Source organism: Bos indicus, chromosome 15, assembly GCF_029378745.1.
Source record: "Bos indicus isolate NIAB-ARS_2022 breed Sahiwal x Tharparkar chromosome 15, NIAB-ARS_B.indTharparkar_mat_pri_1.0, whole genome shotgun sequence".
In the NCBI taxonomy this organism is placed as follows: Eukaryota; Metazoa; Chordata; class Mammalia; order Artiodactyla; family Bovidae; genus Bos; species Bos indicus.
The window spans coordinates 82,713,119-82,784,978 of NC_091774.1; the positions used below are offsets into that span (position 1 = coordinate 82,713,119).

Consider the following 71,860-nt stretch of genomic DNA (forward strand, 5'->3'; position numbering starts at 1 on the left):
GTCAGAGAGACTATTGACAATATAAGTGGTTTAAAGCTACGTTTCTTTCTTTTCTTAAATTCTTTACAAACAATTGACTATTTTAAATTCAAATATAGTGACTGTGTGGGGCTTCCCACGTGACTCAGAGGTAAAAGAATCCACCTGCCAAAGCAGAAGATACAGGCTTGATCCCTGAGTCAGGAAGAGCCCTTGGAATAGGAAATGGCAACCCAGTCCAGTGTTCTTGCCTGGAGAATCACATGGACTGAAAAGCCTGGCAGGTACAGTCCACGGGGTCACCAAAGGGTTGCACACGACTTAGAGACTAAACAATAAGAACATAATAACTGTATACAGTATTATAATAATATTATAATAATTATATTATATATATTATTATATATATTATAAAATAATAATAATAACAGAGCTACAGTAAATGCAGAAGATGAACTTTAACAATAGCACAAAAGGGAGCAAATAGAATTGTCTTACCTTGGATGTGAAATGGGATAACATTAATTAAAGATAGAATGTTGTGGAGAAATGAAGTGACAACACGGAGTCAGTCAGGACCTCCTGCCCCACTGTCACACAGCCTCACACTGCATGTTTATGTTCTGTAAACAGCAATACTGCTGACCTTGGGAGCACTGGGCCATGGGCCACTTTTGTCTGTCTTAGTGTATCAGTAGTCTTTGAAGCGGAGAAGGCAATGGCAACCCACTCCAGTACTCTTGCCTGGAAAGTCCCATAGATGGAGGAGCCTGGTAGGCTGCAGTCCATGGGGTCGCTAAGAGTTGGATATGACTGAGCGACTTCACTTTCACTTTTCACTTTCATGCATTGAAGAAAGAAATGGCAACCCACTCCAGTGTTCTTGCCTGGAGAATCCCAGAGACGGGGGAGCCTGATGGGCTGCCGTCTCGGGGGTTGCACAGAGTCGGACACAACTGAAGTGACGTAGTGCCAGGAGCCAGCATGAGGAACTCCGCCTGTGGCAAAGGTCATGAGGAAGGAGGTTTGGCATACGCAAAGGCGGGATGGAGCCTCAGGATTCCCCCTGGAAATTCTCGAGCATCTACCCCCAAACCCAGAGTCTGCCTACTTTCTGCTTTGTGCTCTCACCTACACCTCTGACTTTATGGGGGGCTGTCCCCCACTACCTCTCTCTGAAAAAAGAGTTAACTTACAGCTCCAGTTGATAAAGTTCCTGGGTGTGACAGTGTTTCAACCTACAAACTCCTTTGGAAGTCCTCTAGCCTGCCTGAATAAGTTTTTCCGGCCACATGTGATTGTTCAGAGCCTCCCAACTGTGAGAGGCATGAGATGTTCTAAACTGTCTAAATACAGATTCCTTTGAGCAGTTAAAAGATTGATTAGAAATTGTATTGGTGAAGGGTTTCTAACTTGTTTGCTGCCAAGTTTCCATATCCCTTACCTGCTGTGTCCCTGGCAGTGTATTGATTAATATAATTGGTGTAAGTAGTAGCTTTAATGTTTGTAACCTTGGACCCTTGAGTTAATTCTTTTTCTTGTTGTATCCCACCACACCTTTGCCCTATAGGAATGCAACTTTAATGCTTTTGGAGGGTGGCGCCTGACTAATCACCTTGAGAGAAAAATAAGTTTTCTGAAGAAAGGGTCTTAAAATGTTAACAGGCCTCCGGGCTAGAAGATGATGCAAATCACTTAAACTTTTGCATATGATGAGTTTGCAGGAAGAAAGCCTGGCTTACTGCATGACTCTACCCCTTCCCCCATTATCCTCTATGCATAACTTAAGGTATAAAAACTACTTTGGAAAATAAAGTGCGGGCCTTGTTCACCGAAGCTTGGTCTCCCCATGTCGTTCTTTCTCTCACCTTCTGGCTGAATTATTCAGCCTCTTTTCTCCACTGAATTTTCTTGCTGAGTTGTTCTTATTTAACCACTCTTTATATCTTTAATTCTATCATATCCTGATCACTGAAGCTGTCTCCCCTTCGAATTCCCTGGATCCACCAGGGCTGGACTCTGGCAACTTAGCAGCAGCAGTAACAGTCTTTGAAGACTCGCCGCCGCTGCTGCTGCTGCTGCTTCCTGGGTGAATAAACATGTCTGCAATCCCCACAGCTCCTCGAGTCTTCTTCCAACTTCCCTGATCTGCAGTTCTGTTCAGCCGCTCAGTCGTGTCTGACTCTTTGCGACTCCATGGACTGCACCATGCCAGGCTTCCCTGTTCATCACCAACTCCCAGAGTTTACTCAAACTCATGTCCTTTGAGTCACTAATGCCATCCAACCATTTCATCCTCCGTCGTCTCCTTCTCCTCCCACCTTCAATCTTTCCCAGTGTCAGGGTCTTTTCCAATGAGTCAGCTCTTCGCATCAGGTGGCCAAAGTATTGGAGTTTCAGCTTCAACATCAATCCTTCCAGTGAACACCCAGGATTGGTCTCCTTTACGGTGGACTGGTTGGATCTCCTTGCAGTCCAAGGGATTCTCAAGAGTCTTCTCCAACACCACAGTTCAAAAGCATCAGTTCTTCCATGCTCATCTTTCTTTATAGTCCATCTCTCACATCCACAAATGACTACTGGAAAAGCCATAGCCTTGACGAGACGGCCCTTTGTTGACAAAGTAATGTCTCTGCTTTTTAATATGCTGTCTAGGTTGGTCATAACTTTCCTTCCAAGGAGTAAGCGTCTTTTAATTTCATGGCTGCAGTCACCATCTGCGGTGATTTTGGAGCCTCAAAAAATAAAGTCAGCCACTGTTTCCACTGTTTGCCCATCTATTTCCCATGAAGTGATGGGACCAGATGCCAGGATCTTAGTTTTCTGAATGTTGAGCTTTAAGCCAACTTTTCCCTCTCCTCTTTCACTTTCATCAAGAGGCTCTTTAGTTCATCTTCACTTTCTGCCACAAGGGTGGTGTCATCTGCATATTTGAGGTTATTGATATTTCTCCCAGCATTTGGCATGGACCAAATGTCTTGTGGACTTCTTGGATAGGACCAAATACCCTGCAAGGGCAATGACAAGTGTCCTTGTACGAGGGACACAGAAGGAAATTAGAATACATAAGAGAAGACTATGTAAAGATGATGGAAGTAAGGAGAAGAGGTAAAGTGATGTAGGGTCACAAGCCTAGGGATGTGGAAAACTCTTCAGCTTAAAAGGCAAGGACATAGATTCTCCCCTAAAGACTCCAGAAGCTGGCTTTGCCAACACTTTTATTTTTATCCCATAAGACCCATTTAGGGCTTCCCTGGTGGCTCAGAAAACAAAGAATCCTCCTGCAATGAAGGAGACTTGGGTTTGATCCTTGGGTCAGGAAGATCCCCTGGAGAAGGAAATGGCCACCCACTCCAGTATTCTGGCCTGGAGGATTCTATGGACCGAGGAACCTGGAGGGCTACTGTCCATGGGGTCACAAAGAGTTGGACATGACTGAGCAACTAATGTTTTCACAGTTTCACTTTCAAGACCCATTTTATGTTTCTGAATACCAGAAACATAAGGTAATAATTGATGCTCTATGTCACTAAGGTTTTAAAATAGTTTTTATTGCACTATAGTTGATTTACACGGTTTACAATTTTGGGTTAGTTTCAGGTGTACAGCAAGGTGACTCTGCTATATGTTTACATATATCCACTCTCCTCAGATTCTTTCCCATGTAGGCCATTACAAAGTGTCAAGTAGAGTTCCCTGTGCTCCACAGTAGATCCTTATTAGTTATCTATTTTATATATAGTAGTGTGTATACGTCAACCCCAATCTCCCAATTTATCTTTCTCCTCCCTTATCCCCTGGTGACCATAAGCTTGCTTTCTGTATCTGTGACTCTATTTGTTTGGTAGATAAGTTCACTTGTATCCCTTTTTAAGATTTCACATATACATATATCATGTGATATTTGTTTTTCTGTGTGGGACTTACTTCAGTCAGTGTGACAACCTTTAGATCCATCCAGTTTGTTGCAAATGGCATTATTTTTCTTGTTATGGCTGAGCAATACACTGTTGTACATTTTTACCACATCTTCTTTATCCATTCCTCTGTCGATGGACATTTAGGTTGCTCCCATGTCTTCAGTTCGGTTAAGTCACTCAGTCGTGTCCGACTCTTTGCAATCCCATGAATCACAGCACGCCAGGCCTCCCCGTCCATCACCAACTCCCGGAGTTCACTCAGACTCATGTCCATCAAGTCAGTGATGCCATCCAGCCATCTCATCCTCTGTCGTTCCCTGCTCCTCCTGCCTCCAATCCCTCCCAGCATCAGAGTCTTTTCCAATGAGTCAACTCTTTGCATGAGGTGGCCAAAGTACTGGAGTTTCAGCTTTAGCATCATTCCTTCCAAAGAAATCCCAGGGCTCATCTCCTTCAGAATGGACTGGTTGGATCTTCTTGCAGTCCAAGGGACTCTCAAGAGTCTTCTCCAACACCACAGTTCAAAAGCATCAACTCTTCGGTGCTCAGCTTTCTTCACAGTCCAACTTTCACATCCATACATGACCACAGGAAAAACCATAGCCCTGACTAGACGGACCTTTGTTGGCAAAGTAATGTCTCTGCTTTTGAGTATGCTTTATAGGTTGGTCATAACTTTTCTTCCAAGGAATAAGAGTCTTTTAATTTCATGGCTGCAGTCACCATCTGCAGTGATTTTGGAGCCCAAAAAAATAAAGTCTGACACTGTTTCCACTGTCTTGGCTCTTGTAAGTAGTGCTGCAATGAACATTGGGGTGCATGTATATTTTTTAAATTATTGTTTTTCAGGATATATATCCAGGAGTGGGATTGATGGATCATATGGTAGATCATGTCACTGGATCATCAGTCACTAAATTTGTGGTAATTTGTTACAACAATAATAGGAAACTAATACAGCATAGATCTAAAATCTTATTGAAAATATGAAGTTATGCTATACAACTCAACTTAACCAAGTTTCTGTAATAAAAAGCTAGTCAGAAAACCAAACTTTCACTGATGGCCACATAATTGAATTCAGTGTAGTATCTCAAAGGACTTTTAAGGGTACCCAAGACCAAAAGTAATGATGCTGAAGCATTTTGAAAGATCCTTTGGGAAACTTTGTAGGAAGAAGAGAAGAACACCAGAGAAGAGACTTTCAAAGGAGACATTTTGTTTTCAGGTTAAAAGCATGAAAAAGCAAAATTCTTCCCTGAAAGAAGTCTTCTTCAAAGAAGAAAATGGGATATGTTAGCACTAATGATTGACACTGGGTAATTTCAGCTCTGAGACATTTTTTACCGTAAAGGAAAAGCATGACAGCAAGGAGCTAAGCTTCTAATGTTTTGTAATATACAAGAGAAAGAAGACAAAACTATTACAGCAGTGTGGCCTGAGCAGCGCCTGAGCCACAGATAAGCGGATGGCTTTGTTGCTCGTAGACTACCACATTCGTTTGCACTGACGTTTTTTTTTTCCCCCTGATAAGAAACACTTGAAATGGACAATGGTACCATCAACAATATTTCTTTGGGGTGCATTTCCACTGATGCCAGCCACAAAGAACATTTTTGAACCCAAAACTGAGCAATGTCTGTTGAGTTTTTTCTTTATCTTTTGCCACATGGATATAAAACGGTATTTTTTTTTTTTTTTGGAAAAAAAAAAAATGCTATACTGTGGCAACCCATTTGCCGCATGTGGCCTTGGCCTCGGTATTTGGGGAAAGTGTAACCCATTCTTATCTCACAGGACTGTTCTGTCAGAAACCAAGAGATGGATTTCCCTTCTGAACTCAGAACACCAAATCCTTCAAAATTCTGGAGACAGCATTCAACATATTTCAAGCTCTTCTCGTTTTTTCCCAACTCCCAGTGCTCATTCACAAGTCTTGCATGCAAGACATTCAAGAAGATGTTCTGAAAGGTTTCTTTCCTGTGAAGAAAAGAATGTAAATGTATTCAGCCAACATTTAGAAAGCACCAGGATGGCAGAAAATATGACACCTCCCTTTCCTTAAGGATCCACAGCCCAGAGGAAGAAATAGATGTACACTCCACACACACACACACACACACACACACACACACACACACACAACTATTTATATGCCTGCTTCAAAATGCTCCCAAATAATTGAAAGTGAGAAAATCCTCGGTCATTTATGATACATTTAATAGCAGAGAGTTGGCTAGATATAGTGTAGCATATCTCAAAAAGTCCAACCAAACATCCCATCAAAGGAGAATAACAGTGTATGTTCCTAAAAGAGCAAGGACTATAAGCGGTGCAACCTTCCATGGGGCTGAATTTTCTTTAAAGTTTCTTGTATGAAAACTGTGGGATTGAGAGGTACAAGTTATGATGTATAAAAGGGATAGGCTACAAGGATATACAGTGCAAGGAAACATACTTATTATGTTGAGAAGACTTTTAAATGAAATATAGCCTAAAAAATATTGAGCCTCTATACTGTACACCTGAAACTAATATGATGTAAATCAACTAAACTTCCATTTAAAAATTGAGATGTCAAATTATACTTCACAAAATATCTAAATACACAAGATAATGTTTCTTCCAACAGATAGTTCAACAAAATGTACATCTCAGGGAGATGAGAGCCATGTTGATCTTATGGCTTCATGTGTCCCGAAACCCATCACCACATACCACTAGAGAAGTACAAAAATGCAGTTTCAGGAGCAGAAACATAGGAAAAAAGGATATTGGATTTTTTTTCTTTTGGTGATAATAATCAGGATTTTAGCCCTGATTCTATTATTGGACAAGTTACCTGAGACTGCGTTTTCTCATCTGCAAAATCAGCATAACATCTTCTGTGGGAAGGAGTGGTTGGTGCAGAAGGAAGATCTCAAAGCAATTCTCCCCCTTCTCAAGGAGGAAGAGTTTCCAGGAACCTGTCAGTTTCAAAGTCACTTCACATTTGCCATTGGGTGGGGTCACAAGGGCTCTCAACTGTCTACACATAGGTGAGGCTTTCTCTCTATCATCCTCAAACTGATTCTGGTCTTACTTCCTCAAAGATCTCCAGCATCCTCATGTGCCTTCCTCCTGTGCTACAGTTAAACCCAGAAGGGCAAGATATCCAAATATATATTTGGGTTTAGAGGAAATAAAGAACCGCCTTAGGAGAGGCACTTCATTCTAGATTTCCAGTTATAATGTCAAGTATTATTTAATCCCTATCTACCATTTTTCTCCATGCAAACATTTCTTTTACAATTCTCATGGAAACACAGCTGAGTCAGAGCAGGGTTCAAATATTATTGACTCTCCTGGCTAAATCAATTCTATGTGTTTAGTGTATATTTAGATTTTATTTATTTTTTGATGTAGTGATACAATTATTAAGCATAAATGGATATCAGTGGAAAATAATTGTTTCCTTTTTCTCTGATTCCGTATCACACAGTTACCTTCTCCAGAGGCAACTAGTGATGTGACACATTTATGTAACTTTCCAGAGGCGTTGTCTGGAATTTCAGATGTGCTCTACTGTGATGGCGCACTGGCTACACGATTCTGCCCATCTTAGTTGTTGCTGATGTTGTTGCTTCACTAAGAATATGTTTTTGTTGTTGCTGTTGCTTCAGAATATATTTTTGGAGTTGTTCCCTTATTAGTTCACAGAGGGCTGCTTCATTCTTGTTAACGGCTGTATATTATCCCAGCGTTTGGACTGCACCATAGTAAATCTATCCATGTCGCTACTGAAGGACGGGTTTTTTTCATATGCTATGCTATCATATGTTCATACATCATGCACACCATCCAATTTGGTAAAATCTTCCATTTAATGCACGTATTATTTTACCCAGGCATTTCAATTCTAGGAGTTCAGTTTTCAGTAATACTTATACAACTTGTGCGATGATCTATTTGTGATGACATTTACTGCAGAATTTCTTTTATCAGGAAGAACTGGAGAGAAATCAAGTATGTAAATACGGGCACACAGAATTGTACATCTGCCTCTTGTGGTCATCTATGCAGCTGTCAACATAAATGAAGGATGCCTGTACAAGCTTACGTGAAAGCTGTGTATAACACACTGCTAAGTGAAAAGAGTAAACTGCAGTAGAGGCATGCATATGTTGTAGAGAAAAAACTAACAAAACAATTCATACATACAGAGTTCTAAAAGCAATGCTAAGAGTATCTACACGGGGACAGAAAGATTTTTGGAAATCCAAGTGGGCGAGCCTTCACTTTTTACTTTGTATATTTGTATCCTTTGCATAGGGCTTCCCTGGTGGATCAGTGGTAAAGAATTCTGCACTGCAAGAGATGCAGGTTTGATCCCTGGGTTGGGAAGATCCTTTGGAGAAGGAAATGGCAACCCACTCCAGTTTTCTTGCCCAGGAAACCCATGGACAGAGGAGCCTGGCGGGCTACAGTCCACTGGGTGGTTAGTTCTGGCCCAGCCCTCTGGAGCTGGCACAGTGATCAGCACTCGGTGTGCCCGTGAGAACAGAGCACTGATAGAAAATGTCCCCACGCCGAGCCATGGTGCCAGAGCCCACAGAAGCACCCGGGCGCAGGGCCCGCTGTGCCCCCAGCCGCCTGTCTGCCCCCTGCTGCTGGCTTGCTCCCGGGGGCTGCTGCAGGCGACACTGTGTTCTAGCACCTCTGATGACTATCTATACGGGTAAGGGGGACGGGCCTGTTAAAGTACCGCTACTCCGGGAAGGATGGGATTCGCGACTCATACTCCCCTGAAAGATGAAGACGCTCTTATGAAACAAACATGGCGTCTACTGTTTCACAAACCTCTGACATCATCATTTTTGTCAACTTCATCTTCTGTGTTAGGAAAGCAGCGGTCTTACTCAGCACTTACTCAGCACTGCTCGAAGTATTGTCAGATTGCGGTATTGAGTCACAGGGAAAGCAAAACATTTCCTGACCATTTGCAACCGCAGGCCTCCAGGTTGAGGTGGATGCCTCTCATCCGAGTCTTGACAGGAGACAGCTGACTGTCTCTAGAGCAACTTCCAGGTCCCGGACTATTGGCCCTGTGGTCTACTCCCGCGCTTTGGCTCACCATCCTGCCCTCTCCTCCAAGCAACCCTTCCCAAATCTGCATGAATCAGATGTGTCAAGATCCTTCCCCCCACCCCCCGCCCCGCAGGCCCCTCGCTGCAGCCCCTCATCCCCGTCCTGAGGGTGAGTGGCCTGACCCTCAAGAGCCAGGGTCTCACCTCCTTCTGAGGCCGTATGACGACTGTCTGATACTCTGGCCAGGCGTCCACCAGCACCTCCAGGTTGAACGGGTTTTTATTTCTAATGTGGAAAAGTGCCGGGGTCCAGCCCCGGCTGATCCACAGAATTCAAAGGGGAGACGGCTTCAGTGAACAGGATACAATAGCTTTATTTAAATATTAATTAGAGATATAAAGAGTAATAGAATGAGGATAGCTCAGCAGGAAAATTCAGTGGAGAAAAGAGGCTGAGTAGCTTGGTTTACGCGGAAAATCAGTATAACCGGTGACGTCAGGTTAGCTCTGACCTCGGAGGCCACAGGCGCCGTCTCAAATAGCGGAAGGTGCCCCCCTCTAGGCGCCTTCTCGAGTGGATCTTAAAAGCCCAGGCAAATAAGTGGTCGCAGAGGACCTCCGTGCTCCAGATGGAAACTCAGCCAGAGGTTGAGATAAAGAATGACATGGGGAGACCAAGCTTTGGTGAGCAAGGCCCGTAGATTTATTTTCAAAAGGGGCTTTTATACCATAAGCTGCACACAGAGGATAATAGGGGATGTGAAATCATGCAAAGTCAGCAGTCTTTGATCCTTATCGAAACCAGGGTTTCTTTTCTGCAAATTTATCATATACAAATGGTTTAGGTGATTTACATCATCTTCTGGCCAGAAGGCCTATTAACATTTTATGACTCTGACAAAGGTTTGTCAATCCATAAGACTTATTTTCTCTAAGAGTAATTATCTTAAGGTTTGGCACCATCCTCCAAAGGTGTTAGATAAAGTTGCATTCCTATAGGGCAGAAGTGCAATGGGTTTACAACAAAGGAAAGAATTTATTACCTTAAGGGTCTAAAGTCGCTAACACCAAGGCCACTACCTATTTTTTCTACATACCAACTATATTAATTAATACACATTTAAGGATACAATACAGGGGATGTGGAAACTTGGCAGCAAGCATTGGCTCATCAATGAAATCTTTTACTAGTTTTATTCTGACAGTTTTTAACTCTCTGAGAGGCTCTAAGCTATTTGAATATCTTAAGCTTCCCATGCCTCTCGTGGCTGGGAGACTGTAAACAATCGTATGCATAGCTGTAGGAGTCCGGGTAAACTTGTCAGGCGACTTAGAGAGCTATCTGAGGGGTTTGGATTTAAACACTCCTAATGCCCAGGAACTTTATTAACTGGAGCTGTAAGTTAACTCTTTTTTCAGAGAGAGTGAGATGGTGGTGGGGGACAGCCCCCAGAAAGTCAGAGGTGAGAGCACAAAGCAGTAAGGTAGGCAGACTCTGGTTTTGGGGGTAGATGCTCGAGAATATCCAGGGGGACTCCTGAGGCTCGATCCCGCCTTTGCGTATGCCGAGCCTCCTTCCTCATGACCTTTGCCACGGGCGGAGTTCCTCATGCTGGCTCCCGGCAGAAAAGGGTGCCATACACCTACAAGAGCAACAACAAAGCAGGAGAGGATGAAGTTTCTCTTTGAGACAGGGTCTTGCCTGTGGCACAGGAAGTAAAAGCAGGAGTTAGAAGGACTTGATGGGGGACTTCCCTCATACTCCAGGGGCTAAGACTATCCACCCCCCCCAGAGCAGGGGGCCCAGGTTTGATCCCTGGTCAGGGGACTGGATCCCACCTGGCGCAGCTAGGGGCTCACATGCTGTGGCAAGAGATCCCACGTGCGAGAGAGGCCTGGTGCAGCCACAGAAGCAAATAAACATTTTTTTAAAAGAAGGACTTGAAATGGCAGGACTGGTGGTTCCAAGATGGCATGTTGGACTATTCATCGAAAGACAGCCACACGCCTTCATGGTGATTGCAGCCACAATTTATTACTCCCTCCACCACGCTCTACCCTCCGTCACGTCCTCAGACCCCTCCACCCTGGCTCCTGCTCAGGGCCGATCACAGAGGCTCACAGTTCCACTGGTTCCAGTCAGAGGGCATTGGCACGTGGTTGAGGCTCTGACTCATCTTCTGCATGATCTGGTTCTTGGGGTCCACATGAGAGTACACAGGGAAGCCCCGCTTGAGCAGACACTGGGCCTGCTGGTAGATGGCGTGGGTGACGAGCCCCTGGGCCCGGTACTCAGGCAGGGTGCCTGCCATCCGCATCTCTCCCGTCTGGTCCATCAGGGACCAAGACACAGGGGTCCCCTCGGGCCCCAGCAGGCAGAAGTTGGGGAAGCTCTGGATACAGCGCTCGATGAACCTCAGGCTCCTCTCGTTGCCACCGAAAAGCCAGAATCTGTTCACCACAGCTGCGTGGCTAGGATCCACAGATGAGAGCTTAAACATCTCTGGGTCGCTGTGGGTGTTCCAAGAGAAAAGCACAGTCTGTGAGTTTAGAGGTTTGCATCTGTCCCCACCTCTATTGTCCTGAGAGAGAGAGAGGAGGTGGAGGAGAGAGGGCACACAGACTCCTGGACTGTGGCTGAGCTTGTGAGGATGGAGGACGAGAAAGAGGCTGCTGCTGCTGGACTGAGTGAGCTAGAAGGGCAAGACAGGTCGGAGAGGGCAGCGCAGGCCTGACATGCTCCAGAGGAGAGGACCTGGTGGCCTATTTTAAGCAGGGAGAAACACAGCTTGAATTACATTTTTTCAAAAAGCTTATTCTGGCTGCCTTGAAGAAGATGGATTGTGGGGAGCCAGGGTAAAAGCAGGCAGACAAGGCTGGAGGCTACTTGCATATGAGAGGTGTGAGTGGTGCAGAGTAGCTTTTATCAAACTCACATGGCCTTTGGTTTGCCATCGCCAACTGGTAAGTTCTTTACATCCAGCAAGGACGGAGTCAGTTCCTTTATTGTCTCAGATGCCATGTAGAGAATGTTTTTTGATCGCTTGACTTTGAAGGATTTCGTGGCTGCAAGATTTTGTATTACTTCATTCAGGCTGGACTGTGTACCTAGATGGGATTATAAGGAGACATGCCATGATTTAAGTCCATTCTAAGGAAAAGCTCTCCAGTGGAGTAGGAGTATCTGAGGATTTATAGACAGAGAACTTTGGGGATAGACTTGGGGCTGCTTCCCTGGTGGCTCAGCCAGTAAAGAATCCACCTGCAATGCCAGAGACCCGGATTCGATCCAGAGTTGGGAAGATCCCCTGGAGAAAGAAATGGCAAAACAGTTCAGTATTCTTGCCTAGAGAATTCCACTGACAGAGGAGCCTGAAAATCTACAGTCCATAGGGTCACAGAGAGTTGGACAGGTCTGAGCCACTCACACGTTGGTGGTGCTGCTGTATGACTGGGGTTATGTAGTCAAGATCTGTACAGTTTTCCTTGTTTTACAAAATTGAAAACATGTCTAGGAATTCATTCAGTCATGGTCATACCTAGACCTAAGTTTCCTGGGCTACATAACCGTGTGGTTCTGATGACCAAAGAAGGTGAGCTATCATCATTAGAGTTGCCACCATCTATGGAGAACTTACTGTGTTTCCAGTATGGTAGATGATTGCAGAGATGACTGCAGGGATGGTCCTCAGTTTGCCCACATGTCCTTGTATCCATTCCCTGGAATAGTCCCCCTCCTGCACTGCATCTGACCTTGGCCATATGACTGGATTTCACCAATTGGGAAAGAGTATATTGATGCAGGGAGGGGCTTAAAAATGCTTGCACGTTATGGCTCACCATGTCTTTGCATTTCTGTTTCCTTGAGATCAACACCGCGTGAATAGGCCTAGGCTAGCTTGCTGAGGAGGTGTGCGCCTATTGTATGACCACAAGTAGCCAGCCCTGACAGTCAGACCATCTTTCAGATATACGCTAGGCCATGCTAGAGAAACCAGACCATGGCCCACCCATCAGCTGACTGCAGTTGCATATGAAAACCCAGAGGAGACCAGCAGAACAACCGCCTTGCCAAGCCCAGCCCACCTGTCAGTTCACAGATTTATGAGCTTTCCTATGCAGTGAAATGAACTGAAACATCTGGGCATTGTACTCAGCAATTCCTGGTCAAGATTTCATTGAATCTTTTCAACACTGCTGTGTGTTGGGTCCTTCGTTGGAAGGACTGATGCTGAAGCTGGAACTCCAGTACTTTGGCCACCTGATGCGAAGAACTGACTTGTTTGAAAAGACCCTGATGCTGGGAAAGATTGAAGGTGGGAGGAGAAGGGGATGGCAGAGGATAAGATAGTTGGATGGCATCATTGGCTCAACGGACATGAGTTTGAGAAAGCTCCAGGAGTTGGTGATGGACAGGGAGGCCTAGCGTGCTGCAGTCTATGGGATCACAAAGAGTTGGACACAACTGAGCAACTGAACTGAACTGAACTGATTATTCTCAATTCTATATATGTAAATCATGATCTCAGATAATGTCTCTGGCTAGGATCACATAGCAAAGTCACAGGCAAATGCCAACCTAGGTGGTCTGACTGTGGATGCTCATAACCACGACAGCTGTTCTCTGTGACCTGAGAGGTGATCTAAGAACAGAAGTCTCTGGGGCAAGCTCTGCTCTGATACCCAACCATCCTAAGGCACCCTGCAAGTGAAGGGTGAAAGTCTGCAAGTGAAGGGTGAAAGTCTGCAAGTGAAGGGTGAAAGTCTGCAAGTGAAGTGAAAGTCACTCAGTCATGCCAGAATACTGAAGTGGGTAGCCGTTCCCTTCTCCAGGGGATCTTCCCAACCCAGGGATTGAATCCAGGTCTCCTGCATTGGAGGGGGATTCTTTCCTGGCTGAGCCACAGGAAAGTCCCTGGGGAAAGCTCTGCTCTGATACCCAACCATCCTAAGATATCCTGCTTATGTCTGCAAAGTGTGGCACAAATCTTGGCTATCCGGGGACTATGTACAGTCCTCTATAGAAACCCATACAAGCTTGGAGGGTGTTTCTTCCCCTTTACATGTACAGTTGTAGTTGAACAACAACAACAAAACTGTTGACAGCAGGTGGAGGGTCTGGAGCTTGGAGAAAGGACGTAGATGACAAGAAGAAATTGCTAGGATGGAGAGGTGAGTCCATTCCTGTTACTTACTTTGGATCTGCAGATGCTGTTTCCAATTGATGACTTCTGGTAAGTCAAGGAATTCCTGACAATTCTTAAGATCTTCAGAGTAGACATGGTAAGTATTAGTGTAGTGATCAAGGTCATCTTTCATGTCCTGTTGTCATAAAGAAATGGGGGACAAAATAAATTTCTTATTTTTCATAATTTTAATCCTTTTTTCCCTAAAATCTACTAAACTGTGGTATTTTTCAGTACTAAAATATTGCTGTCTGTATTTGTGCACTACAAATTTTTCTGAATCATTTAAGCTATGAGGTATAAGCTATAAACTATTCAGGTATTCAAATTATGATGAAAAACTGAAGAATATTATATACATTGTGTCAAAATGTCCTCTCAAACAAAGGCACAACTATCTAGAAACCACTTTTCTATATTTTCATTTTCTCAACAGGGATAAAAGCAATTGACAAGGAAAAGTTTCTGTTGCAAGAATAAATTTTTCTTATTTCAAATACTTCTTGAATATATCAACTAGAGGATGACAATATTAAATTTAGATATTGATAATTCTGGGTTGAAATTTCTATCTATACTTAATTAGGACAAAGAAGATGAAAACCTATTAGAAATGCTTACTCACAATATTAAACTAGTTAACAAACTGTAATTACAGAAAAACAATGAAATCACTTATGCAGAAAAATCCTGTCAAATTATTAAAAAGGGTGTGAGATTGTGTGCATGAAAAAGTCACAGAAAAACATAACAGCTAGTGCAGAATTATAGAATTTAAAAAATGTTTGGAATACATTTCATAAAAATACATTCACAACTCAGCAATGACATCATTAACAAATTTTGTTTATTAATATCCCATTGAAGACAAAAGATCAAATAATTTTATTTCAGTTCAGTGTTGTTTCTTTTTTTTGCTTTTATTTTTTTGAATTTTATTTTATTTTTAAACTTTACATAATTGTATCAGTTCAGTGTTTATCAATATGTTTATTCATTAAACATGTTTTTTTGTTTCCAGTTTTTAAATAACATTATTTTTAGGAAAAGTATATTTATATATTTATAAAGCTATAATTTTGCTGGATATTTTTAATGAAGTTAAAATGTTTTGTCTTTGAAATGTATTAACTATTTAGTTTTACTACTTTTTAATATTTTTAAAATGCATATAGAAATTCTAAAATAAGTTTGCTTTTATAATCACCTTAGCTAACTGTCTTATTTTATACCTTCCTATTTTTGTCCTTGCTACCTTCTCTGGTTAGAATGTCCTCCATTCTTTTTCAGCCTAACAAAGATGTATTTATCAACAAAATCCAGTTCTGATGAAACATCCATTCAGAGGTGTCTCTCACCTGATTCTGCAACTTCCGTCTTCAGCCTCCACAGCTCATCAGTTTTCACCAGTGATTTCTTTGTATGCTGTACATTTTCTGTTCTTGTACACTTTGTGCTAAATTATCATTTATTTATCTATCTATATTTCCCTCCAGACTCTGAGGTTCTTGAGAACAGGAGCCTGTTTGCTGTCACTGCGTTTCATCTCCGTGTCTCCAGGGTCCACCACACTGCCAGGCACATGCTAGGCACGCAGCAAAGATAAACGTAACACGTTCACTCCACACCTGCCCCTTACCTGCTCCTGAGGGCGGATAACCACGGTCTGAAAATCAGGCCACTTGTCCACCAGGGCCTTTAGATTGAATGGGTTTCCATGGTTCATGTGCATGACGGTCCCATAAACCTGCAGTGTGCAGAGGAAGTGAGGGGGTCAGCCTATCAGGAAGGGATGGCAAAGTACCTTCTTTGATCAGGACAAGGCTTATTTCTATGAAATTATGAAATGTTATAGTGGAAAAAAGACAAATAGGGCATCTATGTCAAAAATCTCCACATGAAACCTTTTTTTTTTTACCTGAAATGAGAAATTTTCTGCCCATCTAATATAAATCAAATTGCCAACATCTATTGGATCATAGAAAAAGCAAGAGAATTCCAGAAAAACATCTAATTCTGCTTCATTGATTACACTAAAGCCTTTGCCTATGTGGATCACAACAAACTGTGGAAAATTCTTCAAGAGATGGGAATACCAGACCACCTTACCTGCCTCCTGAGAAAGCTGTATGCAGGCCAGGAAGCAACAGTTAGAACTGGACATGGAACAATAGACTTGTTCCAAATTGAGAAAGGAGTACATCAAGGCTATATATTGTTGCCCTGCTTATTTAACTCATATGCAGAGTACATCATGCAAAATGCCAGGCTGGATGAAGCACAAGCTGGAATCAATATTTCCGGGAGAAATATCAATAACCTCAGATATGCAGATGACACTATCCTTATGGCAGAAAGTGAAAAGAAACTAAAGAGCTTCTTGATGAAAGTGAAAGAGGAGAGTGAAAATGCTGGTTTAAAACCCAGTGTTCAAAAAACTAAGATCATGGCATCCGGTCCGATCACGTTATAGCAAATAGATGGGGAAACAATGAAAGCAGTGGCAGATTTTCTTTTCTTGGGCTCTGAAATCACTGTGGATGGTGGCTGCAGCCATAAACTTAAAAGATTGTTCCTTGGAAGAAAAGCTATGACATACCTAGACAGCATATTAAAAAGTAAAAGCATCACTTTGCTGACTAGTGTCTGTCTAGTCAAAGCTACAGTTTCTCCAATAGTCATGTATGGTTGTGAGAGTTGTACCACAAAGAAGGTTGAGCACCAAAAAATTGATGCTTTCCAAGTGTGGTGCTGGAGAAGACTCGTGAAAGTCACTTGACCAGCAAGAAGATCTAACCAGTCAATCCTAAAGGAAATCAACCCCAAATATTCATTGGACGGACTGATGTTAAAGCTGGAGCTCCAATACTTTGGCCACCTGATGTGAAGAGCTACTCAATGGAAAACTCCCTGATGCTGGGATGGACTGGGGGCAGGAGGATGAGATGGTTGGATGCCATCACTGACTCAATGGAGGTGAGTTTGAGCAATCTCTGGGAGACAGTGAAGTACAGGGAAGCCTGGTGTGCTGCAGTCCACGGGGACCCAAAGAGTTGGACACGACTGAGCAACTGAAAAACAATAAATATAACTCATACATGCATATCGCAAAATGTTTGGACAAACAAAGTTAGTGATCTTAAGAACATCACTCTTTTTTTTTTTTTGTAGGATTTGTTATCTTTTCCCAGACTGTCTTCTAGTCATACCCATGTGCTATGCTTAGTCACTCAGTCGTGTTTGACTCTTTGCCACCTCATTGACTCTTGACACCTCATGTTTGACTCTTTGCCACCTGCCAGGCTCCTCTGTCCATGGGATTCTCCAGGCAAGAATACTGGAGTGGGTTTCCATGCCCTCCTCCAGGGGATCTTGCCAACCCAAGGATTGAATCCCAGTCTCCCACATTGCAGGTGGATTCTTTACCATCTGAGCCACCCGAGAACTTCATGGACATACACAATTTTACAAATGTAAAATGATCAGATACATGATCTTTCCCCCCACTGAATAAATCGTGGAAGTACTTCTATGTTCATAAATATAAAAATTTTTAAATTATGTTCTAATTGCTGCAGAGGATTCCATTATATAGAATCAGTACCACAGTTCATTCGTACCTTTGCCTGTTAAAGGTCATTTCAGCTGGTTCCAAATTTTCATTTTAACAGATAGCTCTTCAAAGAGCATGCCTGCACAGACATCTTTGCATGGGCACCTGCTATTTCCTTACATTATCCAGAAGGTAATTACTAGTTGAAAGTTTATGGACACATTTAAAACTCTTTCACATGTCTTCATAACCCCTTGGTGGCAATTTCCTCCCACCAATAAGCAAAGGCTACAGCAAAATGCTCAAGAGAATGGACTGTGGAATCCAGCAGCCTGAGTCCAGTCTTGGAATCCCAGCCCCACCGTGTTGCACAGGATGTTGAGAGAGAGGGAAGAGCAAGGAGAGAATGTATGAGGGCACCCTTGCGTCTTAAATACTCTAGTTGTTTGGGGGGTGGGGAATGCAGCAGAGAATGAATTCTACCATGGGCCTCGTGACTCTTGTGGACATGAAACCTCTGCAGATACCAGCATGGAAACTGCCAGAGACCAAAGGTGAAAATAAAAAAAAAAAACAAGTTATCCAGTTGAATGACTTCTACCGTGGTTAATGGTGACCAAAGACTGTTCAACATCTTTCCCTCCTACCACTCTCCACCTCACGTGAACTAGTGATGTTAGATCATGGAGAAAGAGGAGAAAAGTCTATGTTGCCTGATCTTACCTGAATGTACTGTTTTCAGCCACGAATGGAGGCTTGAAATAGAAATTCAGTGGAGTGTTTTTACACATCGGCACCTGGGGGGTGTAAAACTATTTTATGTGCTTGTGTTTAGTCACTCAGTTGTGTCTGACTCTCTGCAGCCCCATGGACTGCAGCCCACCATGCTCCTCTGTCCATGGGATTCTCCAGGCAAGAATACTGGAGTGAGTTGCCATTTCCTACTCTAGAGGATCTTCCCAATCTGGGGATCAAACCTGCGTCTCTTGTGTCTCCTGCATTAGCAGGAGGATTTTTTACCACTAGTACCACCTGGGAAGTCTGTAAAACCATTTTATATTAATATATGATTCATTACAAGATCTGAAAATACGTGTAACTGTTCTCTTTCTTATTCCTCTGGCTGAATTAATTAAAACCTTTTTTCTATTGAACTCTATAGTGAGTCAGGCAACTACTCTAAATTGACTCAACTGGAGTTCACACACAATAAAATGTACTGAATAGCCAACACTGAGAAGGGCAGATGGACATTATCTGAACTGAGACTCAAGTACTGAGTTCCAGGTTACAGTTCCATTAAAAGTACCTGGCAAACAAGTACCGTAGATTTGAACTAGGGTATAATGTGCATCTCCAATATACAACCAATACTGTTTCTTCAGGAAAGCTGGGGAGCCAAGAGGACCACCTTTTCTTAACACAGAGATGGTCCACATAAGGGCCTTGGACCCACCAACAGTTTTCTCGAAATGTTTGGAGTCCACTTAACTTGAGGAGAAAGTTTTAGGCTGAAGAATATTAAAAAATAGCTACTCACCATAAAAAAATATCTTAAGCAAATGTTCTTAAAATGTATGATTGATCTTATCTCTAAGAAAAAAATGGACTGTTTCTCTCAGAATTTGCCTGGATCTTAAGGACTTATCAAGTGAAAGGTAACAGAGATTTGTATTTAGTGGGATCCACTGAAGGGGGTGGTTTTTTAGTTTTAAATTAGTTGATCTGGAGTCATTTTCAGGCAGTAATTTAAAGACAGGGTGAGTTGTTTCATTCGTCCATTTTTCTCTTTTTCAATATTTATTTGGCTGCCCCAGGTCTGAGTTGCAGCACATGCGTCTCTAGTTGCTGCCTGTGCCCCTTTAGCTTGGCACGTGGGATCCAGTTCCATGGCCAGGGATCGGAACTGGGCCCCCGCCTTGGAGTGTGGTGTCTGAACCACTGGACCATTAGGGAGTACCCCCCTTAGTCTATTTCTAATAAATGAAGCCATATGATCTAGAAATAAAATACTGCCAGCACTTTCCACCTTTATACTGAAAGAAGGAGCAGAAAAATCTATTAGAGAGTGAGGGGGTGAAAAATGCATTTACCTAATCTCAACTGTATGCATCTTGTAGGAGTGTCTGACAAAACAGTAGAAATCTAGTTTCTAATCTGACCTAAGAAACAAAAAATATTTCAGGGGAAAATGATTTTACACACACACACACCCATTGTTGCTGTTGTGCAGTCACTCAGTCATATCTGACTCTGCAACCGCATGGACTGCAGCATGGCCGACCTCCCTGTCCTTCATGATGGCCCAGAATTTGCTCAAACTCCCCACAGACACATGGTTGCATTTAAATTCCACTGGAACGGACACCATCCCTTTCATTGCTAAAGAAAAACATAGGCGAGGACCTCGGCCAGTCAGTAGAGCTGCTATGGAACAGTTCTGGATGGGGGCGTTTATGAGTATTCCCTATTTAATCCTAACGTTTCTGATCAATTGTACTAGGTGAACAGAGATCCTCAGTGTCAGACTGACTATCAAAATAGTCTGATGTGCAGTATGTTCAGAGAAACTTGGAAATTTAAGTCAAATAGAAATTGATTCATTGGTAATTTCAAAGGCGGCTCATGATCTGGCAACTGTTCCTTTAGGGAAAAAAAATTAAAAATTAACAAGCAGTCTTAGCTAATTTTGTAGGAGAGCTCTGGGCAAATTCCCAGTGCTATTATGGAATGTTTCTTAAAAAGAAGCAAGGGAACACTTTTTTATTCAACTTGGAGAAAAAAAGCAATGTTAGGTCTCAGGCATTCCTATGTTCATACCATAGCACTGCAGCTCACTATCTGGGGTAGCGGGCAAATCACTTCACCAAGCCTCCATCTTCACAGCAGTGATGTGGGCATAACAGCGAACATCTTGCAGAGAGGTTATGCATGTTAAACCAGAGGAAACATGCTCTAAGGCCTAGCACAGAATAGGCACTTAGCAAACACTAGTCTCTCTTCTTCATTTGCAGGAACTTCCTAGTCCTCACTCCCCAAGGGGAAAATTCCCCAAGAATTTGCCATTCTCACCTTTAAGGACATAGGAAGGCTCTTCCTCAAGGATTTCTCCAGCATCTGCAGCATCTGGGCACCTTGCAGCAGGAACATCATGCAAGACACGTAAGCCTAGAGAGACAACCAGGCAACAGCCATGAGTGAGAGGAGCCGGAGGAGATTCAGGAGCAAGAGGAGCGGGTTCTGTGCTGATTGCCAGAGCCCTCTTCAGTGTCTCTCTTCTATTTCTCACGTGTATACAGCTTATAGTCTAATTATCTCTAGTTATAAACCTATTTATACATATTGATATAGAAAAACCACGCAAATACATAGTCCCATTTTCAATACCTAAAGATGAAATGTCTATTTTGATCCACGTGTCAAAGAACTGGCTCATTCATTCACATTGTATTTGTTTTTACAATTTTTTGTTGGCATATCGCTGATTTACAATGTTGTGATAGTTTCTACTAGACAATGATCCCTTTTGTTTTACTTCAGACAGAACAATCACTCCCTTTTCTCTGCTCTCGTAAGTGCTTTTGCATACCTGCGTTACGTAACTTGTTACTCTGGGCTAGAGTTTACTTTTCCAGACTGTATTCACCTCTGGGGCAGGAACCTCATCTTATTTATTATCCTATCTGTTACACTTCTTGCACTCAGTTGAGTTCAGTTGCTCAGTCGTGTCCGACTCTTTTGCGACCCCATGGACCGCAGCATGCCAGGCCTCCCTGTCCATCACCGACTCCCAGAGTTTACTCAAACTCATGTCCATTGAGTTGGTGATGCCATCCAACCATCTCATTCTCTGTCATGCGGCACATAACATGCCCTCAGTAAGTGGGTGATGAGGATGATTTGATGCAAGAAATGCTGTATTTACCTGTTTAGTAAGTCCACCTTCCAGAGACATAGAGATTGATTAATCCAATCAACATATATGTATTGAGTACATAATATATGCTGGACATGGGAAAGGTTTCCAGTTGCTTTGTACTAAGGTATGTCTTGAAGAAAAGTCCAGAGCCTTGTCGTGTATTGGAGGATTTTTTTTTTTTTTTAATCTATTTACTTTGGGTTTTACTGGGTCTTCCTTGCTGTTCAGGCTTTCCTCTAGTTGCAGCGAGGCGGGGCGGTTCTCAAGTTGCAGTGCACGAGTTTCTCACTGCAGTGCAGGAGCTTCTCACGGCAGTGCTTGGGCTTCCCACTGCAGTGGCTTCTCTTGTCATAGACCATGGTTTCTAGGGCGTGTGGGCTCAGTAGTCGTGGCCCCAGGCTCCAGAGCACAGGCTCAGTGGTGCACAGGCTTACTTGCTCCGTGGCATGGGGGATCTTCCAGGAACAGGGGTAACACCCATGTCGCCTGCATTGGCATGCAGAATCTTTACCACTGAGCCACCAAAGAAGCCCTGTTTCAAGATCTTAGGACTGTAAAAAGGATAGCATTCCTGAAGGCTAATCTTACCTTTCATCTCGAGGCAACTCATAAGGAGTTACCCGAGTATAAGATGACCCCTGTGGGGTGAAGTCAGAAGAGCCATCATTAAAAAGTCTAAGAATAATAAATGTTGGAGAGGCTATGGAGAAAAGCGAACCCTCCTCCACTTCTGGTAGGAATGTAAATGGATGTAGCCACTATGGAAAGCAGTATAGACGTTCCTCAAAAAACTAAAAACAGGGTTGCCCTTTGATCCAGCAATCCCACTCATGGGCACATATTCACACAAAATTGTAATTCAGGAACATATATGCACCTTTTGTTCACAGCAGCGCTGTTTACACCAGCCAAGACATGAAAACACCCTGAACGCCCATTGAGAGAATGGACAAGGAAGACACAATATATGTACACACACGCACACATATATATACACAGTGGAATAGTACTCAGTCATAAAACAGAATGAAATAATACCATTTGAAGCAACATGGACGGATCTAGAAATTATCATACCAAGTAAAGGAAGTCAGAAAGAGAAAGATAAATACCGTGTGATATCACCCGGAAGTGAAATCTAAAATGTGACACGAGGGAACATATGTGTGAGTCAGAAACCGACTCAGAAACAGATGTGGAGAACTGACTTGCGGTTGTTAAGGGGGATGGTGGTCTGGAAGGGAAGGATTGGGAGTTTGGGGTTAGCAGATGTGAGCTATTACATATAGGATGTTAGGGTCAAGAGCAAAGTTCTACCATACAGCACAGGGCACTATACTCAACATCCTGTGATAAACTATAGTGGAAAGGAAAGTCAAAAGGAATATATAAAAATATATATGTGTTCAACATGTATAACTGGAGAATTTTGTTGTATAGCAGAAATTAACACAACATTATAAGTCAACTATACTTCAACAAAGTTTTTAAACAGTCTGTGGGGTGTAATATCACCATATTTCCTGAAAAGCATAGGGTTTAGAACCACCCTTCACAGATGCAGATAGGAACCAAAAACCAAGCTTGGTGGGTAGACTGAAAACAACTGAGCCCGAGATTCATAAATCAAGTAAACTGACAGCAACCGAAACAGGAATCTGGACAGACTACAGGGCTTTGGACACACTCACCCTGAGCTGCAGAACTGGGTAACAGGCAGCTTCCTGGGGAGTGAAATCCGAACCTTTGACTTAGTTATTCCCAGAAGAAGAAATTAACCCAAAGAAAACAATCCAAAAGGAAGCAAAAACGCTCTCAGCAGAAACTGATTAAGCTACATGAACATAATAAGCAAGGACTGAACAAAAGCGCAGTGTGCAGCTGAGAGGAAGGAAATATGGACTATGATACAGCTCCATGATGGTCACCTCTTCTTCATACACAGGGACGGGCGAGAACAGTTAGAATGAGAAAATGTAGGACATAAAACAGCTCATACACCATAAATTCAAAAGAGAGCACAAAAAGCTAGATTATGGTGGTAGCAATTTAAGTGAATTCTTTAAAGCAAGTTTATTACAGCAGATCTGTTCTGTATTCTTGTCCTTACTCACGTGTTCATTTCCTCTCTGACATGAAGTACAACAACTTTCTTCTCATTCAAGGAGACGAAACGCTGCCTATCTTAAAATATAACCAAAAGGAATAAACAGGGTGATGTTTAGAGTGTCATCTTCACATATTCAGTTCAGTTCAGTTCATTTCAGTCGCTCAGTCATGTCCGACTCTTTGCGACCCCGTGAATTGCAGCACACCAGGCCTCCCTGTCCATCACCAACTCCCGGAGTTCACTCAAACTCACGTCCATTGAGTCAGTGATGCCATCCAGCCATCTCGTCCTCTGTCGTCCCTTTCTCCTCCTGCCCCCAATCCCTCCCAGGATCAGAGTCTTTTCCAATAAGTCAACTCTTTGCATGAGGTGGCCAAAGTAGTGGAGTTTCAGCTTCAGCATCATTCCACCCAAAGAACACCCAGGACTGATCTCCTTTAGGCTGGACTGGTTGGACCTCCTTGCAGTCCAAGGGACTCTGAAGACTCTTCTCCAACACCACAGTTCAAAAGCATCGTTTCTTCGATACTCAGCTTTCTTCACAGTCCAACTCTCACATCCACACATGACCACAGGAAAACCATAGCCAAGTGCTCCATTTACCCACACGCTTCCAGGAAAAGCCCAAATCTTTCCTCATTCCTTTATTAGTTCAGATCTGGAAAATGCAAGATTTTTTTCATGGTATGTAACAAGTTGCGTTTTCCAGAATAGGTGCTGGATACACTTTTTCTTAAGTTCAAGCTATTCCTTTTTCTTATATTTATCATCGTATTCTGAGCATAATACAATATGAGCAGTTTGATTTGTCTTATGTAAGTGGAGAAGGTGTCACAGAGCAATGATTATCCTTTTTTTTTGGAACGGGTATTTACCTGGAAAGCTGTCTTCACACCAAGCTTTGCAGGAACACCTGAAGAGGAGCCCTCTGTAGATGATGAAATTTCTCTTTGATGCAGTCAGTTTGGTGGTGTCTTGCTGAGTGCCTTTAGGGATGCTTTCTGCAGAAATTGCTAAGCGGAGGCTTGCGATGTGGACCTTGCACTGAGGCAAACAGTTAGGAGCCAGTGTTCATGAAATCCAGCCCTTGCCATCTGGGTCTCGTGTTGCGGGAATGGGTTCTGAAAGGTTGGGAGGCTGCCAGTGTGCATGTGAGCTCCTCTTTGTGAAACACCAGGCTGCTCTTTGCCCACAGGCCCTGCTGTTATCTGAAATCCAAGCTGCAGGAAACCAATAGGCTGGATCCCAGGTCACACTTGGTAGACAGTACCTCCCTCCTCCCCTTTCCGGTCTCTGTTGTTGCCCTTTTTAGTTGCTAACTCGTGTCCAACTCTTTTGCAACCCCATGGACTATAGCCCTCCAGGCTCTTCTGTCCAGGCAAGGAACTGGAGTGGGTTGCCATTCCCTTCGTCAGGGGATCTTCCCCACCCAAGGATCAAACCTCGTCTCCTGCCTTGGAAGGTGGATTCTTTACTGCTGAACCCCCAGGGAAGCACTTCGCATTCTCAAGCACCTGCAATGAGTAAGATATTAGGAAAGATAGGGCTCCAGTGTGATTTGCATAATTTGATCTCCCTTTTTACGTATATTCAGAGCCAATCATTTGCAAGAATCCTAAAGCTGCGGGATCCTCCTTTTCCTAGAATGAGCTGTGTTCTCTTCCCTGTCCATTCTGAGGCTACAGTTAAACATCTCCACAATGGGTCAACTTGGGCCTGAGTTTCACTTTTATCAAAAAGGAAACTAAGGCTCAGTGTGGCTGAGTTAGACAGAATTTCAGTCCAGAGCCTTTCATGCCCAAGTACCCTGGATCCCACGTGAACACTTGTCCTACCACCCTCAGAAAAGAAAGCTGGGTTCATAGAGAAGATAGTCCACTGGGTGAAACAACCAAGGAAGGACGTTTGAATCATCTGGGTCATTGTCCTCATCACTCTTATCCTTGTTTACGGGTCAGTGGGCAGTTTCTTTATGGAAGGAAGGAGTCACTCTGATCAGAGGAGCAGGGACAAGGGTGATTAATGTCTGGAAAGTCGAGAAAGCTTGTACGCTCCTTCAGTCCATAGACCAGCACAGCACAGATTTGCACACGGTTACCTCTGCCTTCCCAGAATATTATTGCTCCATCTTGTCTCCTAGGGTTAACGTTTGCTAAATTATTCATTAGTCTTCCTCCAAGGTTAAAGGCTGTGGAAGCGCTTTTGTCTCAGAATGGCCATCATCAAAAAGTCTACAAATAACAAACGTTGGAGAGAATGTGGAGAAAAAGGAGCCCTCGTACATTTTGGTGGGAATGTAAACTGGTGCAGACACCATGGAGGATGGTATGGAGGTTCCTTAGAAAAACTAATGGACGGACCATATGATCCTGCAATCCCACTCTTGGTCATATACATGGACAAGACAAAAACTCTAATTCAGAAGGATACGTTCACTTCAGTGTTCATAGCAGCACCATTTACAATATCCAGGACATAGAATCCACCTAAATGTCCATTGGCAGATGAAATGAAGAAGACGTGGAATAGCTGTCTTCACTCCCATGTTCGTTACAACATTATTTTACAATAGCCAAGATAAGGAAGCAACGTAAATGTCAGAATGATGGATAAAGAAAGTGTGGTACATACCTACAGTGGAGTATTACTCAGCCTTGAAAAAGGAGGAAACACAGCAATATATGACAACATGGATGAAACTTGAGGACTTTATGCTGAGTGAACTAAGCTAGTCCCAGAAGGACATGACTCCCCTTACCTGAGGTATCTAAAGTAATGCTGCTCATGGAAACAAAAAGTGGAGTGGTAGTTAGGAGGAGAGGGAAACAGGATGAGCTGCTTATCATTGAGTATAAAGTATCCACTGTGTACAATGAAAAAGTTCTAGAGGCCCTCTCTACCATACTGTGTTCACAGATAACAACACTGTCCCATACACTGAAATATTTGTTAAGATCTCATACTATTTTTCAGCTACAGGAAAATAAATACATAAAATTTAAAAGTAGGGGGACAAAGCAGTCAGAGACAAAAAGACATATTGCATTGAGGGAACAACAACAATCGCCCTTGGCTTCTTATCACTACAAAGTTAGAAAGAAGTGCATCAAGAGCATAAAAAAGGCTTCAGGAAAAACATTGAAAAAATTCTACGTTCAGTGAAAATATCCTTCAAAGTAAGCAGGTAATGTACTTTATTACTGGAATCTGTGCTGTTTTATGTTCTCAGTACTCAGGAAATTCCAGTGATATGATGATGATCACAGCTGTGATATAGAAATCCTGTCTTAGATCAGCAGTTTCAGTTCATCTTCCTGAAATGAGGAAGTACTTCTTCCTCAATGTATTGGCTTGGAGAATTTTTTTTTTCTACCACTGATACATCCATCCCCAGTATATCTCTTCTCCGATAATCATACCTGTGTTACACTAATTCATTAGAGATGTGAGCATCTTGTTGTCTTAAAGTTTTGTGCTGTGCTGTGCTTAGTTGCTCAGTTGTGTCTGACTCTCTGCAACCCCATGGACTGTAGCCCACCAGGCTCCTCTGTCCATGGAATTCTCCAGGCAAGAACACTGGAGTGCGGTGCCGTTTTCCCTCCAGGGGATCTTCCCGACCCAGGGATTGGCAGGTGGGTTCTTCACCACTGAGCCACTGGGGGAGCCCCGTATACTCTAGAGAGAAATTCGACAGTGCTGGAAACAGTATGGAACACTGGAATAGGGAGTTGCATTCATCCTTTATCGATTATGGGCACTTCCTTACTAGCCATAAGTGTTACAAGAAACTTATGGACCTGTGAAATAAACCAGACAGGAACAGGGATACGGCCAGATGATATCACTTAGACATTTTTTTTAATGTTTCTTCAAAGCATTAACTTTATTCTTCTAATTTATTTCTTAATTGGAGGAAAATTGCCTTACAAAGTTGCGTTGGTTTCTGCTATACAATAGCACAAATCAGCCGTAATTATACATATATCACCTCCCTCTTTATACATGGGGGTCTTAAAAAGAAAAAAAGTTGAACTCATAGAAGCACAGAATAGCGTGGTGGGTGCCAGGGTTGGAATGTGGAGGAAGCAGGAAGGTGTGCAAGACCCAAAGGGAAGTCCGTGGGTGAGCAGTGAGCAGGGACTCTGGGGTTCTGTTGACCGTTCACCGCTCTCCCACCCCAAACAGCCCACGCTGCTTCCCCGCTAATGAGGATTCATTCTTCCTTCCCGCCCAGCCCTCTGCTTCTCTGGCCACATGTCCAGCCCACCCGGCGCTGTCTCAGGTGGAGGCCCACTTTACAGGGGCTCACAGTTCCACTGGTTCCACCCATGGGGAATGGCGATGTGATGCAGGTTGTGACTGACTTTCTGCACGATTTTGTTGGCTTTGTCCGTGTGGTTATACACGGGGATGCCGAGCTGGTCCAGAGCCCGGGTGTGGACAGCCAGCATGTGGGAGATGAGCCCGTGGCCACGGTACTCGGGCAGCGTGGCCCCCATCCGGATCTCTCCCGTCTGGTCCATCAGGGACCAGGAGGCAGGGGTCCCCTCAGGCCCCAGAAGGCAGAAGGTGGGGAAGGCCCGGATACAGCGCTCGATGAACCTCTGGCTCCTCTCGTTGCCACCAAAATGCCAGAATTTATTCACCAAAGCGGCATGGGTAGGATCCATTGATGAGAGCTTAAATATCTCCTGGTTACTATTGACAAGAAGGAAAAAAAAAAACAAAAAAACACCCGTAAGTCACACATACTGAGAAGTATTATACATATTGTTTGCCCCCAAATTGTCTTCAGATGATGCATTTGAGAGTGCAGGGAAAGGCACAGATTCTGCAACAAGGCTACCCAGATTCATAATTCAAAAGCTGTGTGATTTCAAACAGGAAACATGCTGTCTCTCTGCCTCCTTCCTTTATAAAGTGAACCTATCAATTGTACCTTCCTCAAAAACTGATAGAAGAGCAATTACACCATAAGGACCCAGGACTTGTGCCTACCCACAGTCAGTTCAGTTCAGTCATTCAGTCATGTCCGATTCTTTGTGACCCCATGAATCGCAGCACACCAGGCCTCCCTGTCCATCACCAACTCTCGGAGTTCACTCAAATTCACGTTCATCGAGTAGGTGATGCCATCCAAACATCTCATCCTCTGTCGTCCCCTTCTCCTCCTGCCCCCAATCCCTCCCAGCATTAGGGTCTTTTCCAATGGGTCAACTCTTCGCATGAGGTGGCCAAAGTACTGGAGTTTCAGCTTTAGCATCAGTCCTTCCAATGAACACCCAGGACTGATCTCCTTTAGGATGGACTGGTTGGATCTCCTTGCAGTCCAAGGGACTCTCAAGAGTCTTCTCCAACACCACACTTCAAAAGCATCAACTCCTCAGCGCTCCGCTTTTTTCACAGTGCAACTCTTACATCCATACACGACCACTGGAAAAACCATAGCCTTGACTAGACGGACCTTTGCTGGCAAAGTAATATCTCTGCTTTTGAATATACTATCTAGGTTGGTCATAACTTTCCCTCCAAGGAGTAAGTGTCTTTTAATTTCATGGCTGCAGTCACCATCTGCAGTTATTTTGGAGCCCAGAAAAATAAAGTCTGACACTGTTTCCACTGTTTCCCCATCTATTTCCCATGAAGTGATGGGACCAGATGCCATGATCTTCGTTTCCTGAATGTTGAGCTTTAAGCCAACTGTTTCACTTTCCTCTTTCACTTTCATCAAGAGGCTTTTGAGTTCCTCTTCACTTTCTGCCATAAGGGTGGTGTCATCTGCATATCTGAGGTTATTGATATTTCTCCCAGCAATCTTGATTCCAGCTTGTGCTTCTTCCAACCCAGTGTTTCTCATTATGTACTCTGCATATAAGTTAAATAAGCAGATTGACAATATACAGCCTTGACATACTCCTTTTCCTACTTGGAACCAGTCTGTTTTCCATGTCCAGTTCTAACTGTTGCTTCCTGACCTGCATATAGGTTTCTCAAGAGGCAGGTCAGGTGGTCTGGTATTCCCATCTCTTTCAGAAGTTTCCACAGTTTATTGCGATCCACACAGTCAAAGGCTTTGGCATAGTCAATAAAGCAGAAATAGATGTTTTTCTGGAACTCTCTTGCTTTTACTATGATCCAGCGGATGTTGACAATTTGATCTCTAGTTCCTCTGCCTTTTATAAAACCAGCTTGAACATTTGGAAGTTCACGGTTCATGTACTGCTGAAGCCTGCCTTGAAGAATTTTGAGCATTACTTTACTAACGTGTGAGATGAGTGCAACTGTGTGGTAATTTGAGCATTCTTTGGCATTGCCTTTCTTTTGGATTGGAATGAAAATTGACCTTTTCCAGTCCTGTGGCCACTGCTGAGTTTTCCAAATTTGCTGGCATATTGAGTGCAGCACTTTCACAGCATCCTCTTTCAGGATTTGAAATAGCTCAATGGAATTCCATCACCTCTACGACCTTTGTTCGTAGTGATGCTTTCTAAGGCCCACTTGACTTCACATTCCAGGATGTCTGGCTCTAGGTGAGTGATTACACCATTGTGATTATCTTGGTCGTGAAGATCTTTTTGTGTTTTTGTGTATTCTTGCCACCTCTTCTTAATATCTTCTGCTTCTGTTAGGTCCATACCATTTCTGTCCTTTATTGAGCCCATCTTTGCATGAAATGTTCCCTTGGTATCTCTAATTTTCTTGAAGAAATCTCTAGTCTTTCCCATTCTGTTGTTTTCCTCTATTTCTTTGCATTGTTCACTAAGGCAGGCTTTCTTATCTCTTCTTGCTATTCTTTGGAACTCTGCATTCAGATGCTTATATCTTTCCTTTTCTCCTTTCTCTTTCACTTCTCTTCTTTTCACAGCTATCTGTAAGTCCTCCCCAGACAGCCATTTTGCTTTTTTGCATTTCTTTTCCTTAGGGATGGGCTTGATCCCTGTCTCCTGTACAATGTCACGAACCTCCATCCATTGTTCATCAGGCACTCTACCTATCAGATCTAGTCCCTTAAATCTATTTCTCACTTCCACTGTATACTCATAAGGGATTTGATTTAGGTCATACCTGAATGGTCTTGTGGTTTTCCCCACTTTCTTCAATTTCAGTCTGAATTTGGCAATAATGAGTTCATGGTCTGAGCCACAGTCAGCTCCTGGTCTTGTTTTTGCTGACTGTATAGAGCTTCTCCATCTTTGGCTGCAAAGAATACAATCAGTCTGATTTCGGTGTTGACCATCTGGTGATGTCCATGTATAGAGTCTTCTCTTGTGTTGTTGGAAGAGAGTGTTATGACCAGTGCATTCTCTTGGCAAAACTCTATTAGCCTTTGCCCTGCTTCATTCCATCCTCCAAGGCCAAATTTGCCTGTTACACCAGTCAGAAGTATCTAAAAGTTAAGTACGATTGCTGTCGGCAAAGCAGCGACTCAGCATTTAATGAGGGAATTGATAAGAGTGCATTTTACCCATAAGAAAACTAGGGTAACAGAAAATAGATGAGTGCCCCAAAGCACATGCTAGCAACTGTGGGTAAAGCCAGAGCTTAGGAATCATGGAATCGTAGAATGTTGTTGTCAGAGGGTCCTTGGCCACTATGGGAACTGAAGTCCAGAGAAGGGGTGTGATGTAGAGTGCAGGCAGCCCCAGAAGCACAGAACACTGAGCCTGAAGTCGTCTTCAGGCTGTAAAGGGCTTTGGAAAGGGTCTCGAGATGGGGAACTAGGAGATCTGTACTCAAGCCCATCACACCCTTAACTATCCACGTGACCTGAACAAGCTATTTCATCATCCAAGCCTGTTTCTGTCAGCAAAATAGGGATAATGTCTCCAATCTTGTCTACCTCTGAGGTGGACAACAGAATCAAATGAGACTATAGATGTGGAGGCGTTTTCAGGTGTTCGTGGGATGTTGCTCAGTCGCTAAGTCATGTCCACCGCCTTAGTGCCTCCATGGACTGTAGCACGCCAGGCTCCTCCGTCCTCCACCGTCTCCTGGAGTTTGCTAAAATTCAAGTCCATTAAATCAGCGATGCTGTCTAACCATCTCATCCTCTGCCGCCCCTACACCCCTTCATGAATCACAGCCTTGTCATGGCAAAGGGGCTTATGTAACTCAATGAACCTGTGAGCCATGCTGTGCAGAACCAGCCAAAATGGATGGGTCATAGTAAAGAGTTCTGATATAACATGATCCACTAGAGAAGGAAATGGCAACCCACTCTAGTATTCTTGCCTGGAGAACTCCATGGTCAGTGATGTATGATACTGTGAGTAAAACGTTTCCAGTCATTTTAACACACAGAGGACCAGAGGACTAGGCATCTCTGAAGAAATGGCATTTGAGAGTATGAATGACAATAAAGAGACAAGTATATGAAGATCAGAGGGAAGGACATTGTGGGAAGACAAAGTGCAAATGCAACAGCCCAAAGCCATGTGTGGGTACATGAGATCCAGTTGTATAAAGAGGCTCAGAGCCGCTGGTGGGAGTGAGCAAGAGCGACAGGATAAAGTCCGAGGGGGGATGAGTTCCAGGTCTTATAGGACCTTGGAAGGTCATAGAGGAGTTTGACTTTGATTTTATTTTCTTAGGCATTAAATCACTACAGATGGTAACTGCAGCCACACACACACACACACACAAAACCATTTTCTCATTGGAGGAAAAGCTATGACAAACCTAGACAGCATATTAAAAAACAGAGATACCACTTTCCTCACAAAGGTCCGTCTAGTCAAGGCTATGGTTTTTCCAGTAGTCGTATATGGATGTGAGAGTTGGACTATAAAGAAAGCTGAGAGCTGAAGAATTGATGCTTTTGAACTGTGGTGTTGGAGAACACTCTTGAGAGTCCCTTGGACTGCAAGGAGATCCAATCAGTCCATCGTAAAGGAAAGCAGTCCTGAATATTCATTGGAGGGACTGATGCTGAAACTCCAATACTTTGGCCACTTAATGTGAGGAGCTGACTCATTGGAAAAGACTCTGATGCTGGGAAAGATTGAGGGCAGGGGGACAAGGGGACGATAGAGGATGAAATGGTTAGATAGCGTCACCGACTCAATGGACATAAGTTCAGCAAACTCCTGGAGATTGTGAAGGACAGGGAAGCTTGGTGTGCTGTATGTAGTCTGTGGAGCTGCAAAAAGTCAGACATGATTTAGCGACTGAACAACAACAGCAAGCTGAGAAACCTCAGTGGCTCTTCGGCAGGTGAATGGATGTAACCCACATCACACTCTAAAAGCATCACTCTGGAAATGAATTGCGGGGAGCCAAGAGTGAATATGGGGAGAGAAGTTGGGAGGCTACTGCAATGGTGAAAGAGCATCTTTTTTCAAACTCACATGGCTTTGGGTGCGCCATATCCAACAGGTAAGTTCTTTGTCTCTGGCAGGGAAGGAAGAAGTTTCCTCGCTGTCTCCGGCATCACATAGAGAATGCACTGTGTGTGCTGACCTTAACAAGTTTAGTGGCTGCAAGATTCTGTATCACCTCATTCAGACTGGACTGTGAACCTAGAGAAGGGTAAAGTTAGGGGAGAAGTAACTGCCCTTGTAGATGCTTCTGGAAGGTTCCCAGCAAACTCATCCAGGATTGAAAGTCAGCAACTTTGCTTCTGGTGTTGCAAGCGACCATGTGACCATGGCCTCATCACTGCCTCAACCTATTTGCTCTTACCCAATACAGAGATAACACTAGAAATACTGTGGAATCGAGGACACGTGGCATTCAAAAAATCGTAGCAAAACTTGGGCTTCCTTGGTTGTCCAGTGGTTAAGAATGCGCCTGCCAATGCAGAGGTCATGGGTTCGGTCCCTGATCCGGGCAGATGCCTTGGAGGGCCTAAGCCTGTGTGGTGCAGCTTCTGAAGCCCGCTTTCTTAGAACTTGTGGTCCACAACAAGAGGACCCACGGCAACGAGAAGCCCACACACCACAACGAAGAGCAGCCCCTACTTGCTGCAACTAGAGAAAGCCTGCGGGCAGCAACAAAGACCCAGCACAGCCCAAGTAAATTAAAAAAAAAAAAAATAGTAGCCAACCTTCGACATGCCCTGGTATTGGTCTAATACCGCATTTAATCCTTACATTAACCATATGTATTGCATGCATGCTCAGTCATGTGCAACTCCTTGCAACCACACGGACCACAGCCTGCCAGGCTCCTCTGTTCATGGGATTCTCCAGGCAAGATTACTGGAGTGGGTTGCCTCCTCCAGGGGGATCTTCCCAACCCAGGGATCGAACCCACATCTCCTGCATCGGCAGGCGGTTTCTCTACCACTGTGCCCCTTGGGAAGCCCAGACGCAAGTTTCAGGCACTTCTATTATCTTCATTGTTTATATGTGAGGGGACTGAAAAATAGATATGTTACATTACTTGCTCAAGATCACGAAGCAAATAGTAGGCGGAACAGGGATGTCACCCAAGGGAGTCTGATTCCAACAGTGACAGCTTTTCCTGTGACTGGGGATGTGTCTATGGCACAAGGACTTATCATTCCAATTGTGGCTCAGTGGCAAAGAGCCCACCTGCCAGTGCAGGAGACACAAGAGCCGCAGGTTCGATCCCTGGGTCAGGAGGATCCCCTGGAGAAGGAAATGCAACCCGCTCCAGTATCCTTGCCTGGAAAATCTCATGGACAGAGGAGCCTGGTGGGCTGCAGTCCTTGAGGTTGCAGAGTTGGACACAGTTTAGCAACTAAACAACAAACAGCAAGAAGGCCAGAGGGAGCTCTGCTCTCACACCCAGTCACCCTAAGGGACCTTCAATATGTATGCAAAACATATCAGGAATCCTCATCTAAAAAGAACTTACATTTCGACCCAGAGGGAGGGTATGGGGAGCGAGGAGGGAGGAGGGCTCAGGATGGGGAACACAGGTATACCTGTGGCGGATTCATTTCGATATTTGGCAAAACAAATACAATATTGTAAATTTTAAAAATAAAATAAAATTTAAAAAAAGAACTTACATTTCTCACATGTTCTTAAAAGAACCCTTTAGTTTGCAATGTTTGAATTCAACTCCACTGAAGAGATGGTGTTGGCTGACACAGGGTGTCACCATCAAGCTGAGTGTCTGGGGTCTAGTAGGAAATACTGATTGTAGGGGATGAACTCAGGATAAAGTGACACTCCAGGTATAGATATGAGCAGTCCCCTCAGTGGGCAGATCCCAGATCTCTTACGTACTTTGGATCTGCAAATCTTGTTTCCAGTTGATGACATCTGATGTGGCAAGGGACTCTTGACAGTTGTTGAGATCCTTGGAATAGATTTGGTAGGTGTTGGTATAATGATCAAAGTCATCTGCCATCTCCTGTGTGGTTGGGTAATATAAATAAATCAAACTGATCATATGCAGTGATTGGAATACTTGTTTGGTATTTCAGTATACAGTGCTATTTGACAAACTAAATATCGCTGTTCTTCTTGATGTGCTATCATCATTTCTGAACCATTTTCACCATACGACTAAGTCATGGATTTAATGAATGGTTCCACTTACAAGTAAGAAAAGCTTGATGAAGGTATTTTTCTGCTGCATGACAATTTCAAATCAACCAAACACTTACCAGTTTAGAGTGCATTCTTCAGTGATTTTACAATCCTCAGGAGAAAGAACGAAATCTTGTTAAAGACAAGCTTCAGTTGCAAGAGTAAATGTTACTCTGTTTCAAAGAGTCTTAGAACAAATGGATTATGAGGACAATATTGAAATGGACACAGGTAACCTTGCATTAGAATTCTCACATGTGATAAAGCTGTGCAGAATGAAGACCCAGGATGCCTTAAAAATGTAAACTGCAAAGCACTGTTTAAAAAATAATTCATATTTCCAAAAAAGCTAAAACAAAATTTGCTCAAAAACATTGTCTCAACATTAACAAATAAAAGATGAAGAGATTATTTTGAAGCTGAAGGAAGAAATCAAAGAACAACTACCCAACAAGGGCAGAATAGCTGGAAATTGTTGCCCAGAAATGCCCTTCCCATTAATACCATGAACAATCTGGTTTTTAAAGATTGTATTAAAAAGTGAATATTATCCCCTTTTTAGATTTCAATAATTAAAGCATCTTTACTTTTGTATTCTGTTTAATTTGGTACTTAAAAAAAAATCACTATACATTTAAATTTTACTTCCAAATAACTCATCAAATGATATTATACAGTTACATATTTTTGATGTGGGAACTTTTATACTTCATTTTCAATATGCTTAGAAGGAAAGTTACGACCAACCGCGATAGCATATTCAAAAGCAGAGACATTATATTGCCAACAAAGGTCCGTCTAGTCAAGGCTATGGTTTTTCCTGTGGTCATGTATGGATGTGAGAGTTGGACTGTGAAGAAGGCTGAGCACCGAAGAATTGATGCTTTTGAACTGTGGTGTTGGAGAAGACTCTTGAGAGTCCCTTGGACTGCAAGGAGATCCAACCAGTCCATTCTGAAGGAGATCAGCCCTGGGATTTCTTTGGAAGGAATGATGCTAAAGCTGAAACTCCAGTACTTTGGCCACTTCATGCGAAGAGTTGACTCACTGAAAAAGACTCTGATGCTGGGAGGGATTGGGGGCAAGAGGAGAAGGGGACGACAGAGGATGAGATGGCTGGATGGCATCACTGACTCGATGGATGTCAATCTCAGTGAACTCCGGGAGTTGGTGATGGACAGGGAGGCCTGGCGTGCTGCAATTCACGGGGTCCCAAAGAGTCGGACACGACTGAGCGACTCATCTGATCTGATCTGATAACGTATTTATATTTGAAACAGATTAACAACTTAGTCTGAGTGATTTTTAAAAGTCTAGTACTGAAAATATATTCCCAAATACAAGCATCACAATCTGTTCCTTTTATTTCCCTAATGTTATCATTGGAGTAGGAAATGGCAACCCACTCCAGCGTTCTTTCCTGGAGAATCCCATGGTCAGAGGAGCCCAGTGAGCTGCTGTCCATGGGGTCGCAGAGAGTCAGACATGACCAAAGTGGCTTCGCACACAATGTTGTCATGTTTACCTTCACACATGTTGGGGTGTTCCTTTCTCTGCTTAGAACGCAACCTCTGTTCTTGTCAACCTGTTAAAAACCTATTACTCTTCAAAATTCCCTTTTGGCAAAACGTCTTCCGTGAAAGCTCTCTGGTCCTTGCCCCGCATCCTGACCTCTGTAGCCTAACCGTCTCTTGGCCAGCGCTCCTCCTGTTTCTCCGATATTTACTGTGCCTTGTCACACCTCGCTGCATTTGCTTTGCTTGTCTGCTTCTCTCCAGACTCTGAGGCTCTTGAGCACAGGGGCCTGTTCGCTGTCACTGCATTTCGCTTCTGTATCTACAGGGTCTCCCACATTGCCAGGCACCTGGTGGGCGCATAGCGAATGCAAACACAGATGCACATTCATTCTGCCCCTGGCCCCTTACCTGCTCCTGAGGGCGGATGACCACGGTCTTAAAATCAGGCCACTTGTCCACCAGGGCCTTTAGATTGAATGGGTTTCCCTGGTTCATGTGGAAGACGGTCCCGTAAACCTGCCGTATCCCGAGAAAGTGAGAGGGTCAGCTTATCAGGAAGCGATGGTGAAGCGCCCTGTTTGATCAGGACAAGGCTTATTTCTGTGAAATTAGGTTAAGTACCTAATATGCCTTTATTTTGGCCTTCAGGTTCTACTTTACTACTCCAAATGGAAATAGACTTTGGGGTCAAACTGTGAGAACATTATACTGTGTGCGTGTGTGTTAGTCGCTCAGTCGTGTCTAGCTGTTTTTGACCCCATGGACTGTAGCCCGCCAGGCTCCTCTGTCCATGGGATTCTCCAGGCAAGAATACTGGAGTGGGTTGCCATTTCCTTCTCCAGGGGATCTTCCCAACCCAGGAATAGAACCCAGACCTCTGCCTTGAAGGCAGATTCTTTACTGTCTGAGCCACCAGGGAAGATCAAAATTTTTATTAGTATATTTTAAAATCAAGGTAAATAAAATGAATAAATTAAAATCATCTACTAACACGTTGTAGAATTTAGTGTTATATCTTTCCATTTTATTCCATTTATTTACACACACACATAGTTTTCAGGGTTCCCTGATGGCTCAGTCAGGGAAACTAAAGAAACTGCCTGCAACGCAAGAGACCCGGGTTCAATCCCTGGGTCAGGAAAATCCCCTGGAGAAGGGAATGGCAACCCACTCCAGTATTCTTGCCTGGAAAATTCCATGGACAGAGAAGCCTGGTGGGCTACAGTCCATGAGGTCACAAAGAGTTGGACACGACTGAGTGACTAACACACACACACATACAGTTCTTAAACATGAAATTAATTACCTAATACATATTAACTTAACATCTGTCCCCCTCACATACACATACACACTATACTATGAGCTTGTTTCCACATCAATAAACAGAAATCTATACAATCATTTTTAATGGCTGCATAACATCCATTACATGGAAGGACTACTTCAACTTTACTGTCTGACTGCTGGTCATTTCAGCTTTTTCTTATTTTTAACAGTTTATTTTTCAATGAACATTGCTTTTGCATAAACCTTTGCAAATATGTCTGATATTACAAATTCTAGAAGGGGAATTTCTGGGTCAAACACCAACTGTTGTTTAAATATTCTATATTTCTTGCACACATCTCCGAATCACTTTCCATAAAGGTTAAATGAATTCCCCTCTATGTAAAAAGTAGAGACAAAGCATGCTGTTAACAACACAAGCTTTGGTGGCCAAGGTCCAAAGACAACACTTATTGGGCAATTTTTTTAATCTTTGCAACCACCTGTTCAAACATTGGTTCCCTCAAAACATTGAAGAGACTGAGAAAGAGATTGTCCAAACTGGAATGAGCCACGTGGTTGTGGGGAGAGGAAAAACAGCAATCCATACAAGGGTGGACCTTAGGACCTAGATGCATTGAAACAAGATGCCTTAGCAGAAGGCATGGAAGAATGCCAAAGACCAGGGCCAAGGAAATGGTGACTATTTCAGTGACAAAGGACCACCTCTCACCCCGTGCTTCCCTACTCTTGCCATGAAATGTTAATGTCAGACTAAGGCAAAAGAGGAAGAGGCAAACTTTGACTTTGTTTTCCAAACTTTGACTTTACTGAGTTTTTATAAATTAAATTTCTGCCATTAGCAGATGCTCAATATAGAAATTAAATGCAGTTTTAAGGAAAATAAAATACATGCTTTTGCACATGGCGTTTGGAACCAGTGGCATTTATATACACATTTCTGTGCCCGTGATACTGTCATTTAACCGGAACATGGTGACTCAGGCGGCCACTGCAAAGGGAAGGGACTGAGGCTCACAGGTGAGCTACACCCACTTAGTTCCCTCTGCTTGGGAGATAGGTGGGCAGTCCTTCAGGCTGCAATGCTCAGATTTTTCTCTCACCTGAGACTTATTAGCAACTAGTCAATGAGTTTTAGGTCATACATTTGTAACAAGGATAAATTTTACAGATAACCTAGATTTCTGCTTATGGGGAAAAAGCTATGTCATCAAACAATCAGGTGAGTAGAGAGGAAAAGAACCTCATTAAAACTGAGGATCTCATATTGAGAGTCACTTTGCCTTACAGTAGAGTTGGGCTAAGACTAGTCGTGCCAAGAATTTTCTCCAAAAACTTTGAGATCCACTTAACACAAAAAGTAAAGAACAATTCAAACCCCAGACATAGAGCATAAAAGAAAACAATTAACTTGAAAAATTTTCCAAGTAGACTTGGAAAAATTTTCCAGTAAAGACAAAAATTATTCAGGCACCTAACTGATTTAGTTCCTTCTCCTCCTCCTCCTGAAAAAATACTTTTGAGGTTATACTGAATACATGGTGTAGTTCCTGATATTTGGCAAGTGTTATGGCACCCTACTCCAGTACTCTTGCCTGGAAAATCCCATGGACGGAGGAGCCTGGTCGGCTGCAGTCCATGGGGTCACTAAAAGTCGGACACAACTGAGTGACTTCACTTTTCACTTTCATGCATTGGAGAAGGAAATGGCAACCCACTCCAGTGTTCTTGCCTGGAGAATCCAAGAGATTGGGGAGCCTGGTGGGCTGCCGTCTATGGGGTCGCACAGAGTCGGACACGACTGAAGCGACTTGCAACAGCAGCAGCAGCAGCAAGAAATATTGGCTATTAATTTTATCATATCTTAGTTAACCCTCCAAACATCTCTGCAAGGTAATGATAACCCTGCTTAGGGCTTCCCTGGTGTTTCAACTGATGAAATATCTGCCTGCAAAGTGGGAGACCTGCATTTGATCCCTGGGTTGGGAAGATTCCTTGGAGAAGGGAATGGCAACCCATTCCAGTATTCTTGCCTGCAGAATCCCATGGACTGCAGGGGCTGGCAGGCTACAGTCCATGGTCTCAAAGAGTCAGATACAGCTGAGCGACTCACACACACACAACCCTGTTCAAGGTTGAGGAGTGTCTACCAAGAGTATTTACTTTCTGGTTTTACTCATTTTACATGCAAGAGCACTGAGATTTTTGCAGTGTTACCCAGAAAACAATGAATTTGTGGGATCAAAGCCGTCTGACTCCTGACCTTGTTCCTCTCAAGAGCTCCCTGCCCTACCCCTGAGTGTAGCGTGCCTCTGGCTACACTAAGCGCCCGTGGCACAGCCTACACATGACCCCTAAACAAGGTGACAGGGCACCAAGGAGAAGACGCGTTCGTCGCTTTGCCACCCCGTGGACTATAGAGTTCATGGGATTCTCCAGGCCAGAATACTGGAGTGAGTAGCCGTTCCCTTCTCCAGGGGATTGTCCCAACCCAGGCATGGAACCCAGGTCTCCTGCACTGCAGGTGGATTCTTTACCAGCTGGGCCACAAGGGAAGCTCCCCCCAAACCCCCGGCCAAAAAAGGATATAATATGATGCTATTCCTTTCAGGTTTCCCATCAGCATGATCAGTATAATTAACTCTACTAAATTCTACATCATATTCATGCTGCCCTGAGAAGTCTGGAGCTGTGATTCATCACTGAAAGGAAAAGCGTTTATTTTCCAGACAAGCCCTGTATGTTAACAGAGTTTATACTTAAGGGTTTTTGTTGTTGTTGTCTATTGTTTTTGTCTATCTTATAAATTGTATTGATTTTTAATTCCAATTGTCCATTGCGAGTACACAGAAAACCAATTTTTGTATTTTGTGTATTCACCCTAAGGCCTTTGCTAAACCTAGTTGTACATCTAGGAGCTTTGGGATTTTGGTAGATTCCTTAAGATTTTTCTCATTAGACAATTATACCATCTGTGAATAAACACTGTTTTATTTTTTTCCAATATGTATTTCTCTTATTTCTTTTTCTTGTCTTATTGTGCTGATTAGGATATCTAGTACCATTCCCACCGGGAGTGCTGGGAATGAATATCTTTCCCTTGCTACTGACCTTAGCAAGAATACTAAATCTTTCACTATTTAGATTAATCTTAGGCATAGATTTTTCCAGTACACGTTTTATCAGGTTGAAGAAATTCCTTCCTATTTCGAGTTTGCTGAGAGTTTTATTTTTATCAGAAATATTACATTCTGTCAAACATTTTTCTGCATCTACTGAGAGAAGATCTATGGCTTTTCTCCAGTCTGTTGACAACAGTGAATTGAACTGATTGATTTCTGAATGTTGAATCTGCCTTGCCTTTCCAAGATGAACTTCCCTTGGTTATGATGTATTATCCTCTTGATATGTTGATGGATTTGACTTGATATTATTTTGTTAATGGATATCTCTGTTCACAGAGAGTATTGTTCTGTAGTTCTCGTTTTGGTGTCAGGGTAATTCTGGACTCATAAAATGATTTGGGAAGTGTTTTCTCCTCTGCTCTATTCTGCAAGGGTTTTTGTGGAAGTGATATTTTTTCCTTACGTGTGTGGTAGAAATTGCCACTGACAATATCTGAGCATGGAATTTTCTTTGTTGGAAGGTTTTAAACTACAAAGTCAATTTCTCCAATGGATAGAGGGCAATTCAGGTTGCATATTTCTTCTTCAGTGACCTTTGGTAATTCATGCTTTTCACAGAATATACAAAGTGAAATGTATGGACTTAGTATTGAAAATCGTTCTCACTGGAAGTGCCAAGTCTTAACTACTGGGCTGCCAGAGAAGTCCCTAGACTGTTATTCTTTTTTAGTATAAGCACTTAATGCTATCTGTTTCTCGGTTATCAACTGCTTTAGTTGCATCCCAAAGCTTTTCATACCTTGTATTTTTATTTTCACTCAAATAAAATGTTTTCCAATTTTCCTTGTAATTTTAAACATGACTTATTTAGAAGTTGTTGTATACTTTTAGAAATTCAGGTATTTTCCATATATCTTTCAGGGCTTTTTTTTTTTAGTTTAATTCTATATTGCTCAAGAACGTACTTGCTATACTTCAATTCTTCTAAAATTTTAAAAAATATGGTCTATTTTGCTAAACATTCCATGTGCACTTGAAAATAGCATGTACCCTGCCATGGTTGTGGGAAGTATTCTATAAATGTCAGTTTCTTCAAGTTGGCTCGTAGTATTTCATATACAATAAGTTCACATATGTATTTATAGGTTTTCTGCTTATTCTACAAATCACTGAGCGAGAAGTGCTGAGCTCTTCACGCCTGTGTCCTTCCAGATTTCTTCTCTCAGTTTTCTCAGTTTGTGTCTCATGTCCTTTGAGCCTCTGTTGCCAGGCGTATGCATTTCAGGTTTTCTTACATCTTCTCGGTGAATTGATTCCTTTATCATAATAGTGGCAGTCTTTATCTCTAGTAATAGCCTATTCCCTTTGTAATATATATTACTGCAAGAAAAACACTTCCACTTCTCTACAGTACAAGATCATTCGTTAAACACAATTTCTGTCTCATTCAAAGTTAAACATAATCCTTGGGGTTTGATGAAAAAACAGAATTTGACCAATTATTAATTACAAAGAAGAACCATAATGGATAACTTTTCACCAGGCACTTGATTCTTTGCTAAGAATAAACATCGACTTTGCCAATTCCGGGAAAAAAAAAACAAACTTCCAGAGTTACATAACATGAGCTGAAGGGCACGAGGGAAAGCTTTGGCGTCATCACACAACAAAGATCACAATGGGTTCAAATCATAGCCCTGCCACTCACCACCGGCATGATCTTGGTCAAGTCATATGACTGAGCCTGCCTTTCTCCTTTGGTTCTACAGACATGACATAGCTGCCTTGCAGATAGGTGAGGTAAACCAAACGAGCAGCCAGGTGGGTGAGCTTGGCACAGAGTAGTGCTCAGGGATTCCTTGTTCTGTTTCCCACCTTCCCTCAAGCTGTCCCTAGCCCTTTCCCCCTTAAGAATGCTCCACTCTCACCTTTAAGGACTCGGGGAGACTCTTCCTCAAGGATTTCTCTAACATCTGCAGCAGTTGTGGGCCTTGTAAATGGAACATCTTGGCAGGTCCCTTAACCTAAGAGAGGATCGACAGACAAGGAATGAGAAGTGCTGGAAGACACACAAAGATGCCCAAGTCCCTGTTTCCTGGGAAACAGCAATGGTTAAAAAGCAAAACAGAACAACAAACCCGCCACTCCCTTCGCGTTTCTGAGTGTCTTCCTGCAAGGAACTGCCCTTCTCCCATTGGGCTTAAGACTCACCGTGACCCTCACGTTGTCTGTGACAAGGCCAGGTACTAATCCTTCAAACTCCCCATCTTCAACAGCTCATAGAAGTCAACATAAAAAAAACTTCAAACAAACAAAAAGCCAAACAATCCCATAAAAGGGCATAAGAACTGGATTCTTTCTGTTTACTCTCCCTTCCTACATGGTTAGGTGGACGGTTTATCCCGGCTTAACAATCGCAACAAAGTGTTCTAACAGCTTAACAAAGATTAAAGCTTGACAAAACGTTAATCCGTCTTCTCTCCTGCACCCAGTCCTCTGGCTGTGATCCACCCTCAGCCCAAGCCAACACTGGCATTCAGAATGATCCTCCATGAAACTTTGCTGACTCCTTTCCATGAAACAACCCCTTTCTGCCTGACCTTTCAGATGTTTGTAGATCTTACTGTCTCAGAGTTCTTCTGTTGAAATAATACCTGCCGGGAGCCGGCATATTGCATATTGAGTGCATATTGCGTATTGCGTGCAGCACTTTCCACAGCATCATCTTTCAGGATCTGGAATAGCTCAACTAGAATTCTATCACTGCCGGGAGCCAGAGCGAGGCACTCCGCCCGTGGCAATGGTCATGAGGAAGGAGGCTCGGCATACACAAAGGCAGGATCGAGCCTCAGGAGTCTCCCTGGAAATTCTTGAGCATCTACCCCCAAAACCAGAGTCTGCCTACTTTCTGCTTTGTGCTCTCACCTACACCTCTGACTTTACAGGGGGCTGTCCCCTACTACCTCTCTCTGAAAAAACAGTTAGCTTACAGCTCCAGTTAATAATTCCTGGGTGTGACAGTGTTTCAACCTACAAACTCCTTTGGATATCCTCTAGCCTGCCTGAATAGGTTTTTCTGGCCACATGTGATTGTTCAGAGCCTCCCAACTGTGAGAGGCAGGAGATGTTCTAAACTGTCTAAACACAGATCCTATGAGTAGTTAAAAGATTGATTAGAAATTGTATTGGTGAAGGGTTTTTCACTTATTGGGCCAATGTTTGCTACTAAGTCTCCATACTCCTTACCCACTGTGTCCTTGGCAGTGTATTGATTGATATAATGTGTGTATAGAAATGTAAGTAGTAGCCTCAATGTTTGTAACCTTGGACCCTTGAGTTAATTCTTTTCTTGATTGAGCCCACCTCACCTTTGCCCTATAGGAATGCAGCTTTGTCCAATGCTTTTTTGGAGGCTGGTGCCTGACTTTGGAATAATCACCTTTAGCGAAAAATAAGTTTCTTAAAATGTTAACAGGCCTCCTGGCCAGAAGATGATGTAAATCACCTGAAATTTTGAATATGATAAGTTTGAAAGCCTGGCTTTGATTAGGACCAGGAACTGCTGTCCTTGCATGACTCCACCCCTTCGCCCATTATCCTCTATGCATAACTTAAGGTATAAAAACTACTTTGGAAAATAAAGTGCGGGCCTTGTTCACCGAAACTTGGTCTCCCCATGTCGCTCTCTCTCTCACTCTGGCTGAGTCTCCATCTGGAGCGCGGAACCCACCATGCTTGCTAATTATGCCTGGGCATATTATGTCTAAGATCCGACCTGGGAGGCCTCAGTGTCTCCTCTCCTTCGGGAGAACGGAAGGATACCTGCGGCCTATGTAAGTGGTGCAAACTTCTTGTCTTGAAGTTTTATTGGTCTGCGGGGTAAACCAAGCTACTGAGCCTCTTTTCTCCACTGAATTCTCCTACTGAGCTCTCCTCATTCTATTACTCTTTATATCTTTGGTAAATATTTAAATAAATAGGTCGCCTACGCCGTCTCTCCTTCGAATACCCTGGATCAGCTGGGGCTGGACCCCGGCAAATACCCTCTTCCTATTTCAGCACTCCTTTTCCCTCTTGAAATAATCCTTTCAAATAAAGTCTCTCCTTACCAAAGTCTGGCTTTGATATTTTATTTAATGGTATTTTGGTATAGTTTCATTATAATTTAAATAGACTTTTGTGACTAGCCTGGAAACCTAAGTATTGCTTTATTCATCTATGCAGTCATTCACTTATTAATCACTCAATAAGTGTTAATATTTATTGAGAACTTAATGTATTCAACAAATGAGGTATCACCTCAGCCAGGCTGAACTACATTTCCCAGAATTCCCTTCCCTTTATGTTTCCACTTAGGGTGGACCACAGAGATTCTCTGGTAGCTCAGCTGATAAAGAATCCGTCTGCAATGCAGGAGACCCCAGTTTGATTCCTGGGTTGGGAAGATTCCCTGGAGAAGGGATAGACTACCCACTCTAGTATTCTTGGGCATCCCTGGTGGCTCAGTTGGTAACAAATCCACCTGCAATGCAAGAGACCTGGGTTCGATCCCTGGGTTGGGAAGATCCTCTGGAGGAAGGCATGGCAACCCACTCCGGTATTCTTGCCTGGGGAATCCCCATAGACAGAGGTGCCTGGCAGGCTACAGTCCATGGGGTCACAAAGACTTGGACACGACTGAGCGACTAAGCACAGCACAGCACGGAGAGATTCCTATGGAAAACCTGGTTGCTGTTGTTCAGTTGCTCAGTTGTGTCCGACTCTTTGTGACCCAATGGACTGCAGCACGCCGGGTTTCCCTGTCCCTCACTATCTCCTGGAGTTTGCTCAAACTCAAGTCCATTGAGTCGGTGATGCCATCCAACCGTCTCATCCTCTGTTGCCTCCTTCTCCTCCTGCCCTCAATATTTCCCAGTGGAAAACCTGGAGAGCAAAATTAAAGCAGCGGCCATTTTGCAGCTAACCTCAGGGATTCCCAGGTGATAAAGAATCCACCTGCTAATGCAGGAGACTCCGGAGATGTTGGTTCAATCCCTGGGTCAGGAAGATCCCTTGGAGGAGGAAATAGCAACCACTCCAGTATTTCTGCAGGAAAATCCCATGGACAGAGGAGCCTGGCAGGTTGCACAAAGTTGGACGTGGCACAGTAACTCAAAATATAAGGTAGTAGCTGGGCTGGAAGTGCTTCTCTGTCCCCTGGGTCTACCTTCAGCCTATCACCTGGGACAGGGGAATATTAACCCCTTAATGGTTTGCAAATGTTTTCTCCTATTCCATAGATTGTTCATTTTGTTGATTCTTTTGCTGTGCAGAAATTTTTAGTTTGATATAGCCCCACGTGTTTATTCTCTGCTTTCAATACTTGAGCTTTTGTTGTCATAACCAAAACAATCATTGCCAAGACCACGGTCAACTTCCCCCCCCCTCCCCCACACCATGTTTTCTTCTAAGAGTTTTATGATTTCAGGTATTAATACATTTAAGCCTTTAATCCATTCTAGGTTAATTTTCTGAAGTGGTCTTTGTATCTTGATTGTAGCTGCTGTGGGCAGTCACTGAGGCTGGTAGGAATCACTTAAGTCCTGTAAATAGATGTCTTCTTTACTACAAGGTGAAGTGTGCTAGTCTCCTCTGTTGTCCTTCTTTTCCACACAAGACCACAGAATATTTCTTTAACTCAGTATCTGATTTAACAAGTCTGGACTGTCTTCATTTTATTTAGGCCCTAATTCCAGAAGACCTTCAAAATCCAGCTTTTGTTCCCATTTCAAAGTCTTACTCAAATTTCCCTTTTCTCTCTATTGACTCCCTTTAGTTCCTCAGTCCCAAAGGAACAGATCACTCTTTGTTCTGTACCCCCCAAAGATTATGTACACATTTCAATCAAAACTTGTTACAGCCCATTACAGTTTGCCCTCTAGGTTATCAGTCCTCTGGGCAGGATCTTAAATAATTTATTCTATTATTCTCAATGTTTATTACACTGTTGGGCACACAGTAAAAACTCAATGTTTATTGATTTAATGTATGACATGCTTGCATAAACACAATCATCTCTTTAATCACTCTGCTTACCAAGGGAAAAGACTCATTCTTTCATTCAACAGGTGTCAGTAGAAGAACCAACTACATTCTGGGCTTGGGCATTTCTACCAGATGTTTCTTTGAAAAAAAGGCTCAGACCAGAATAGAAGTACCTGTGCCATATCTTGGAAAATATCAAGACAGTAGAACTGTATCATTTCTAAACATTAATCAGACATCGCATCTGTGCTAAGCTGCTTCAGTTGTGTCCAACTCTTGCAACCCTTATGGACTGTAGCCCACCAGGCTCCTCTGTCCATGGGATTCTCTAAGCAAGAATACTGGAGTGGGTTGCCATGCCCTCCCCCAGGGGATCTTCCTGATTCAGGGATTGAACTCCTGTCTCATGTCTCCTGCATTAGCAAGCAGGCTCTTTATCATTCATGCCACCTGGGAAGCCCATTCACACATTAGCTAGGAGCATTTCACAAAAAGATTGCACGAGAATAAGAAAAGTTGAATTTGATGCCAGATTACTGGGGTAGAATACTAAAGTTCTGACAAGCACATTTGGGAAAACTTTTTGCACTCGCATATATGCACACACACACACAAAATGAACACAAATGTGATGTTCAATAAATGCAGTTGACTAAAACTGAGGAGATTTGTTTTAGCGGGGTGCCAGCCTTGATAACAGCCAAAGTCTTGGGAAGCACAGTTTGAAACCTTTGGCAAATCCATTCCAGTACTGGGAATTTATCCAAAGAAGACAGCTCAAATGAAGGAAAATACTCTGAAAAAGTTTGAAAGGAATACAATATTAACTCCCAGGCATGTACAGGACACAATCTCAGTGTCTTGCTACACATATAATTCATGTAAATATCATCTATCGTTCCTTTACTACTCTAAAACCCATTTTCACATGAAGGTTATATGTTGCCATGTGAGAAAGTCTTCAAGATGAACATGAAAAGAGGGACATGACACTGCAAAAATAACTAGAGGCCTTCTTGTGTGCATATTCGCATAAATCACAGACGATAAAAATTTAGAAGGAAACACCAAATTATATAGGAGCATTACAACTGAGATTTTAAAAATTACATTTCTTTTTTACGGTTTTAAATTAATATTAATCTCATCTGGATTGTAGTCTGTTGACTACAGTCTACCTCGTCTTTTGGAAACTTTAAGAAGGGCACTTAATTTCCCTGGCCATCATTTATCCAAGGGGAGGGGGGGAATCTGACTACCATATAACGTTTCTAGGGAATTGAATGAGATCGTGTTTGCATGGTATGTCTACAAACTGTTCCATAAATATCACCCAAACCCATATACTTCTTCCCAGAAGCTGTTACCTTTTCTGGCACGCCAGCTATTAACAAGAAGTTTCCAAATCACGCCACATTTACGTACCAATTCAGAACAAAAGCCTGTCCTTATCCAGGGAAAAATTTTTACAGAATCAGGACACTACCCCGTACATGGTACATTCCTGATACAGATTTCTCAAAGGGAACCACTTCCTTTTCGCCTGGCATAACTCTCAGCACTCATAAATTCTTATCGGCATCCAACAGCAACATTTTGGTTCATCCGCTTCAGTGAGGAGACATGGGCTGAGGCGTCTCAGAGCAGTGATCCTCCTTGGCTTTCACCTGTAACACTGTCTTCCCACTCAGTTTCTGCAGAGATACCCCCACACCCCCACACCCCCCACACCCCCCCACATCCCCAGAAATAAGAGGCAGAAGATCATTCCAGAAGATGACATGTATCTTCTGGCTACTGTGGTCTTGAAAAGTGTGCTTATTGGTCTGATCCCCAACCTGCTGAGCTGAGAGTCTTAACTGAACACACGCACCAAGCTGCGCTTCGGCGGCTGGGTGTGGGGAGTCCCTCCTCCCAGGTCCCGTGTTTGGCAGAGTGCCCCTCTGAGGCTTGTTTTTTTCCAGAGGTCTGAGCTGCTTTCTGATCCCACGGGTCCTTCCAATCCCCCCAGTCCTCAGCAACTCTGAACTGTGAGATCCTGGAGGCAGGGTCTCTACAGGCAACGCCTGCTGCGCTCTCTCCATTTTCACGAATACCTGCCGCAAAGCAAGAGAGGGCGACTGTTTGAACTTGATGTAGAGAATCAGAGCTCTTTTGTTAACCATAAGAAATTACGAACTTGGAAAGACTTAAAGGGCCTAGAAAGTACCCCACCCCCCACCCTCACCTTTAGGATAAGTTCGGTAAACCTCAAATGGAAGAAACAGAAGGAGAACCACTCCCCAGACATATCATAATTAAACGATTAAAAATCCCAGATAGACAGATAACCTTAAAGGAAGCCACAGGAAAAGCACGTGTGACATGTAAGGGAACAGAGGTGCAAACAGTGGCTGGCTTTCAGAAGGTGCACGAGGTCGGGAAGACAGTGGTGTCAGTGAGTCCAGTCTTACACTGCTTGCAGCTCGGTAGTCTAGTAAATCAAGAGACGACAGTCCTGGCAAGGAACGGTGACTATTCAAACGCCAGCAGGCCAAAACGACAGCTGGCTTGCGTCCCAGAGAACCGTCTTGGCTGAACTAGAACTCAGGCTTCTTTTCTACTTAAAGGGGAGGGATTAAAATCAAACATTTCCTAGTTTGGGTCAGCCTCTGGATGGGACCTGTTCATTTCTTCCTTCCTTCAGTGATTCGCAGGTGGGTCTGGTCATGACGTTTCCTGTGAGCTTAACAAAAGTATTTTAGCTTGAAGCTCCTTATCTGGGAGGCAGAGATAATAGGGAATTATGCAGATTATACATAATACCCATCTCTCATTCCCAGAGATACAATTTAAGCTTAAAGGTAGTACTGTTTTAGTGAGTAACTTGTAATAGAATACAAAGGTTCTTCCCTGTTAGGTTTCTCCACTGTTAATGTTCATTCCACAAACTTGCGGGGAAAAGGATTAAGACCACTCTGGCCATTTCCTGCCAAATGGGGTGATGAATATTTCGTAGAATCTTCAATCAGTGGTAAAAATCCTCTTTCCTTTTTTATCTACAGCTGTTTGAATCTGATAAAACCCTTTAGCACTTTGTCCCACCAGCGTTACCATCTCTAGGGATGACTTTCCAAGGCTTGAAACAAGGCATGTGAGCACTTGGCTCCATCATGTTGTCACTGTTCTAGCCAGAAATTGCACGGATGCTACTGTGTCAGAGTTGGAGCCAATTTTCTTCATGCAGGTGCTGAATTTCTTAGTGAAGTCCTCGTTTTTCCTGGCTGTAAAACGGCTCAGTGGGATCTGTCATTATGTCCAGCAACTAGATGTGTCACACCAAGAGTGGAAGCTAGAAGGGCATGCCCAAGGGTCTGCCCATTCGTGGAGATGCCTCTTTCACATTCCCTGGCAGCAACAGCAATCAGGCCAGCATCATCAGTCTTCGATGTCCCATGATCACGTTTCTGATAAGGTCCCTGTGTCCTGGGGCATCAGTGACGGTACTTGATGGTCTCAAATGTCCACAGGGAGATATCAATGGCGATACTTTGCTTGTGTTCAGCTTTCAGTTTGTTCAAGACCCAGGCATCCTCTTCAGAGACGTTCTGTCCAAGTGGGATATGCTTTCACCCACACCGAAAAAAATGTCCACAAATATTAGTGGCTATCTTTTCACAGACCCAGGAGGGAGTGCGGTTGGTAAAGCGGGGAAGACCTCTGTCTCCTTTTCTGGGGTTTCCATGAGCACCATCTGTATAGGCTTAAAGTGCAGTCTGATGGGACTCTGACCCCAAGCTCTTGGTGAAAAACTTCAGGACGAGGTCTATCGCCAGGAAGTTCATCAGCTCATCCCGCACCGTTTTATCCTGGGCTCCTGGGGGGAATTAGGCACCTCAAGTCCAAGGGAGCCGTGGGCCTTGTCCTTCCTTACTGTGATCATCTCTACCGTATGTGAGGCTCTCATCTTTTATCATTTTTCTTCTTATGTTTTGGCCTAGGGCAATCACTTCTTCGTGTTGTCTTTCTTGCCGTTAAGGGCATTTTTCCTTCCTCAATAGTGCTTTACCTGTCTCCAGGTTACTTGCCTTTCAGATGTTCAATGCTACCCCCAGGAGAGTGGCATTTGCCTTGCATCTTTCCTCTGCTGTTCCCTGTTGAACGCTTCATAAGCAACACCAACCAACTGAGAAGTATTCATTCTAAATGTAATACCTAATCTTTGCAACTTTCTCCTGATCGAGGTACTTTGCTCAAAAACAGGTCAAATTTACCACTCTAATATTTTCAGGGGCTTCCGAGTCTGCATTAGTATGGCATCTGTGTGTGTTAGTCACTCAGTTATGTCTGACTCTCTACGACCCCATGGACTGTAGCCCATCAGGATCCTCTGTCCATGGGCGTCTCCACATGAGAATATTGGAGTGCCATTTCTTTCTCCAGGGGATCTTCCTGACCCAGAGATCAAACCTGTGTCTCCTGCATTGGCAGGCAGATTTTTTACTGTCTGAGCCACCAGGGAAGCCCTGTAGTCTTGATAAATCCTTTCTAAAACTTGAGAGAGGTCTTCATTTGTTTTGCTGAATTTCCTGAATATTGTTCAAACTCTTTAGCTTTGCTTTCCCTTTTCAAAGCCCTGCCCGATGCATAATAAGTGGTGTCCTAATAAGGGCAGCCTTCCCTCATGAGGTCCCAGTGTGGTCAGCTGTGGTTACTGCCAAGCATGATCAAGGTGTCGAGGATCCTCCGTATAGGGATGGCTGTGATCTCACCACTTACAGACGCCTGAGAAACCCAGCAGGCTGGCCATTTGCATTTAGCCTCCCGCATAACATTCACGGGGTTCTCAAGAATACTGAAGTGGTTTGCCATTGCCTTCTGCAGTGGACCACGTTTTGTCAGGGCTGTCCACCATGTTGAAAGTGAAAGAGGAGAGTGAAAATGTTGGCTCTAAAATCACTGCAGATGGTGATTGCATCCATGAAATTAAAAGACACTTACTCCTTGGAAGGAGTTATGACCAACCTAGATAGCATATTAAAGAGCAGAGACATTACTTTGCCAACAAAGGTCCATCTAGTCAAGGCTATGGCTTTTCCTGTGGTCATGTATGGATGTGAGAGTTGGACTGTGAAGAAAGCTGAGCGCCAAAGAACTGATGCTTTTGAACTGTAGTGATGGAGAAGACTCTTGAGAGTCCCTTGGACTGCAAGGAGATCCAACCAATCCATCCTAAAGGAGATCAGTCCTGGGTGTTCATTGGAAGGACTGATGCTGACGCTGAAACTCCGATACTTTGGCCTTCTCATGCGAAGAGTTGACTCATTGGAAAAGACTCTGATGCTGGGAGGGATTGGGGGCAGGAGGAGAAGGGGACAACAGAGGATGAGATGGCTGGATGGCATCACCGACTCGATGGACATGAGTTTGACTGAACTTCGAGAGTGGGTATGGACAGGGGGGCCTGGCGTGCTGTGATTCATGGGGTCGCAAGGAGTCGGACACAAGTGAGCAACTGAACTGAACTGAACTGAACTAGGTTGGTCATAGCTTTTCTTCCAAGGAGTAAGCGTCTTTTAATTTCATGGCTGCAGTCACCATCTGCAGTGGTTCTGGAGCCCAAGAAAATAAAGTCTGATACTGTTTCCTATGTTCCCCTATCTATTTCCCATGAAGTGATGGGACCAAATGCCATGATCTTCGTTTTCTGAATGTTGAGCTTTAAGCCAATTTTTTCACTTTCCTCTTTCACTTTCATCAAGAGGCTTTTGAGTTCCTCTTTACTTTCTGCCATAAGGGTGGTGTCATCTGCATATCTGAGGTGATTGATATTTCTCCCAGCAACCTTGATTCCAGCTAGTGCTTCTTTCAGCCCAGCGTTTCTCATTATATAATCTGCATATAAGTTGAATAAGCAGGGTGACAATATACAGCCTTAACATACTCCTTTTCCTATTTGGAACCAGTCTGTTGTTCCATGTCCATTTCTAACTGTTGCTTCCTGACCTGCATATAGGTTTCTCAAGAGGCAGGTCAGGTGGTCTGATATTCCCATCTCTTTCAGAATTTTCCACAAGAAACACCTGGAGTAACAGGCAAATTTGGCCTTGGAATACGGAATGAAGCAGGGCAAAGGCTAATAGAGTTTTGCCAAGAGAATGCACTGGTCATAGCAAACACCCTCTACCAACAACACAAGAGAAGACTCTACACATGGACATCACCAGATGGTCAACATTGAAATCAGATTGATTATATTCTTTGCAGCCAAAGATGGAGAAGCTCTATACAGTCAGCAAAAACAAGACCAGGAGCTGACTGTGGCTCATATCATGAACTCCTTATTGCCAAATTCAGACTGAAATTGAAGAAAGTGGGAAAACCACGAGACCATTCAGGTATGGCCTAAATCAAATCCGTTATGATTATACAGTGGAAGTGAGAAATAGATTTAAGGGACTAGATCTGATATAGTGCCTGATGAACAATGGATGGAGGTTCGTGACACTGTACAGGAGACAGGGATCAAGACCATCCCCATGGAAAAGAAATGCAAAAAAGCAAAATGGCTGTCTGATGAGGCCTTCCAGATAGCTGTGAAAAGAAGAGAAGTGAAAAGCAAAGGAGAAAAGAAAGATATAAGCATCTGAATGCAGAGTTCCAAAGAATAGCAAGGAGAGATAAGAAAGCCTTCTTCAGCGATCAATGCAAAGAAATAGAGGAAAACAACAGAATGGGAAAGACTAGAGATCTCTTCAAGAAAATTAGACATACCAAGGGAACATTTCATGCAAACATGGGCTCAATAAAGGACAAAAATGGCATGGACCTAACAGAAGCAGAAGATATTAAGAAGAGGTGGCAAGAATACACAGAAGAACTGTACAAAAAAGGTCTTCATCACCCAGATAATCATGATGGTGTTATCACTCACCTAGAGCCAGATATCCTGGAATGTGAAGTCAAGTGGGTCTTAGAAAGCATCACTACAAACAAAGTTAGTGGCGGTGATGGAATTCCTGTTGACCTCTTTCAAATCCTGAAAGATGATGCTGTGAAAGTGCTGCACTTAATATGCCAGCATATTTGGAAAACTCAGCAGGGGCCACGGAACTGGAAAAGGCCAATTTTCATTCCAATCCCAAAGAAAGGCAATGCCAAAAAATGCTCAAACTACCACACAATTGCACTCATCTCACCTGCTAGTAAAGTAATGCTCAAAATTTTCCAAGCCAGGCTTCAGCAGTATGTAAACTGTGAACTTCCAGATGTTCAAGCTGGTTTAAAGGCAGAGAAACCAGAGATCAAATTGCCAACATCCACTGGATCATGGAAAAAGCAAGAGTTCCAGAAAAACATGTATTTCTGTTTTATTGACTATGCCAAAGCATTTGATTGTGTGGACCAACCTAGACAGCATATTAAAAAGCAGAGCCACTACTTTACTGATGAAGGTCCTTATAGTCAACACTATAGTTTTTCCAGTAGTTGTGTATGGATGTGAGAGTTGGACTATAAAGTAAGCTGACTACCAAAGAATTGATGCTTGTGAATTGTGGTGTTTGAGAAGACTCTCAAGAGTACCTTGGGCTGTAAGGAGATCCAACCAGTCCATCCTAAAGGAAATCAGCTCTAAGTGTTCAGTGGAAGGACTGATGTTGAAGCTGAAACTCCAATACTTTGGCCACCTGATGTGAAGAGCTGACTCATTGGAAAAGACCCTGATACTGTGAAAGATTGAAGGCAGGAGGAGAAGGGGAGGACAGAGGATGAGATAGTTGGATGGCATCACTGACTCAATGGACATGAGTTTGAGTAAGCTCCAGGGGTTGGTGGCGTGCTGCGGTTCTCAGTGTCACAAAGAGTCGGACATGACTGAATGATTGAACTGATGAGATAACAGCCCTTGGAGAAGGAAATGGCACCCCACTCCAGTATTCTTGCCTGGAGAATCCAATGGACGGAGGAACCTGGTAGGCTATAGTCCATGGGGTTGCAAAGAGTCAGGCACAACTGAAGTGACGTAGCACACACACCTGAGATAGCCACGGAGACAGTCCTGCCCTAGGAGTGGCTCTTGGCCCAAACTGGCTCCCCTGTTGGGTCTTAGATGGTAATACCAGGCCAAGTCCCTGTACCCCAGAAACTAACACAGGATTTTCTAAGCGGTCCCTAGAAGGAGGGGAAGTCCTGAGCCCTGGTGTCAGGAATTGGGGCAGGCTAGGAAGGGAAGGTGGTGGAAGGGGTGGATGTATTAGTAGAGCAGCAGGAGTGGCTGAGACATCTAGTTCAGCCACAGGAGTTAAGGTTTGAAGCACTATATCCTCACTCTCATTTCCTTCGTTTTCTTCCTTTCCCTGATGTAACAGCCCACATACTCGCACACAAAGGACCTCATCATTCTTCCTTGCTTCTTCACAAAAGAGCCATGGGGGGCGGGGGAAAGCTCTGTAAAGCTGTAAATAGCCATTGGTTCTTTCTAACCATTAAAAGGATACACTTTTGCTTTGGTACCAAGCCACCGGGAGGAATTCTAGGATGGGGCTTTGGTGATTTTAAGAACCAAATGGAACCTTTCTCTTTTCCCTGGGACTATCCCACTCTTGGACAGGAGGAGCTTTTTTCCTGCTGTTTCTTTCCTCCATTTGACATCAGTAAAAGTTTTGAATATCACAAAATTGATTTGGCTGTAAATGGAGAAAAAATTGCTGTTGCTTGGTCATTAAGTCATGTCTGACTCTCTTGCAATCCCATGAACTGTAGCCGGCCATGCTCCTCTGTCCATGGGATTCTCCAGGGGCAAGAGTACTGGAGTGGGTTGCCATGCCCTCCTCCAGGGCATCTCCCAACCCAGGGACTGAACTTGCATCTCCTGCATTGGCAGCCAGATTCTTCACCACTGAGCCACCCAAGAAACCCTGGAGCAACAGCACCAAATGAAAAGAGATGAAAACCCTTAAAGGACAAACAGAAAATCCTAGATAAATCTCCAAGTCTGGTCTTGTGGTTTTACATATACCAACAACACCGGAGAGCACGAACTATGTAGTTAACATGGCACTGTGGACAGAACGTGGTACACAGGGCCCCGTGCTAACCCCACCTAAAACCCCTTGTGGAGACCCTGACACTTACTGCGGCCACGCCTTCTTACAATAAAATATCTTCCTCTCAGTCAGGGGTTCATGGCCCTCATTAGAGCGCTTGCCCAAAGTGTGCCCGGGGGAACCTTCTTTAGGGGTAGTGAAACATTCCCCCCTTTTAAAGACAAATTCAAGACCGACAAAACACAAATGGCAGACAGATGCTAGAAAGAAAACAGAACTGGTTCACGAACTGGGTGAAAGTTCAACAACTGTTTCCTCTTTCCCACGGGGTACCCCTCCTCAAATACAAAAAAAAAAAAAGAAAGAAAGAAAGAAAGAAAAAAAAAAAAAAAAAAAACGGACTTATTCTGGAGAAAAAGCCCCTACAGAGAGGAAATGAAGCTTCTGGGTGTATACACTGGAGCGGCCTACCCCACTGTAGGGAGTTTGTCCTCTCCCCAACGTTGATTCCTTCCTCTGACTGCCAAGCGCTGGGTCAGCCAGTGCCACCTTGGGGAATTTTGAAGCAATGACTGGTATCCGCACCTGCTAAGAGTCTCACCCAGAAACCTCCCAGGGTGGCAAGGGGACTGGGACATCTAGCCACAGGCAGCAAGGCCCCTGGTTGGCTCCCCAAAATTTGTTACCTTGTCCAAGCATGCACTGCTTGCTGTGCTGTAGCCACGAGTTCTGGGAAACTCACTCAGGACAATGCAGATAGTGGAGTGCAGTTTATTACACCAGCAGGCCCAAGGCAGTCTCCTCTTAGCCAAGGACCCCGACTGGTTTTTGTGAAAACCTTATATACTCTAAGTGTACGTGCCCAAACCCACCTCCCCAAATTCTCTGAAACTAGTCTGAAGAAGGGAAAAGCAAGATACAATCAGTTACTGGTATACCTTAAGCCTAGGGAGTTAACACTGGACAATTATCATTAAGCCTGTGGTCATACCCCAATAAGCATAATAGAATGTATGATTCTATTCGGTCACACAGAAAATTAGGGTATTCTTTTAGGCAACGGACAGTGTAGATACGAGCCCTGGGGCTCTTCCTTCCTGGTTCCTGGTTTTCCAGTTGGTGTGTCATTTCCGTAGATACTGGGCATATAGCTCACAGTCCACAGTCTGGCCCAGGATGGAGTCCTGCTTTCAAGATGGAGCCTATTCTGTTTCTTCATTAGCACTGTATGCCAACAAATCGAGAAACAAGTTGTTGGGACAAGAAAGAATGACTTTATTCAGAAAGCCAGCAGACCAGAAAGATGATGGGCTCAGGCCCCGAAGAATCCTCTTTCCTGAGTTAGGATTCAGGCTGTTTTCATACTAGAAGGGGAGTCAAGTCAACCATTTCCTGGTTCCAATCAGACTCAGAAGGGATGTGTTCCTTTCTTCCTTCCTGCAGCCACTCACCCATGGGCCTAGTCGGGGATGTTTCCTGTGAGCTAAACAAAGGTATTTTAGTTTAACACTCCCTACCTGGGAGGCAGGGTTCACAGAGATGAGCCATTATGTATAATTCAAGCTTACATGCAACATCCCTTTAGTGATTAACTTGCAGAATACAAACGTTCTTCCCTATTACAGTGGAATGCCATTTTAAAAATGCTGAAAGCCTGAAATTTCATATCAAACAAAATATCCTTGTAAAACACAAGCGAAAAAAAAAAGTTTCAGATAAACAAGGCATGCCAAGGTCCAGCCCCGGCTGACCCAGGGTATTCAAAGGGGTGACAGGGTTGGTGACTTATTCAAATATTCATCAAAGATATAAAGAGTAATAGAATGAGGATAGCTCAGTAGGAAAATTCAGTGGAGAAAAGAGGCTGAGTAGCTTGGTTTATGCAGAAAATCAATATAACCTGTGACACCAGGTTAGCTCTGACCACAGAGGCCGCAGGCGTCCTTTCGAATAGTGGAAGGTGACCCACCTTAGACACCTTCTCGTGTGGGTCTTAGAAGCCCAGGCAAATAAATGGTCGCAGAGGACCTCCGTGCTCCAGATGGAGACTCAGCTGGAAATTGAGAAGAAGAATGACATAGGGAGACCAAGCTTTGGTGAGCAAGGCCCGTAGCTTTATGTTCAACAGGGGTTTTTATACCCTAAGTTACACATAGAGGATAATAGGGGATGCAAAGTTAGCAGTCTTTGATACTTATCAAAAACCAAGGTTCTTTCCTGCAAATTTATCATATACAAATGGTTTAGGTGATTTACATCAACTTCTGGCCAAAAGGCTGATTAACATTTTATGACTCTTGACAAAGGTTTGTCAACCGTAAGACTTATTTTCTCTAAGAGTAATTATTTTAAGGTTTGGCGCCATCCTCCGAAGGTGTTAGATAAAGTTACATTCCTATAGGTCAGGGGTGCAGTGGGTTTACAACAAAGGAAAGAATTTATTACCTTAAGGGTCTAAAGTTGCTAACACTAAGGCCACTACTTATTTTTTCTACATACCAACTATATGAATTAATACACATTCAAGGATACAATACAGGGGATGTGGAAACTTGGCAGCAAGCATTGGCTCATCAATGAAATCTTTTACTAGTTTTATTCTGACAGTTTCTAACTCTCTGAGAGGCTGTAAGCTATTTGAATATCTTAAGCTTCCCGTGCCTCTCGAGGCTGGGAGACTGTAAACAATCGTATGCATAGCTGTAGGAGTCCGGGTAAACTTGTCAGGTGAGTTAGAGAGCTACCTGAGGGGTTTGGATTTAAACACTCCTAATGCCCAGGAACTTTATTAACTGGAGCTGTAAGTTAACTCTTTGTCAGAGAGAGCAAGATGGTGGTGGGGGGACAGCCCCCAGTAAAGTCAGAGGTGAGAGCACAAAGCAATAAAGTAGGCAGACTCTGGTTTTTTGGGGGGTAGATGCTCGAGAATATCCAGGGGGACTCCTGAGGCTCGATCCTGCCTTTGCATATGCTGAGCCTCCTTCCTCATGACCTTTGTCACGAGTGGAGAGCCTCTCGCCGGTTCCCGGCGAAGGCATATCTGCCCTACAAGAAAAAAATAGTCTGTAAACCAAAAGGAAATTAAATTCAATGATATTTTGGAACTGCAGTCAGAGAGACTATTGACAATATAAGTGGTTTAAAGCTACGTTTCTTTCTTTTCTTAAATTCTTTACAAACAATTGACTATTTTAAATTCAAATATAGTGACTGTGTGGGGCTTCCCACGTGACTCAGAGGTAAAAGAATCCACCTGCCAAAGCAGAAGATACAGGCTTGATCCCTGAGTCGGGAAGAGCCCTTGGAGTAGGAAATGGCAACCCAGTCCAGTGTTCTTGCCTGGAGAATCACATGGACAGAAAAGCCTGGCAGGCTACAGTCCACAGGGTCACCAAAGGGTCGGACATGACTTAGAGACTAAACAATAAGAACATAATAACTGTATACCAGAGTTATAGTAAATGCAGAAGATGAACTTTAACAATAGCACAAAAGGGAGCAAATGGAATTGTCTTACCTTGGATGTGAAATGGGATAACATTAATTAAAGATAGAATGTTGTGGAGAAATGAAGTGACAACACGGAGTAAGTCAGGACCTCCTGCCCCACTGTCTCACAGCCTCACACTGCATGTTTATGTTCTGTAAACAGCGATACTGCTGACCTTGGGAGCACTGGGCCATGGGCCACTTTTGTCTGTCTAGGTGTATCAGTAGTCTTTAAGCAGAGAAGGCAATGGCAACCCACTCAAGTACTCTTGCCTGGAAAGTCCCATGGACAGAGGAGCCTGGTAGGCCGAAGTCCTTGGGGTCGCTAAGAGATGGACACGACTGAGTGACTTCACTTTCACTTTTCACTTTCATGCATTGGAAAAAGAAATGGCAACCCACTCCAGTGTTCTTGCCTGGAGAATCCCAGAGACGGGGGAGCCTGATGGGCTGCCGTCTACGGGGTTGCACAGAGTCAGACACGACTGAAGTGACTTAGCAGCAGCAGTACCAGTCTTTGAAGACTCGCCGCCGCTGCTGCTGCTGCTGCTTCCAGGGTGAATAAATGTGTCTGCAGTCCCCACAGCTCCTCGAGTCTTCTTCCACCTTCCCTGATCTGCAGTTCCGTTCAGCCGCTCAGTCGTGTCTGACTCTTTGCGACCCCATGGACTGCACCATGCCAGGCTTCCCTGTTCATCACGAACTCCCAGAGTTTACTCAAACTCATGTCCTTTGAGTCACTAATGCCATCCAACCATTTCATCCTCCGTCGTCTCCTTCTCCTCCCACCTTCAATCTTTCCCAGTGTCAGGGTCTTTTCCAATGAGTCAGCTCTTCGCATCAGGTGGCCAAAGTATTGGAGTTTCAGCTTCAAATTCAATCCTTCCAGTGAACACCCAGGATTGGTCTCCTTTACGATTGACTGGTTGGATCTCCTTGCAGTCCAAGGGACTCTCAAGAGTCTTCTCCAACACCCCAGTTCAAAAGCATCAATTCTTCCATGCTCATCTTTCTTTATAGTCCAACTCTCACATCCACACATGACTACTGGAAAAACCATAGCCTTGACGAGATGGCCCTTTGTTGACAAAGTAATGTCTCTGCTTTTTAATATGCTGTCTAGGTTGGTCATAACTTTCCTTCCAAGGAGTAAGCGTCTTTTAATTTCATGGCTGCAGTCACCATCTGCAGTGATTTTGGAGCCTCAAAAAATAAAGTCAGCCACTGTTTCCACTGTTTGCCCATCTATTTCCCATGAAGTGATGGGACCAGATGCCAGGATCTTAGTTTTCTGAATGTTGAGCTTTAAGCCAACTTTTCCCTCTCCTCTTTCACTTTCATCAAGAGGCTCTTTAGTTCATCTTCACTTTCTGCCACAAGGGTGGTGTCATCTGCATATTTGAGGTTATTGATATTTCTCCCAGCATTTGTCATGGACCAAATGCCTTGTGGACTTCTTGGATAGGACCAAATACCCTGCAAGGGCAATGACAAGTGTCCTTGTACGAGGGACACAGAAGGAAATTAGAATACATAAGAGAAGACTATGTAAAGATGATGGAAGTAAGGAGAAGAGGTAAAGTGATGTAGGGTTACAAGTCTAGGGATGTGGAAAACTCTTCAGCTTAAAAGGCAAGGACATAGATTCTCCCCTAAAGACTCCAGAAGCTGGCTTTGCCAACACTTTTATTTTTATCCCATAAGACCCATTTAGGGCTTCCCTGGTGGCTCAGAAAACAAAGAATCCTCCTGCAATGAAGGAGACTTGGGTTTGATCCTTGGGTCAGGAAGATCCCCTGGAGAAGGAAATGGCCACCCACTCCAGTATTCTGGCCTGGAGGATTCTATGGACCGAGGAACCTGGAGGGCTACTGTCCATGGGGTCACAAAGAGTTGGACATGACTGAGCAACTAATGTTTTCACACTTTCACCTTCAAGACCCATTTTATGTTTCTGAATACCAGAAACATAAGGTAATAATTGATGCTCTATGTCACTAAGGTTTTAAAATAGTTTTTATTGCACTATAGTTGATTTACACGGTTTACAATTTTGGGTTAGTTTCAGGTGTACAGCAAGGTGACTCTGCTATATGTTTACATATATCCACTCTCCTCAGATTCTTTCCCATGTAGGCCATTACAAAGTGTCAAGTAGAGTTCCCTGTGCTCCACAGTAGATCCTTATTAGTTATCTATTTTATATATAGTAGTGTGTATACGTCAACCCCAATCTCCCAATTTATCTTTCTCCTCCCTTATCCCCTGGTGACTATAAGCTTGCTTTCTGTATCTGTGACTCTATTTGTTTGGTAGATAAGTTCATTTGTATCCCTTTTTAAGATTTCACATATACATATATCATGTGATATTTGTTTTTCTGTGTGGGACTTACTTCAGTCAGTGTGACAACCTTTAGATCCATCCAGTTTGTTGCAAATGGCATTATTTTTCTTTTTATGGCTGAGCAATACCCTGTTGTACATTTTTTACCACATCTTCTTTATCCATTCCTCTGTTGATGGACATTTAGGTTGCTCCCATGTCTTCAGTTCAGCTCAGTCACTCAGTCGTGTCCGACTCTTTGTGACCCCTTGAATCGCAGCATGCCAGGCCTCCCTGTCCATCACCAACTCCCGGAGTTCACTCAGACTAACGTCCATCAAGTCAGTGATGCCATCCAGCCATCTCATCCTCTGTCGTCCCCTGCTCCTCCTGCCTCCAATCCCTCCAGCCTCAGAGTCTTTTCCAATGAATCAACTCTTCTCATGAGGTGGCCAAAGTACTGGAGTTTCAGCTTTAGCATCATTCCTTCCAAAGAAATCCCAGGGCTGATCTCCTTTAGAATGGACTAGTTGGATCTCCTTGCAGTCCAAGGGACTCTCAAGAGTCTTCTCCAACACCACAGTTCAAAAGCATCAACTCTTCGGCGCTCAGCTTTCTTCACAGTCCAACTCTCACATCCATACATGACCACAGGAAAAACCATAGCCTTGACTAGACGGACCTTTGTTGGCAAAGTAATGTCTTGGCTTTTGAATATGCTATTGAGGTTGGTCATAACTTTTCTTCCAAGGAGTAAGAGTCTTTTAGTTTCATGGCTGCAATCACCATCTGAAGTGATTTTGGAGCCCAAAAAGTAAAGTCTGACACTGTTTCCACTGTCTTGGTATTGTAAGTAGTGCTGCAATGAACATTGGGGTGCATGTATATTTTTTAAATTATTGTTTTCTCAGGATATATGTCCAGGAGTGGGATTGATGGATCATATGGTAGATCATGTCACTGGATCATCAGTCACTAAATTTGTGGTAATTTGTTACAACAATAATAGGAAACTAATACAGCATAGATCTAAAATCTTATTGAAAATATGAAGTTATGCTATACAACTCAACTTAACCAAGTTTCTGTAATAAAAAGCTAGTCAGAAAACCAAACTTTCACTGATGGCCACATAATTGAATTCAGTGTAGTATCTCAAAGGACTTTTAAGGGTACCCAAGACCAAAAGTAATGATGCTGAAGCATTTTGAAAGATCCTTTGGGAAACTTTGTAGGAAGAAGAGAAGAACACCAGAGAAGAGACTTCCAAGGAGACATTTTGTTTTCAGGTTAAAAGCATGAAAAAGCAAAATTCTTCCCTGAAAGAAGTCTTCTTCAAAGAAGAAAATGGGAATGTTAGCACTAATGATTGACACTGGGTAATTTCAGCTCTGAGACATTTTTTACCGTAAAGGAAAAGCATGACAGCAAGGAGCTAAGCTTCTAATGTTTTGTAATATACAAGAGAAAGAAGACAAAACTATTATAGCAGTGTGGCCTGAGCAGCGCCTGAGCTGCGCCTGAGCCCCAGATAAGCGGATGGCTTTGTTGCTCGTAGACTACCACATTCGTTTGCACTGACGTTTTTTTTTTCCCCTGATAAGAAACACTTGAAATGGACAATGGTACCATCAACAATATTTCTTCGGTGTGCATTTCCACTGATGCCAGCCACAAAGAACATTTTTGAACCCAAAACTGAGCAATGTCTGTTGAGTTTTTTCTTTATCTTCTGCCGCATGGATATAAAACGGTATTTTTTTTGAAAAAAAATATGCTATACTGTGACAACCCATTTGCCACATGTGGCCTTGGCCTCGGTATTTGGGGAAAGTGTAACCCATTCTTATCTCACAGGACTGTTCTGTCAGAAACCAAGAGATGGGTTTCCCTTCTGAACTCAGAACACCAAATCCTGCAAAATTCTGGAGACAGCGTTCAACATATTTCAAGCTCTTCTCGTTTTTTCCCAACTCCCAGTGCTCATTCACAAGCCTTGCATGCGAGACATCCAAGAAGATGTTCTGAAAGGTTTCTTTCCTGTCAAGAAAAGAATGTAAATGTATTCAGCCAACATTTAGAAAGCACCAGGATGGCAGAAAATATGACACCTCCCTTTCCTTAAGGATCCACAACCCAGAGGAAGAAATAGATGTACACTCCACACACACACACACACACAACTATTTACATGCCTGCTTCAAAATGTTTCCAAATAATTGAAAGTGAGAAAAATCCTCGGTCGTTTATGATACATTTAATAGCAGAGAGTTGGCTAGATATAGTATAGCATATCTCAAAAAGTCCGACCAAACATCCCATCAAAGGAGAATAACAGTGTATGTTCCTAAAAGAGCAAGGACTATAAGCGGTGCAACCTTCCATGGGGCTGAATTTTCTTTAAAGTTTCTTGTATGAAAACTGTGGCATTGAGAGGTACAAGCTATGATGTATAAAAGGGATAGGCTACAAGGATATACAGTGCAAGGAAACATATTTATTATGTTGAGAAGACTTTTAAATGAAATATAGCCTAAAAAATATTGAGCCTCTATACTGTACACCTGAAACTAATATAATGTAAATCAACTAAACTTCCATTTAAAAATTGAGATGTCAAATTATACTTCACAAAATATCTAAATACACAAGATAATGTTTCTTCCAACAGATAGTTCAACAAAATGTACATCTCAGGGAGATGAGAGCCATGTTGATCTTATGGCTTCATGTGTCCCGAAACCCATCACCACATACCACTAGAGAAGTACAAAAATGCAGTTTCAGGAGCAGAAACATAGGAAAAAAGGATATTGGATTTTTGTGTGTGTGTGATAATAATCAGGATTTTAGCCCTGATTCTATTATTGGACAAGTTACCTGAGACTGCGTTTTCTCATCTGCAAAATCAGCATAACATCTTCTGTGGGAAGGAGTGATTGGTGCAGAAGGAAGATCTCAAAGCAATTCTCCCCCTTCTCAAGGAGGAAGAGTTTCCAGGAACCTGTCAGTTTCAAAGTCACTTCACATTTGCCATTGGGTGGGGTCACAAGGGCTCTCAACTGTCTACACAAAGGTGAGGCTTTCTCTCTATCATCCTCAAACTGATTTTGGTCTTACTTCCTCAAAGGTCTCCAGCATCCTCATGTGCCTTCCTCTTGTGCTACAGTTAGACCCAGAGGGGTAAGATATCCAAATATATATTTGGGTTTAGAGGAAATTAAGAACTGCCTTAGGACAGGCACTTCATTCCAGATTTCCAGTTATATTGTCAAGTATTATTTAATCCCTATCTACCATTTTTCTCCATGCAAACATTTCTTTAATGAGTCTCATGGGAACACAGTTGAGCCAGAGCAGGGTTAAAATACTATTGACTCTCCTGGCTAAATCAATTCTACGTATTTAGTGTATATTTAGATTTTATTTATTTTTTGATGTTACTATTATTATATTATATATTATTAAGCATAAATGGATATCAGTGGAAAATAATTGTTTCCTTTTTCTCTGATTCCTTATCACACAGTTACCTTCTCCAGAGGCATCTAGTGATGTGACACATTTATGTAACTTTCCAGAGGCGTTGTTTGGAATTTCAGATGTGCTCTACTGTGATGGCACACTGGCTACATGATTCTGCCCATCTTAGTTGTTGCTGATGTTGTTGCTTCACTAAGAATATATTTTTGCTGTTGCTGTTGCTTCAGAATATATTTTTGGAGTTGTTTCCTTATTAGTTCACAGAGGGCTGCTTCATTCTTTTTAATGGCTGTATATTATCCCAGCGTTTGGACTGCACCATAGTAAATCTATCCATGTCCCTAATGAAAGACGGGTTTTTTTCATATGCTATGCTACCATATGTTCATACATCATGCACACCATCCAATTTGGTAAAATCTTCCATTTAATGCATGTATTATTTTACCCAGGCATTTCAATTCTAGGAGTTCAGTTTTCAGTAATACTTATACAACTTGTGCGATGATCTATTTGTGAAGACATTTATTGCAGAATTTTTGTTATCAGGAAGAACTGGAGAGAAATCAAGTGTGTAAATACGGGCACACAGAATTGTACATCTCCCTCTTGTGGTCTATGCAGCTGTCAACATAAATGAAGGATGCCTGTACGAGCTTACGTGAAAGCTGTGTATAACACACTGCTAAATGAAAAGAGTAAACTGCAGTAGAGGCATGCATATGTTGTAGAGAAAAAACCAACAAAACAACTCATACATACAGAGTTCTAAAAGCAATGCTAAGAGTATCTACACGGGGACAGCAAGATTTTTGGAAATCCAAGTGAGCGAGCCTTCACTTTTTACTTTGTACATTTGTATCCTTTGCATAGGGCTTCCCTGGTGGATCAGTGGTAAAGAATTCTGCACTGCAAGAGATTCAGGTTTGATCCTTGGGTTGGGAAGATCCTTTGGAGAAGGAAATGGCAACCCACTCCAGTTTTCTTGCCTGGGAAACCCACAGACAGAGGAGCCTTGCGGGCTACAGTCCATTGGGATTGCAAAAGAGTCAAGTACAACTTGGTGACTACACACACACACACACACACACACACACCCAGACTTTGCATAGTATGAAGTTTTTTTTGTTTTTTTTTTTTTTTGGTCAAAAAATGAATAGTTTCAGTGAAAGTTTTTCAATTCCACCATGATGTCCAATATTCTTCCAGGAGCACTTTTGTGAGATCTAAGGAATCTGATATGTGGAAAAGAACCTACTCTAACGAAGTTCCTGCCCAAGCTCAGCAAACATTACCTAATACGGTTCCCTTTCTTACCTGTGTAGCTCTGAACACCATTATAATTTAGTCTCAGATCCTACATTTACAAGTCTGGCCCATAGGGCAGCTGAACTAGCCTATCAGAAATTTCAGAAGCAAAAGGTAAAAATCTCACCTTTTATCTTCAAGCACTTTAGGAATTTTTAATAACTTCATCAAATCCATCTTGTCACCACTCGATGCCTCAAGTGTTGGTTTTTCAAACACAAAAAGCACGGTTCTCAGATAATCCACCTGCACTGATTTTGAAGCTGCAACTTTTTGTATTGCCTCGCCCAAGCTCTCTTGACATCCTGTAGAGAGGAGAAAAGCAAGCATCATTCCTCCCCCCCTTTCATATCTACTGTAAATTAAACGGGACATCTTTGGCTTTAATTTAGACCGGTCACCTTGAATCTGGAAGGCTTGTTCCCAGTTGATGACCTGCGGGCACGCTAGGACTTCCTCTAACTTGTCAGGAGCTTTGGTGAAGATGTGGTAAGTGTTGGTATAATAATCCAGGTCATCCTTCATCTCCTGACGTAACAAACACCAATCACATTTACATAGTGATATCATTCACAAAATGCTTTGCCTGTGTCCCGAGTGCTAGAGACTAATTTACTGGATAGGCTTTGTTGTTGTTGTGTGAGAGAGGTGCAGACATTTCCGTGGACTCCCTTGTAGAACAAGCCACTGGAAGGGGCTCCTTCCTGGTGGTGCCCCGGAGTCAACTGCCCTTGGGACGACGGGCAAGCAGTCCCAGCGTCTGAGATGGAAAGTGCAGCAGAAAGAGTGCGTGTTAAAAGCCTAAGAGAGTGGGGGCCTGAGGGTGGAGGGCTGGGGTCCAGGCTCCTGGTCTGTGAGAAGGTGACGCCTCCGCTAATTCTGAAAGTGAATTCGCAGGCGGCGCTGGTGGCAAAAAACCCGCCTGCCAGTGCAGGAGACGTAAGAGATGCGGGTTCAATCCCTGGGTCGGGAAGATCCCCTGGAGGAGGGCACTGCACCCCACTCCAGTATTCTGGCCTGGAGAATGCCATGGACAGGGGAGCCTGGCAGGCTACAGTCCACTGGGTCACAAAGAGCAGGGCACGACTGGGCCACTGACACTTTCAGGTTAGTTCTGGCCCAGCCCTCTGGAGCTGGCACGGTGATCAGCGCTCGGTGTGCCCGTGAGAACAGAGCACTGATAGAAAAAGTCCCCACGCCGAGCCATGGCTCCAGAGCCCACAGAAGCACCCGGGCGCAGGGCCCGCTGTGCCCCCAGCCGCCTGTCTGCCCCCTGCTGCTGGCTCGCCCCCGGGGGCCACTGCAGGCGACACTGTGTTCTAGCACCTCTGATGACTATCTATACGGATAAGGGGGACGGGCCTGTTAAAGTACCGCTACTCCGGGAAGGATGGGATTCGCGACTCATACTCCCCTGAAAGATGAAGACGCTCTTATGAAACAAACATGGCGTCTACTGTTTCACAAACCTCTGACATCGTCATTTTTGTCAACTTCATCTTCTGTGTTAGGAAAGCAGCGGTCTTACTCAGCACTTACTCAGCACTGCTCGAAGTATTGTCAGATTGCGGTATCGAGTCACAGGGAAAGCAAAACATTTCCTGACCATTTGCAACCGCAGGCATCCAGGTTGAGGTGGATGCCTCTAGAGCAACTGTCTCTAGAGCAACTTCCAGGTCCCGGACTATTGGCCCTGCGGTCTACTCCCGCACTTTGGCTCACCATCCTGCCCTCTCCTCCAAGCAACCCTTCCCAAATCTGCATGATCAGATGTGTCAAGATCCTTCCCCCCAACCCCCGCCCCGCAGGCCCCTCGCTGCAGCCCCTCATCCCTGTCCTGAGGGTGAGTGGCCTGACCCTCAGGAGCCAGGGTCTCACCTCCTTCTGAGGCCGTATGACGACTGTCTGATACTCTGGCCAGGCGTCCACCAGCACCTCCAGGTTGAACGGGTTTTTATTTCTAATGTGGAAAAGGGTGCCATACACCTACAAGAGCAACAACAAAGCAGCAGAGGATGAAGTTTCTCTTTGAGACAGGGTCTTGCCTGTGGCACAGGAAGTAAAAGCAGGAGTTAGAAGGACTTGATGGAGGACTTCCCTCATAGTCCAGGGGCTAAGACTCCCAGCCCCCAGTGCAGGGGGCCCAGGTTTGATCCCTGGTCAGGGGACTGGATCCCACCTGGTGCAGCTAGGGGCTCACATGCTGTGGCGAGAGAGCCCACGTGCGAGAGAGGCCCGGTGCAGCCACAGAAGCAAATAAACATTTTTTTAAAAGAAGGACTTGAAACAGCAGGACTGGTGGTTCCAGGATGGCACGTTGGAGTATTCATTGAAAGACATACTGCAAAATGGTGCAGGGAGGATCCCCCAAAATCCAAGTTAATAACAAACGAACTGGCTTCTCTAACATGTATTCATTCATTTTTTGAAAAATCCATACTTTGATATTTTTCCTATTTTAAACGTTAATACCACACCATTTATTCAGCATCTGTCTATTTATATCAAATTTGTGTCAAATATGGAGAATTCAAAGGTGGATATGATGTAGCCACTGCCTCCAAGTTAAATCTACAAGGGCAAAGAGATACACAGTCTAATCTTAAAAAGGCATGTGTTCTAATAGGTCTGTGCACATGGTCAGGTGGGGTCACAAAAAGGCAAAGTCACTACCCGTCCAGAAGTGGTGGGAGACTTACAGAAAAGCTAACATTTAAATTGGACCATGAAAAATAAATGAACCTGGTGAAGTAAAGAGAAGAGGAAGATCAGCAATTTCCGTTAGGAGAAGGAACGTGATTGGCGGCTTGAAGGTGCTGAGATTCAATCCCACCTGCTGAACTGTGAGGGGTCAGTGATCGTAATGCATAGCACATCTTCCATGTTGGGAAATGAAGAGACTTTTTAGATAAACGTTTGTATATCCAGTTAAGGAGTATGGGCTTTATGCTTTGGACATGAACCACCACTAGCGTTTTAAAACAAGGGAGTGATATGATCATATGTGTGTCAGATAGATACTCTGGTTATCAAGTTGCAGGTGACCAATAGCTTGGAACAGTTAAGGAAATCCACTAAACATAGCAGCAGAATTGGTTCAAAAGATATTGTAGGGTCTCTCCTGGTGGTCTAGTGGCTCAGACCCTGAGCTCCCAGTGTGGCAGGGAGCAGGCTCGACCCCTGGTCAGGGAACTAGACCCCGCATGCTGCAGCTAAGACCTGGTGCAGATAAATGAGCAAAAATCGATTTTAAAAAGATATTGTGCATGTATGGCTGAGTCCCCTGTGCTGTTCACCTGAAACGGCCATGATGTGGCTGATCAGCTATACCCCAGTACAAAATAAAAAGTTTTTTTAAAAGATACTGAAGAATCCCCAGGGAAGTAAAGGAGGTGATTGGACGTGGGTGTTAAGATAGTCCCAGGCAGAAGGAATCTTGGGCTTGCACCTCCATCTGCCCTGGACAGTCCTGAGCCCGAGTCTATCTTCTTCACACCTTAGTCCTCTCTTCCCCCATCTCCCCCTACTCCCTTACCTTCAAGGACTCAGGGATGCTCTCTTCCAAGGATTCATACAAAATCTGAAGCTGCTGGGGTTCACGAAGCACAAACATCTTGTGTAGCACCCAAGCCCCTTCCCTGAGGAAGACACTCTGAGAAAAGAAACACACCAACAAAAACACCTGGAGATCTGAGACAGGTATCCCGGAAGAGCAAGAAGGAGAAGTCCCTGAGGACAGCCACGCAGTGCTCGAGGTACAACACGGTACCCAAGGTTGTGCCCAAGTACCAACTGGCGAAATCCAGAAACTGGAACTGTATGTTAGCAACCTTGAAAACAGAGAAAACCTTGTATTCAATAATTCCACTTCTAGGAACTCATACCAAGGAGATAATAGCAGACACCTGTAAGAATGTAAACATAAGAAAATTTACCATAGTATTATGACACTGTAAATTTAGAAACGATCTGAAATCCGTTATAGGAAATTGGTGAAGTTAATGACGGCATATCCAAATAATGGATCACCAGGTAGCCATTAAAATGATGTCTTCAAAATGGATTTAATGACACAGGAAAATATCCATGTCATAAAATAAAGAAGAGATGTGATATAATCCCAAATTAGTACTCACCTCAAATTCATTCTGAAACAACGTAGTATATAAGTAAGATACACTTATGAACATTCTTCAGTCTCATATACACAAATATCTGACTGCATACATAATTATATAATATATATATATTACATGTACTTGATCAAGGAATATAGGATACTTAAAGACATTCTACAAGAGTAGCCATATCTTCTAAAAATTAACAAATACAAGAAATTCCAAGCAATTTTGATGGCTTATAGGAGAGGCGGCAAATTTTTTTAAATCTTAACAATCCTGAAAAATCCAGCATCCTGTGTATGTGTGCTCAGTCATGTCCAACTCTTTGTGACCCCATGGACTGCGGCCTGCTGGGCTCCTCTGTCCTGGAATTTTCCAGGCAAGAATACTGGAGCAGGTTGCTATTTCCTTCTCCAGGAGATCTTCCCAACCCACAGATGGAACCCATATCTCTTGCATCTCCTGCATTAGCAGGCAGATTCTTTACCACTAGTGCCACCTGAGAAGCCCCATATGTGTGGGGGAAAAAAAGTGAAAGTGTTAGTTGCTAAGTTGTGTCTGACTCTTTGTGACCCAATGGACGGTAGCTCCTCTGTCCATGGAATTCTCCAGGCAAGAAATACTGGAGTGGATTTGGACTTAAGCCTCCTGCTTCTGGTTTTCAGTATTATTTTTACAGTAGTCTCAAGACTTCTCCTTCTATACAGCACCACAGATAAAATATCTAGGTTAAAGATGAAAAGTTTCTCCACAGTGAGGGACACCCAGGGAGGTTCACAGAGTTACCTGGAGAGGAGAAGAGGGAGGAGGGAGTTAGAGGTGACCTGAATGAGATGAGCTGGAATCAAAAGAGGAGAGAGCAAGCTAGCCAGTGATCACTTCCTTATGTGTGCTCCACAGTCTGGGCTGCTCAAA

The 71,860-nt window shown here is 43.4% G+C and overlaps 3 protein-coding genes across 4 annotated transcripts in view; all 3 read right to left on the bottom strand.

The window, feature by feature from the left end:
• Positions 1-10,974: 10,974 nt before the first annotated feature.
• LOC109569929 (glycine N-acyltransferase) lies at positions 10,975-24,919 on the bottom strand. 2 transcript variants are annotated; one of them, XM_070767494.1, is made up of 6 exons: positions 24,609-24,919; positions 20,777-20,872; positions 15,791-15,898; positions 14,161-14,287; positions 11,902-12,073; positions 10,975-11,476 (listed from the first exon to the last, which is right to left on the bottom strand). In XM_070767494.1, exons 2-6 carry the CDS (start codon positions 20,855-20,857, stop codon positions 11,074-11,076), a joined length of 891 nt encoding a protein of 296 aa, XP_070623595.1. In that variant the 5' UTR covers positions 20,858-20,872; positions 24,609-24,919; the 3' UTR covers positions 10,975-11,073. The 2 variants fall into 2 exon arrangements, with proteins under 2 accessions (XP_070623595.1, XP_070623596.1); XM_070767495.1 differs by lacking the exon at positions 24,609-24,919 and adding an exon at positions 23,738-24,547.
• Positions 24,920-27,559: 2,640 nt separating this feature from the next.
• Positions 27,560-45,382, bottom strand: LOC139176106 (glycine N-phenylacetyltransferase-like). The gene is given in 7 exon segments (XM_070767496.1): positions 27,560-28,431; positions 33,081-33,189; positions 33,192-33,251; positions 34,932-35,058; positions 37,163-37,270; positions 43,098-43,823; positions 45,213-45,382. Coding segments are annotated over 6 exon segments (885 nt in total). The 5' UTR covers positions 43,176-43,823; positions 45,213-45,382; the 3' UTR covers positions 27,560-28,028.
• An 18,164-nt stretch (positions 45,383-63,546) lies between these two features.
• Positions 63,547-71,860, bottom strand: part of GLYATL2 (glycine-N-acyltransferase like 2) — an 11,614-nt gene continuing 3,300 nt past the window's right edge. The window contains exons 2-6 of the mRNA XM_070767493.1: positions 70,360-70,476; positions 68,703-68,810; positions 67,226-67,352; positions 66,952-67,129; positions 63,547-64,073 (exon numbers count right to left, since the gene is read on the bottom strand). Coding sequence (XP_070623594.1) covers positions 63,665-64,073; positions 66,952-67,129; positions 67,226-67,352; positions 68,703-68,810; positions 70,360-70,437 — 900 coding nt within the window. The 5' untranslated portion in view covers positions 70,438-70,476 and the 3' untranslated portion in view covers positions 63,547-63,664. The remainder of the gene's footprint in view (positions 64,074-66,951; positions 67,130-67,225; positions 67,353-68,702; positions 68,811-70,359; positions 70,477-71,860) is intronic.

Coding starts and splice junctions, on each gene's coding strand:
- LOC109569929 (XM_070767494.1), bottom strand. CDS start 20,857: ATGATGTTCCTGCTGCAAGGTGCCCAGATGCTGCAGATGCTGGAGAAA. Junction 14,288..15,790: donor TTATCCGCCCTCAGGAGCAG/GTAAGGGGCAGG, acceptor TTATGACAACAG/GACATGAAAGATGACCTTGA. Junction 11,477..11,901: donor GATGGCAAACCAAAGGCCAT/GTGAGTTTGATA, acceptor GAACACCCACAG/CGACCCAGAGATGTTTAAGC.